Genomic DNA, 72,089 nt, shown 5'->3' on the forward strand with positions numbered 1-72,089 from the left:
TTGGTTGTGACTCCTGCATGGTAGATAATACCTATTGTTGTGAAGGTTTTCTTACCAAGTGATACTTGACCATGTGTGAATCCAGTCAGTTTGCAGTTGTTTTGGGTACCATCTGCATTGTAACATAGAAGCATTAGTATTATGTATTTAGTATGTGTTTGTATTAGTATGGTGGAGCGATTATCTGAATTGCATGTAGTACATAATCTACCATGGTTTGCATTTTGTACAAGTTGCTGAAATGGAACGGATTCACAATTAGGTATGGATAAATACATGAAGCGTTCATTAGGAATTTGTTCCTGTGTCACCTTGTTGCAGGGAGTGCATGTTTGTTTCTACCTGTATGAAATCTGGAAGATTTCATTTATTGGTATGTTTTTGTTTTCCAGTACTTGCAATAAGTACATTAGACATTCTTGTGGATCTTCTTGTGATTTTATAGTGAATTTCACCATTCCAGCACAGTAGTCAAATTCTTGTCTTATTCCATGAACACTATGGGCCTCATTACACGGATGGCGGTAAGAATTTACCGGTACCGGTAAAATACCGGTACCGGTAAATCCTTACCGCCTTACTACGAGGTCCCTTTGCGGGTTGAGGGATTTAACGCCTGCTTTTTGCAGGCGTTAAAAACCAACCCGCAAAGGGACCCAGGGAGCTAATTACAGTACCGCAATTTGCAGTACCGTAATTAGCGCCTTCCCCATTCCCATTGAGCCTGATGGGCCAAAAATGGGAATGGGGAAGGGCAATGGTGGAAGGGGGAATTACCGCCCCGCCAACCTTGGAATGGGACGGTAATTCCCTTTTCCGACAAGGTGGTGCCGGTATTTTACCGGCATGAACCATGGCGCCAATAGCGCCATGGTTCTCCGCCATCCGTGTAATGAGGCCCTATACGTGTTGTCAGGATTGTTTGTTGCGTTTCTATGAAGTACTAAAATGTGCAACCACAATTGGTCTGTACTGCGTAAGTAAATGTTCTCAACAATTGGTGGTAATTGAAATAGAATATTCATTGCTACATTTGCGTAGCAATTTACACCAGTTATTATTGAAAATTTGAATGGACCGGATAGGTCTGTGTCCAAGTCATTTTTTCGGAGTGTTTGTTGCTTCTTTGAAGAAGAAACTGAGTTACTTTGAGTAATAGGTTCTTCTTTGGTTGTGGTAATTGATGAAGTATTCATTTTTTTTGTCTCTTTGGAGGATTTGCAGTGAGATCTTGTTGCATTTCTGTTTGAATTATTTTTCTTTTACAACGTTTTCTTTTTTGTGGAACAGGATATGTTTTTAGTTGGTGGGTGTATAGAGAACGTAGTCTATTGTATTCTAAAATGCAAGGAATATCAGCGTTTACTTTATTTGCATCAAAGTTGATTAGAAATAGACCGTCAAGTGTACGTAAGCGTGATAGTGCTACGTAGCTCATGCCTTCTTTAAAGTCTGTCTTACCAATATCTATCAATGCTTTGTCTAGTGTAAGACCTTGTGATTTATGAATGGTGACTGCGTATGCTAGAGTTAGAGAAAATTGTTCTCTGCGTACATACATGTCTTTGAAGAGAAGGAATCGAGCTGTTGAGCGGCCTATCCTTTTTATTTCTGAAAGTTTGTCAAAGAGAATATTGACAAACTGAATGTTATTGTCACATGGGTATGTTTGAAAGCCAAGAACTGTACCCAGTGCTCCATTAACTAGTCCTTGCTCCACGTCAAGGTTACGTTTAAGCTTTACTCTACAGTTGAAGGATAAGTTTAATATTTTTTCTAAACCAGCTGTGTTGAATTTTCTAAGGTAGTTAGTCTTGTTGTGCCTTGTTCACACATGGGTAGTGTCATACCATGTACGTCCAGTTTATCTGTTGCAGAAATTTCAATTATTGGTTGCATTTCTTTTTTCAACATTGTTTCATTAAATTTGGAACAGCTTACAAGAGTTGGCATTAAGGCCATACAATTGATATTATTGCGTGCTAATTGTTCCATAACATCAGTAGCTCATGAGTTATGCCCATAAAGTGCATGGATGTGCCGGGTTTTTAATATTGCGTGTGCTTCTTGAGATGGTACACCAACTCTAATACATTTTAAAATGTTGGCGTAGGTGAGGTCTGTAGACTGTCGCATGTTTTCTGTTAATTCTCTGTATTGGAAATGTTGCCAAAGGTTGACATTTCCTATGCTACAAATAGTTTTCCGGCAGAGTTTGTCTCCTAAGGTTTTAAAAATTGGTTCGCCTTTCAGTGGTGTCAATTGAAGAAGATCTCTGAAAACAATAATGTGTTTTCCTCCAAAGAGCTCTTCATAGTTTGTTTAAAGTACTTCTTGTAATCTGAGGTGAATCAAAGCCAACATTAGGTTGGAGACCATGCTCACTTCATCTATTAGTAGCATTTTCATTTGTTTTAATACTCTGCGTAGCTCCATTGCAGCTTCTTTAGAAAGTTTGTAATATTCTAATTTGCTTTGGGGTTCTACTGGTAGGAGTAGTAATCGATGTAAAGTTGCATCCCCTATGTTGTAGGGAGCTGAACCTGTGAGGGCAGTTACAACAGCTGACAGTTTGTTGTTTGTCAATTGTTGAAGGAACTTGCTGATGATTTTGATTAAGAATGTTTTGCCTGAACCAGCTTCACCACTGACGTATAATAGTATAGGTTTGTCATTTTGGCAGGTACATTCTTTATTTTCATGTTGTACACCATGTGCCATTTCTTTTGTTACTTCTTGAAAAATGCTACGCTGCTCATTGTTTAGTTTTGATTGTAGCGTACTTAAGTCTTCGGTATCTTCATACTGACACATGGTGTTTTCTACTTCTGTCATATCTAATTCTGCCTCATTTGCTATTAGTGGCTGTCCCAGTGGTTTTGGCTTCCTGTTACAGAAGGTTGACTACTGTCAGGAGTGTCCTTATCTAGTTGAGCCTGAAGTTCTTCTTCATGTTGCTGTTCATTGTGCAACATTGTTTTGTACTGACTAAGGTTTACATCAGTGATAGTACTTTAATTTGCTTTGAAAGAGTCTTCATAGGAGTCATAGTTATCTACTAACTTTTCTTCTTTTCTCCATGGTTTAAAGAGTTGTAGCAGGGACATGTAATATAGTTCTTTATGTTGAGGAGTTTTCAATGACAATTTGATATGATTAATTAAACTTGGTTTGGTAAGTTTTACTAAGCTGCCTTCGCAATTTGTCACTCTGTATATACCTTTTTTTCATCTGGTTTTATATTATTTGTGTATCTGAAGTTTTGGGCTATGTGGTATAGACACATGGTTTCCAAAGTGGTACTTCTGTTTGGGTAGTATGTGTCTATTAAATTGTTTTTTAAAATGTCTTGGCTGTTCATATCATTTTTGGCTATTGTTTCTATGTCGTCGTATGATTTGAGAAATCTTTTTCGAGATTTAGCAGGACCAAGACTTGGCCATGCCATATTTTCAGATTTTCCATACAAGGCAGTACTGGTTTAACGATATGCAGCTTCATAGCATCCACATTCTCTATGGGAGGGCATTTTTATGCCCAAGCTGTACAATTTCTGAGACAATGTTTTGTCTGATGACAGGTCATTCCAGAGGTCTTGAAGCTCTGTTTTTTCTGCTTTTGTTAAGTGGGCTGTAACATATCATGCAACTGCAGTGGAATTGTCTGCAATGTACTGCACATCTATGTTTGCATTCCGCAATAGGGCAATGATTGCATTGTAATCATTGATATATTTTGCTTCTTCTATTCTTTTTATTTAATATGTATTTTTAGGTGATTTACCTTTAACACTATGGGCCTCATTACGAGGTAGGAGGTAGCCATGGTGCTGTTAGCACCATGGCTACCCCCTTACCACAATCCGGGCCGGGTTCCTGAAATAGGGAATTACCGGGTCATTCCAACCTTGGAGTACACAGTAAGTCCCCATTCCGGGAACCATTCCCATTTCCATTCTAACCCCCATAGGGCTCAATGGGAATGGGGATGGAGCTAATAACGGTACCGCAATTTGCGGTACCGTTATTAGCTCTGAAGTCTCTTAACGGGTCCCTTCCATAACGCCTGGTAAAACCAGGCGTTAAGGAAGGGACCTCCTAAGGGAGCTCGGAATAGGGTGGTAAGGGATTACCGGCACCTGTGTCCTTACCGGTGCCGGTAATCCCTTACCACCTACCTCGTAATGAGGCCCTATGTCTACCTGAACACATGATGTTGTTCACATCACCTGTTTCTGTAACCGGTCTAGGGAAGCCAAAACAGCATTTGGTATAGTAATTCCATTTGTTTTTGTATTTGCGACTACAATATTTGCCACATTTGTGTCTTTGAAATTGTACAATTTGTGCATGAAGATCACTATTTGTTGCTTCTGATGGAATTTCACAAGTGACGTATTTTTCGATAAACTGTAACACAGTGGCATCACTGTCTTGACCAAATTTAGGAGCATCTTTAATCCATAAAAGCATGTGGATATGTGGTGCTCCTCTGGCTTGGTATTCTTTTCTCCAAAAGAAGTGTTGCACTTCTCCGAGGGGAGGAACAGTTTTATTACAAATAAAGTGTAGTATAGCAACGAAGCAGTGATGGAAATATCTTGAAACATTAACAGGATCTAGAGAGCAAAGTTCTCCAGGTGTTAGTATATCTATGTTTGTTTTGTTTTTGTTTGATATGCATAGGAAATCATGTAGCTCTTCCCATGCATATTCTGCACAACTTAATATAACAAATAAAGTGGGTGGGCCAAGGTTTCTTATTATGCAACGTACATCTCCGTGACGTCGGAACCAGTACTCTTTCGTACCATGCATGTTTGCTAACAGATTTGTAATGCTTGATTGTAAAACTTCATCTTTTTCTTGCACTTTTTGTAGTAATTGCATAGCTGACATATTTTGAAAGTGGGTTCCTGATTTTAATCTGTGTGCAACTCCGTAACATAGAGTTGCTAGTTCACTTTCAAAGAGTAGGTGGAATATGTATTCCACATTTTGTCTAAATCTGGGATCTTCAGAATACATTCGTAATGAGCGGTATTCTGATGCTGTTATCCAAGTGGGTCTAACATCGTACCTTCCTCCTTTGCCAGTAGGAAAGAGTAAAGGAAAAGCACATGCTTCTATACTTTTTTCCCATATGATGATTGGTGATCCTTTGGTTTGTCACATTTGGTACGTTTCTAGTGCATCATCTATGGTGTCTTTAGAGTGTAATGGATGAATTGTATAATGGTCTAAAATAATGGATATTGTAGCAGGATCTAGAAGTTCAAATTGACCAGTTTCTGGTGACTCTTGTATTATTTCAGTTGTTTCTCTTAAGTTTTTTTCAATATTTATTTCTTTGTAGTATTCATTATTGTCTTTTAGATATTGCAAGGCTTGTCTAACTTTATGTAAATCTACCAGTTGTTGCCAAATGTTTTTGTCTTTTGTAGGTACACCATTTACTATGACAAACAAAGATTGTTCTATTGGATATTGCACTCCCAGAGTGTGCACATTTTCTTTTAGATCTAATGGTAAATATACTACTTTGCCGCAAATGCCTTTCACCAATTCAGAGGGAGGTAATTTTGCTGTTTTTGGTTGAAGGCGTATTATTGCTTGTAATGGGTGTACTGTTTGAATTATGATGCTCGCATATAAATTGAGTTGTTGCAGGGGTTTTGGTAGAGGGAATAATTCCAAATTATTTGTGATAGCACGTGAAGGAGTTTGATTGTTGTCAAGTTTTATAGTGCAGCAACTGCAAACTGTTAAGGGGTCAGTTATTTCGTATTTGTTTTCTGCTATAAGATAGAGAGCTAATTCAAACCAATTGTTATCTTCATTGTCTTCTATTCTATGTTATGTCTATAGTTTTTGTGTTATTTTTATAAAGAATTCTGCGGCAACACACACACACATGGTTTGGTATTTCAGAGGATGTACTTTTGAATGTTAGTATTTCTTTTTTTATGTGTGTAGTAGAAGGGTGCCATGTGCAGAATTGGTGCTAGTCTGTTGTAAAGCTATTGCATTTTGTAAGTGGTTTTCACTTCCAAAATATTTACTCTGGATATGGTTGATTTATTCGAGTAGGTCTTTGGCTCTTCCATGTAGAAGATTGTTATTTAAATTGGCTAGTGCTAAAGCAGGACTTTTAGCATAGTACAGTTTATAGACTAGATTTCTTATAGTTGAATTATGTGTTGATATCATTTTGATATGATGGAAGCTGCTTTTGCAAATAGGTCCTGAAATGCAGGCCAATAAATGTCCTTGCTGTCTTGTGTATTTTGCGCACTGGACAAGTATTCATATTTTGTAGCAGTTTTATTTTGATTTTGTCTTTGCCTTTCACATATTGATTGAGGAACTGGCGTAAAGATTTGAAAGATTTTTTGGCAATGTTACACATTGACGTGTATGGCCATTTTTATACTGGATGTTCTGGTTCAGTCAAATGGAGAATTGATTCTGAGTTCTTTGGAGATATTTTTTTAAGCAGTTTTTCTTGTTCCATAATGGTATTATTAAGTTTTTCATAACCTCGTCCACTGCTATGGATGGCAATTGTGTTTGTTTGATTTTGTTTATATGCATCTTTATTGAAATATGGTTCTGTGCTTGTGGTGTGACTCCATTCACCTCCACAGATATTTAAGAAGTTATTTTTGTTGACATTCCGTTTATTGTTAAGTTTTTTTGTAATGTAGTAGTTAGTTTTGTTAGTGGTTTCATTCTGTCTAACACTAAAATAAATACCTTTCTTTTGAGAAGGATTGCACTGTCTATCAAAGCTTCTAAGATTAATTTTCTATGGTAGTTTTTAAGGGTTGTGCATGATTTGTCTCCTGATTTTATGAGATTCTGAAGGACTCTGTGGCGGAACATTTTTGTTAATATACTTTTTTTGGTATGGGTACTTCCTGCTATATCAAGATTTATAGGAGCAGGTTTAGCAGTAGTGCTACCTGTATTTCTGTTAATCGTTTTCTGTTTTCTTTTACATTTTGATAGAGGGGGCAAAGTTTATGTACTAGAAGATTGTTTCATTTTGCTAAGTGACTGTATTAGCTGTTTTGTTTGAACTTTTCGTACAAACTCTGCTAGAGATGGATGCTTATTTTGGAAATTTTTATTTTCATTTGCTCTATTTCTGTATTGCTTTCTATGGACTTGCTTTCTGGTAGGCATTCCGTGGGGTCTATTGAAACAAAAAAATAGATAGCATGGGTTGGGCTGCTGTGCAATGTATGCGTGCTGTATGCATGAGTGTTTGAGTATGACTGTAAAGATGTATCTGATGGTGTGTGATTGTACATTGGACAGCTACAATTAGTTGGGAAGGCTACACTTGTATCTGTGTGTTACTTTACTGCGGTTCAGATGATAGTAAAAAGTGAGCTAGTGGTGAGGATAAGCACTAATAGTAAATCAAATGGTATAAAATTAAAACTATTCTTTGTTTTGTTTAATCTAATATTCTAGGGGCTGAGTTATGTTATTTGTGCTCTGAAAAACAGAGATTAGTGTGCCATTCTGCATGCTAATCCCTGTTTAATAAATGGTGATGCGTGGGTAGAATGGTACACAAATGTTCGTTTTTTTGGTGCACAAATTACATGAATCACTCGCACAGTGTGTTTGAGTGATATATTTTAATAACAAGATGATAAATATAACAAGTTAAATTATAACAGTAACAGTGGAAACAATTTAAAATTGAGAATCAGACCAAGAACACAGTAAGTAGACCAATTAAAGTGAAGGGAAGAAGGTGAGTAGTGCAGCAAAAGTTAGAGGGAAGGGTGGAGAAGAGGAGGTGGAGGGAAACGGATGGGGTTAAAGGTGAGAATGGGGGAGAGGGAAGGGGAGGGAGATTATTATGGAGATAAGGGAAGGGGGAGGGTGAAGAAGGTGGGAGGGGTTTCATGTTGGGGAATGGAGAAGGAGAGATTTGAGTAAATTTTAGAATGAGGAAAAGGTAGAAATAGAGCGGAGTGAGAGAGGTAAGGAGTTCCAGTGCAGGGGGGCTAGGAGATGAAAGGAGCGGAAATGGGGTGTGGTATAAGGGGAAGGAGGAACAGTGAGAAGAAAGTGCCCAGCAGAGTGAAGTGAGTGGGAGGGAGTGTAGAAAGAGAGGAGGGAGGAGAGATAAGGGAGAGCAAGATTGTGGAGAAATTTAAAGGCTAGGCAGAGAAAGTATGGTAGTATTGTACTTACTCTTTTTTTGCGGAATGAGCAGGTTTCTTTGTAGTTGGTGTTTTTAGTTCAGATGTTGTTGTTCTCCAGGAAAGTAATATTCACTGCAATTGTAAAAGAAAGACGTTAGTAATTTTGTGTGTTTATAGCAGTGATGTTAATTGAGCGATTCATATTTATGGTTTTGTAGTAGTATTCTTGTTTGATAGCTGAACATAGTGTATGCATGCAGTTTCATTTTACTATGTTCAGACTTCATATTTCATTTACAATATGTTAGTTCAATATGCTTTGCAAATGAGTAGAATATTAAGTGTATGAAACTCACTTTGTTTTAAAACTGTGTTATAGGATGTCAGGAGAAAGAAGAAATAATGATATATTTATTTTGCAACTTTTATAAGGTAAATGGCAGAAACTGTATAGAAAAGCATGGAATGTATGCATTTGTGAAGGTGTGGGTAATAAAGCAGAAGAATGTGATTTACAGGTATTGGAGTTATTGCAGCTGGGAGCTTTTCAATTATAGTGTGTATGTGTGTGAGTATATGAAGATGCATGGCCTTTTACTGGCTGTGTATAATTTTATAATACACTACCAAGTGTTTTTCCACTATTATATTGTTATTACTCCCATCTCCTAATATTATAATTTTTTAGATAGGTGTATGTGTAAAAAGAAAATTAGATAGCAGACAGGTTTGGAAGTGCCAGTTGATTATATTAGATGGGAAAAATGACAGTAAGTTAATTTTATAGGTTATACAGTTTAAGTGGTGGTTACTCTGTTTATATGCATTTATAAGAGTTGTACATGTACTATGCAGAATATATGCATACCTGTAGTTTGTATTCATGCATGTGGATATGCATGCAGCTGCAAGTAGAAATCTTGGAGACTTGTAGAGCAGTTTTTGTAGTAGGTGTTTTCCATTGATAAGAGACTTGTACTCAGAGTGATCAACAGTACATTTGAAGTGCTGAACTCTGATGATGGAGTTAGATGTACTCAGAGTGATCAACAGTACATTTGAAGTGCTGAACTCTGATGATGGAGTTAGATGTAGAGTTCATGGATGTGATTGGTAGATGGTTGTGTGACTGGTTAGCTGTATCCAATGAGGGAATGCACAGAGAGTGAAGTGGAAATGGTAGAAGGACTGTCCAAGTTACGATATGCCCGCGGACACAGTGGTAGTCCACAGACATCGCGTATTACATACAGGGATTTTGGGGTGGAGAGGCATGTAGATGAGAGTGAGCACAGTAATTGATTGGTTAGTAAAGTTTAGTGGGTGTGTTCTTTAAGGAGAGAGTTTGTCAGAAAGTCTTTTTCCTGAGAGAAGAACAGTAAGCTATGGCTGTGTGTTTCAGAAAACCGATTGCGTGGATTTTGGGAGACTCATGGATACATTGGTTAGCTGCATGCACAACACTGTGGAGTAGCTGCAGATCTTGGATTCCCTCATGTGGAAGTGCACTAGCATGGAGTGCACGGAATGAAGTGGCTACACTTGCTGCCTCTTCGTGCTAGTTTGCAGACAGAGCATCATCCAGGCATAACTATAATTCATTGTGGAGGGAACAGTTTAGGACATGTGTCAGGAATTTCTTTGCAATTTGTGATGAAAGAAGGACTTGGGAAGGTCATGGACATGTTTCCAAATTCCCAAGTAATATTTTCTCATATTGCACAGAGACAAACGTGGCTGTGTTCTTCTTCATTTGGTCCACAAATGGAGAAAGCGAAGGGCAATATCAATAAGGCTGTTTGTGCCTTTCTAAGAGATGTTGGCATGTCCTCTTTTCACAATGAAAATATTATGTTTCGTAGCACATACAGTTTTTGTAGAGATGGAGTCATCTTACTTATGCTGGCAATCAGATTTTTCTGAGAAATGTACAAAATGCATTGCGTCCTTTTGTGGAATTACAGCCATCTTTTTTGCAGTAGGTGTTGACTATTTCAAGTTTTTCAAATACAAAAAAACACCACCAAAAGGCTCTTTTCAGAGCCACCACTTCCTCCCAGAGAAAAGTGCAATAATTTTGATAGGGCATCACCCCAAAATTGTTGATGTTCGCGAACTGTCCGTGGACTTCTAAAAAAAATACACAGGAGCCTGTTCAATTTATTTGCCACTTCTATTTTTTGACTTTGAAAGGCGGCTCAGAAAAGAGCCTTTTATTTTTTATTTTGGTTGTTTTATATTTTTATTGTTTTTTTATACATGACACACTAGGAGAGGAGGGGAAAGGAGGGAAAGGGAGGACACCAACCACGGGATAAGAAAGGGCGGGTGGAGAGAGGAAGATGTAGGGTGGAACTTACTTAGGTAGTGGGCAGGTCTTCTCGTGCTCCGAGACTGTAGTCTCAAAAGCACTTCAAAGTCTCTCCCCCTGCAGAGTACTGTGTTGCAGTACATACACAAAACAGTGACCCTCGAAAGGTAAGGGTCATCAGCATTGTGAATGGCCTGTGAGGCAGCTGGAGGGATGCGCTCTCCCACAGGAGTGTCTCTTGTGGTTAGAGAAGTGGAAATGGATGATGAAGTAGAGGAACTCAACCTGCTACACTCCTCGCAAGGTACAACCTTGCGAATGGCCCCACCGTGGAACGACCTTAGGTGTTGCTTCATAATAGTCGTGCCAAAGCTGTACGGACCAAGCCTCCCGCGACTCAGCACCATTTTGCACTGGTTGCAGGTGACTTTGTTCGCACGCGCCTTGGGTACGTTACCATGAATGGTCAATAACTGCCACTCCCAAGACTCACGGCGAGTGCTGGTAGTAGGGACTTCCACTACCTCATCCTCGTCATCCTCTTCATCCTCCTCTGCATCCTCACGCCTGTTCCCCTCTTCAGGCCCTTGGGGAGGTGATGGTGGTGGAGGGGGTGGCGGTAGTGCTGAGGCAGATGTAGCACCAGGTGGCAGTAGAGGAGCCATGGATGCCATCAGGTTTCAGAAAAATCTGAAGATTGGCAGCAAAATACCAGCCAAAGTAGACAATGCTTTGTCAAATAGCCAAAAGCACAATTAGGATGAGTTCTTGGGTGTGGTCTTTTATAGGGGTGCCTTAAAATGCACTTTAAATATGTTTGGGGACCCGGACATTGTCCGCAATTCAGAACACATGATCAGCGTGGGTGCGGTCACATGATGGCGTCGCGAACATGTTCGCGAAGGGAATTTGTGTCCGCAGGACATCAAATGCACGGGAACGGTTGTGCGCATGTGCGCGGGTGTTCTACGGACAGTGTTTGGGTCCTGAAATTAATAAAAAGTGTGCCACAAGTGACGCAAACAGTTACGGACAGCGGAGTGTTCGGAAAAGTTACGGGTGTGGTGCGCATGTGCGTAGATGTTCTTTAGGCAGTACGGACAGGTAAAGTGTCCTTAGAACACCACCATTTTACATATATGCGGACAACCCGGACACCGATTGTGTTCTTAGTACAGTTCCCATTTGCCTACGAACAATACGGACAGGTATAGTGTCCTTAGGACATCTCCATTTTGGTTAATTGCGAACATCCCTGACACCGAGTGTGTTCTAAGAACGGTTCCATTTTGCCTGCGAACAGTACGGACAGGTATAGTGTCCTTAGGACACTTCCATTTTGGGTTTTACGGACATCCCGGTCACCGAGTGTGTTCTTAGAACAGTTTCAACTTGCCTGCGAACAGTACGGAAAGGTATAGTTTCCTTAGGACACCCCCATTTTGGGTTTTACGGACATCCCGGACACCAAGTGTGTTATTAGAACAGTTTCAAATTGCCTGCGAACAGTACGGACGGGTAAAGTGCCCTTAGGACACCTCCGTTTTGGTTAATTGCGGACATTCTGGACACCCGCACTGTCCGTGGACATCCTAACTGCCTTTTTTTTTTAAACGCAAAAAAGAACTGAGTTAAGACACATATATGTTACTTGCGAACAGTATGGACAGGTATAGTGTCCTTCGGACACCTCCATTTTTTGTTAATTACGGACATCCCGGACACCGCCTGTTTTCTAAGAACGGTTCCATTTTGCCTGCGAACAGTACGGACAGGTATAGTGTCCTTAGGACACCTCCATTTTGGGTTTTACGGACATCCCGGACACCAAGTGTGTTCTTAGAACAGTTTCAACTTGCCTGCGAACAGTACGGACAGGTATAGTGTCCTTAGGACACCTCCATTTTGGTTAATTGCAGACATTCTGGACACCCGCACTGTCCGCGGACATCCTAACTGCCTTTTTTTTAATGCAAAAAAGAACTGAATTAAGACACATATATTTTTGTTTTATTATATATAGATTTACAATTTATGAAAGAGAAAGGGAAGCAGAAACTGATACAAACACAGGGGAATTGGGAGTTTCAAGAGGATGGATAGGAGGAGATGAAGGGATGGAAGTCTCATCAAAACGTTTTAGTTCGTGGAGAGGGTTTGGGGATAATTGACTGGGATATGGAGAGGGGGACAGTACATGTGGGACAATGATATTTCATTTTTTTACTGAATTTCATAGGTTTTTACTAGCGCAACTTAACCATGACGTCCCTTTAACAACATTTTTTTACTGAATACATATATAGGTGTTGTAATGTACTTTACTAAACAACCCACATAGAATGTTTTATGCAATGTTAGTTCTGATTCCAGGCACAGTAGTTGGACCTGATCGTGGTGTGAACAAGCTGTGCTGGTGGTCCGTTATATATGCCTTAATAAATTTACTACCAAAGCTTCTTGGTGTGTCGGAACAGAATTCATAACAATAATATTAACGTTATTTATGTATTGTATACTGTAAACTGTATTATCTCTTTGCTTAAGTCTAATTGATGGTTCTTTCCCAAAAACAGGAAAATCTACCATATAGCAATGTTTCATTGGACATGTATTTTACAACTTTAAAAGTGGCAAATAGACATATTTATATATTCTAAGGTGTGGCATTGGAGCCAACATTATATTGACAGGCAATACCAGGTTGTTTCCCTTTTTATTACTCTTCTCAGTAACATCTCTGGCACAACGAAACCTGTGCTCTTAAATGAACCATTCTGATCCTTGATTTAAAAATAAAGATAGGGAGAACCCCCTCAAACTCTAAGGGGAACTTGTTGGCATGGGTTGGGAGGGCATACTCTGCAGAACGTTGCTAATAGATTACAAATACATGTAAGTTATGCAGTTGTAGGATAAGTATTCTTTTAGCAGCACAGCACTGAATCTGCACCAATGACACCAGCAGCATGATACCTATGAGTGATTCACTTTATTTTGCTTTCGGAAAGTACATGATCTAGCTGTTTATTAAAACTCAGAAATCAGCTGGAAAGGGTGACCATGAGTGCAATGGCGCCTCCATCCACTCTGAGCCACACACCGTCGTACCTCAGTTGTTAAATGGAGACCACTATGTGAGCCATCCCATGACACATGCATTGTTGAGGTAGTTTAAAGTTTTCTGAGGATGGGCTCTGCATGCCAGGCCCTCACGGTAGACTTTGGGCACTAAGAGTGAGGTGACCCAAAGCATGGTGTGAACTTGAACCTGCGCTCTGTTTTGTATCTTTCAAAAGGTTGATCCAAATAGGGACACCACCCATTGGGTGTGCACACGCAGTTTGAAGGGTTGATTAGCAGCACCTCTACTGGCCCTAATACGCCCCAAAAATAAGTAATCTTAGAAACACAATCTTCATCCAATCGTGTAACTCACTATTCATGTGCTCTTGCCTGAAATCACTGGCTTTTACTTCTGCAGTATATGTATTTGACAGGCATAGTGCACTCATACAAATTTGTTTTGAAAAGTTAACCTTAGTATGTTTTTAACTTGCACACTTAACGAAGCCTGGAATTTCGAAGACATAGACTATCCATTGTTGTGTGTAGAGCTAGACTGTGTGGTGCGCTTTGCTTGAGTGTCTAAGAAATATAGTTTGCCTATCTTAAATTACAGCTTGTTAGGCAGGATTATATGCAGTGCCATTTGGGAACACCATACACAATTAGGACTACAAGTGACAGCACAAATTCACCTTTGGTACAAGCCTGTACTACACAGTAAAGTGGTAGCGATACCTGAGAAGCCAGACTTTTCTCAAGAGCAAGTGAGCAGTATCAATAGTTACACAAAGCACACTAATTACTATGATTCAAACAAACACGGACTCAAGGTTTCTGAGTAAAAGAATATACATTTATTTACAATTCAGTTGTAAAACATTTCACTAAAGTAAAGCAGTTGAAAAATCACACTCTTATTACACCACACCACTCCCAATAGATTTTGGAGAAATTAAACTCAAAACGAAGTGTGAGCAAAATGGCACTCCAGCAATTTAAAAAGAGAGGGAGGGAAAAATAAAGTGAGACTAAAATTGAGCAGCACCAACAGGTAAGTAAGCAGAGCTATCTAGAAAGAGGAACTACAGTGATGGAATCAAATAAAAAAAGGCTTAGGGCCAAAGTCAATAGGACAAAAGTCTTTTGATCAAGATCACACAGTTCAGGGTAGTTCGCGGTTAAGTCTTTGCCAAGAGTTCCGGACGAACTTGCTTGGCAGAAAAGTTAGTTTAAAGAGTAGAGATAGACAAGCACTTGGATTGGCAAAAGGTTTCACACACCTTCACAGCGGCTGGACGAAATGAACAACTGGATTTGCACAGTACCTTTAAATGATGAATAAGCTGTAGTTGAGGCGGACGTTCCTGGCAGTTCCTGCAGGCTCACGGTTCCTGAAGCGACTGTTGGACTGACATGAATTAGGAAGACTGGAGGATCCTGCACTGCCCAGGGAAGAAACCAGCAGCAGAGCACAGCAACAAATAAACAGTGCACTCCTTAAAACCCAAGCAGGGTCCGACCGTCCTGGCCATCCGGTTCACTGTAGCTCTGTACAGCAAATTCGACCCGAAGAGGGAGTCCTGGCTTGCAGTTTGGGCAAACGGGTTGGTCCCACCAGCTCACGGGAAGAAGATTCCTGGGAGATCTCCTCTGCTGTTGGAGTCTGAAGATTCGAACCTGCAGCAGGGCTTCACCGGGCGGTTCAGTCATTGTAGGGGTACTCTTCCAACAGCTCCTGATTGGTTCTTTCATTCCAGTGGCGACTCTGCCTTTCCAATTCCAGAGACCTCCTTTTTATGCAGTTTTCCCCCATTCACACCAGGCTGGCTGTCAATCACACAGCATGGTGTCTGTCCTGGCGGGACAGTCACCTAGCCAATCAAATAGGAGTGCGACTTGGCTTACCAAGGGAACCCATGGCAGGGGTCCTAAAACCCCTCATTCACATCCTGCCAACCAAGACTTTCAGGTGCCTAAGGAGGGCTTCTGTGTAGAAGCCCGTGAAAAGACGGGGAACAAAGGAACCAAACCTGGTTTGGTGCGCAGAGTAAAACACGAGAAAGACATTTTTAAAAAGAAATGGCAAATAAACCTAGCCAGAACCATATAAAAACGTATATTGTCTAGCGGGTTTAAGTTCGAGGCTACCAAGATAGCCTAAAACACTATTAGGGTTATTTAAGATCATCGCGGTAGGAAAAATAGGGTAGTTACCACTGCCACCAGCCTAGTCTTGATGAAAAGGGAGCGAAACAATGGTCCAAGAGAAACAGACAAAAAGAGATAAGTATTAACCCTTTCCAGTACTCTGTAAGATAGTTTGTACTGGTTCTGTGGATTTAAAAGACTAATACAGTTAATGGCAACTTTACATGTTCTGGGAGACAGTAGTAAGTCCCAGAAAATGAAGTCTGAGTTGGGAAGTCTAAAAGACAACCCTGTGTCACTGCACTGAAAGTGCTGTGTAACACACAGTAAAAAGATGATGCCTATGGAGTAGGTGAGGCTCCACAGTCTAAGAACACAAGAAAATGTAAAATACACAGCGAAACAGATGTAAGAGTGGGAAAAAAAGCTCACCCTCTTACCAGGTGAAATCCAGCAAAGCTGCTGAGCGACTCAGTAGGTAAGGGAAATTAGCCATTCTGGAGAATTCTACCTAACACAGCTTTCAGCATTTTAGCTTTTAGCATTTTCAAGCATTTAGTCATTTTAAACTGTCCGTTGTTAATCTCACACATGTAGGTACTTATGGCTTGTTGTTTTTATATGTATTTTAATTTATTTTCGTTTGGGACCACACTTCCCATGTTTCCTGGTTTTGAGCTCCTATTTAACTAGCTTCGGGTGTGCAAGCCAAGCATTGCTTGTGTAGAGCTGGACGGCGTGGTGCATTTTGCTTGAGTGTCTAGGAAATATAGATTGCCTGTATAAATTGCAGCTTTTAGCATTTCAGCTTTCAGCATTTTCAAGCACTTAGCATGTTTAAACTGTCTGTGGTTATTCTCACACATGTAGGGTCTTTAGGGAGTTGTTTTTAAGTTTGTTTTAATTGATTTAGCTTTGTTACTAATCTTCCCATGTTTCCAGGCTCCTGAGCATCTATTTAACTAACTTCGCTGTTGCGTCAGGGAAGGAGCATTAACAACTTTTGTGTGTGCTGGTTCGTGTTGGTAAGCGTTTAATTGGTATTCAAATGTGTCAATAAGTTCTGTTGCTTAATATTTAGCACGTAAATACGGACTGGTATACCTGGCATCCCAATGTTATAGTTTGTTTATTTTTCATTAACCTGCTTTTGCTAACTGTTCACTTTTTTAGCTTAAGCCGTTTTGGGTTATCTATCTGCTTGCTGTTCTCTGTATGCCACCAACGACAACAATAATGAATATCTGGATATTTCTGCTAGAATAACTCACTCTCAAAGCGCTCATATGTTAGCACGATATCTGGCTATGGCCTTAAACCCCATAGTCCCTATTAGCGCTGCACAGTCTCAAGGGCTTGGTGCCCCTGTGACTAATTTAGAGAGCAGTTTGCTGGAGATCGGCTCTCCTATAACCCTTTCCACTTCAGCGACTGGCCTTTAATGTAGCTCGTTATCCTTTCTACCTGTAAGTGTGGATGAAATTGTAATTATCCAGACTGAAACTGCACCAGTACCACTTGATTTGACAAGGTCCACAAAAAAAACGGACCTGACACATGTGGTGTTGATAATAATGGCTTAGTAATACATAACCTTTTATAAGCTTTTTCCTCCCCTAGTATTTTGAAGGTGTCCTCTTATAAAGGGTCGTACTCATGCTCCCATAGACAAAGTTAGAATCGCTTTGATAAATACACATTCCCTAGTGCAACATGTACTTGAACTAGCGGATTACCTGGTCGAGTATTCTATTGATTTGTTGGCCATTACCGATACTTGGCATCCTGATGTAACTAATCACTCTCTTATCCTGGCAACTCCCACTGGATATAATTCTCTGAAGGCCCGGCCATGTCTCAGCAAGAGGTGATGGGTTTTCTGTAATCTACAAGGATTCTCTCAAACTACACCTTTCTAACACATTTGGTCCTGATATGTGTGAATCCCTACTGATAAAACTCATGTTAAATCAAACAACCTCCATTAGTTTTCTAGTGTTATATTGCACTCCATCCAAAATACCCTTTTTTGAGGAGTGTTTCATAAAATGTTTAAACCTACCTCACAGGATGTGATTCTTGGTGATTTTATTCTTTGGGCCGACAATCCTCATGACAAGGATGCATCTTCCTTGCTTAAATCTCTTGATAGGTTGGGTTTTATAAAAGAAGTTTATGTTGCCACCCATCATGAGGGTAACACTTTCAATTGGGTGCTGACCCACAACATTGAGCCTTCCCATCTAGAAGTAACCCTATGTCCCTGATCCGACCATCATATTTTGTCCTTTTTTTGCTCAATCTGCTAGGGCGCAACATCTCAGTGTCCTCCCCCATGGAAATGTTGAAGATGACTGGGAACTGTAGCAAGGTTACCCCTCAAGACTTAGCATCTACAATCAGGTACCCATCTGATAAATCTGACACCCCCTTATACGTGGAGAGCCTTGTGCTACAATATCAGCAGATAATAACTAAAGCTATCAATACTCTTGCTCCACTTAAGCCTAAATGAATTAAAAAAGATTAATAAAAGAACACCTGGTTTGACAGTATATTATTTTCCCTTAGGCAACTAAAATGGGCTAAAGAACGCAAATGGCACACACATCCATGCTCTTAATTTCTCTTTGGATATAAAATGGCTGCAGCTGACTACAATCAGGGCATTTGGTCTGGCAAACAAGAAAACTCCAATAACAAAATAATGGAAGCTAAATCCAGTTTGCGGGAGCTGTTCATTTTCCTTCAAGAGTTAGAAGGAAAGAACAAGTGTCCTTTGATTGAAAAAAGTGATGCTTGCTGACAAGCTATCCAAGACAAGTTAATAAAAAAAACTCTACTTACCAATTGAACATCATAGCTTGTCAAGCGTTACTAAACACTTCTCCTTTATCTTTATCACTGGATGACAGAGTAGCAGCCATAGAATCTACACCTGTTTCAGATTCACCCCTCTTCTTCTTTCACCGGGTATACAAGAGTGAAGTTATACATACTCTAAAAGGCATGAAACCTACTTCGTGTCTTGGGGACATATGCCACTCAAGTGTAATCAAGGGCTCAGAGGCGTTGATTCCATGGATTACCAGGATTATAAACACTTCCTTCTCTGAGCCTTTAGTCCCTTCCTCTATCAAAGAGGCCTGGATTACTAAAAAAGGACAATTTGGATCCAGCAATACCGGGGCACTATCGGCGAATTATTAATGCTCCATTTTTGGTGAATGTTTTAGACAAAATAGCATATAGCGAACTTCAGGGCATCATTAAAATTAATAACCTGTTAGGAGATTGACAATCAAGCTTTCATATGGGCTTTGGCACAGAAACAGCTCTAATTGATTTAAAATCAAATATAACTTCCATTATCGATTGTGGGCACATAGCACTTCTCATGCTACTGGACCTCTCTGCAGTTTTTGAATTAGTTAATCGTCAGGTACTTGTGAAGAGATTGATTGAGCTGGGACATTGTTCTCAATCTGCAGCAGACTGGATCCACTCCTATTTAGGACCTTGTAGGGCCAAGGTGGAAGTTGGAGATTTTAAGGATTCACCATTCCAGCTGACCTCTGGGGTCCCTGAGGGCTCCTGTCTGTCCCTCATGATTTTCAACATTTATACAAGACCTCTATTTGACTTGCTTGATAGCATGGGGGTATGGTATACCAACTATGCTGATGACACCCATGTCTTGCTGGAACTGTCTGGAGGTTACCATCTTGACTCCATAAAAACCAATGACATCTATTCCGCTGTCCAATCATGGATGGTTTCAAATTATCTGGCACTTAACAATGCTAAAACAGAGTTACTGATATTGGGTTCTTCTTCCAGACTAAAAAACAGGACCCACAATACTGTCTTTTTACCATATCTGGATGTCCTATTCAGGTCTCTCCCTATATGAAGAGCTTGGGAGTCATTTTTGACTCCAATCTCTCTTTTGATAAGCGCGTAGATCATTTACAATCATCTTGTGCCTATCTGAATTGCCTTCTTTGGCAAATACTTCCTAACCTTGCAGTTGAACACAGAGCCTCCATAGTAGCTGCTTTTATAAATTCAAAGATTGACTACTGAAACATTCCTATGGATGGCATGTCTACTGCTAATGTTAATAAACTACAGGTTGTTCAAAATGGTGCAGTTAGAGATGTGGCTGGTTTTAGGAAGCAACATCATGTATCCATTGTGGCTGGTCTTAGGAAACAACAGCATGTATCCATTGCCAAGCATGAATTGCACTGGTTGCCATTGTGACATAGAATTCCCCATAACATTGCTACTATGACTTAGAAATGTCTGCATGGCTTAATGCTGAACTACCTTAATGAGTGCTTTGAGGCGGCCCCCATTAAAAAGACTCTTCAGTCCAAAGTCCTTCACCATCTATTCACTCAGAGGTATAATTTTAAGAGATTTGGTGGAACCAGTTTTGAGTGCCAGGCCGCTCAGATTTCGAGTGAGCTCCCTTTGTCAATTAGAGCAATTTCCAGCCTGGCTTGGCAAGGAAGACATTCCTTTTCAATAGAGGTATAGATTAGAGGCAGGTTTTCATTAGCCTCCTGTTTTGTGGTTGTGTGTCTTGTGTCTTTCTTGTGTGCCTTGAGACCTTTAGGTGATGTGATCAGCAGTGTTATAAGAATTAAAGTAAAGTAAAGGAAAGTTCAACCTAGTCAAAACCTTAGATGGATTTCCTGAGGTTCGAGAGGTAAGAGGTTTGACCTTGCACCTAAATAAAGGCAAACAAGTAGAAATCTGGGTCCTTTGATGGTTGGAATTTGAAGATACTGTTAGTTAATGTATTTGTATGAATTGTGGGTGGAAGGCAGAGCAACACATGTGCAAATCGATAGGAGAAAGAAAATTAATGAGAACCCAACATGAAGGTGCTAGGCATAGCAAAAGGACGAGGCACTGATAACACCTTGTGTATTTACTAGGTGTAGGACAAAGTCAAAACACTGAGAACCCCACTTGCATTTACTTGGCGTAGCAGGTCAAAACACTGAGTCCATTTGCATTCACTATGTGTAGAAGGTGAAACCACATGCATTTAATAGGCATTTAGTGCTGAGAACCCCATATGCATTTACTAGGCACAGGAAAACATTGAGAACCCTGTGTGCATTTACTAATCATAGGAGCAGGCCATAACACTGAGAACCCCACGTGCAATCACTGGGCATAGGTGAAGGACAAATCAATGAGAACTCCATGTGAATTTTCTAGGCATAGCAGAAGTCCAAAGCAGTGAAAACCCGGAATGCATTTAGTAGGCGGAGAAGAAAGCCATAGCTCTGAGAACCCAAAATGCATTTAGTAGGTATTGAAGGCCAAAGCACTTAGAACTGTATGTGCATTCATCAAGTTCAGGAGTATGCCAAATCACTGAGTACTACATCTGCAATTAGTAGGTGGAGGAGAAGGCCATACCCATAAAACCAACATGTGTATTCATTAGTCATAGGACAAGGCCAAAGCATGGAGATCCCCATATGCATTTACTTGGCAAAGAAGAAGGTGTTATCACTGAGAAGCCCACATGCATTTACTAGATATAAGAGAAGGCCACAGCACTGAGACCCCCATGTTTATGTATTAGGCAGAGAAGGGGGCCAAATTACTGAGACCCACATGAATTTACCAGGCATAGAAGGCCAATTCACTTAATACGTAGAAATGAAGGCTATATCACTGATACCACCACTTGTATACACTAAGCATATGAAATAGTCTGAGTACTGAGCTGCCCACATGCATTTACTTGGGGAGGAGAAGGCCTTATAACGGAGAAACCCACTTACAGTTACTAAGCGTAACAGAAGGCCAAAGCACTGAGAACCCCATGTGCGTTTAGTAGGCATGTTTTGAAGAATACAAGAACCTGCTCTCTTTAACTAAGTGAGTATATTCGCCGTCACTTGCTCAGAACAGGGTCATCAACAAAAATGCCCCCAGTTGCTACAGCCCACACCACTTGTTCTCCAACTGTCACTCCCCTGAACCTCCCGTCCATCTAGATTCCACCCAATAGTTCTGTCCTTACAAACTGTCTGGAGTGAAACTCCTCCATGCATTATATTCTTGTAGTTATGTTCCCCATATATACTACTCCCTCGTGGCTACTCTTCCCCTGTTCCACATCCTACCATCTTCCATAACTGCAGCATCTGTGAACTCCTGCACATTTTTCTTGGGCCCCCAGGATCTTCTGGTATCCTTAACCGGCAGCCCCTGCTTCCACACCCACACAACATCTGTACTCGCAAATCGTTCTTCATGGCACCTTTGAGATGGTCCAATCACCCTGTGAACTTTCCCGCTCTCACTGCCTCATGTTCCCTAAACCTAGCATCATCCCACTCTACAAACTTTGCACACCTAATCCAAGGTAGACAACTGGCCGAGAAGGGCTTCCTCCTCTGAGCATCTGAAATGGTGCAATTCCCATGAAAGCACAAGGGGCCAGATATGATATGATATTGCATTTATAAGCCAGCACTCTCTTTTCAACTGCCTCTTCCTAATCTACTCCTGCACTGACATCCATTTTAACAGCATGCATAAGGTTGCATTTGAAACACTTTACTGACCCATCGGTCCCAGAGTGATACAACATTTTGTGATGTGCGGCTCCTATTTTTTGCAGGAAATACTCCATGATGCAGGATGTAAGCTGTACCCTTATAATTGCGAAGGATTGTTCCCAAGTAACGCTAGCTCATGTCAGACCGGGAGTGTGCTTTATGAACAAGATAGTTCTAGCCATTTAGAATATAAGGGCATCACCACCAATATGTACAGCTTATTGTCCCATGCTCCGACCAGCTTCCCCAAAACATTCATGACTTTGAAATCCTCGGGCAGTCTGGGTAATTTCAAGGGCCTTAGTGGTTGCGTTTGTGTATTCAGCAGATTATCACTCTCACATTCACAATCTTCTGCACCTCACTATTTATATCTGGCCATCAGTAATCAGCACATACCCTTCCTTTAGTCTTCATCATTCACATGTCTCCCTAATGCCTTGCTTCCCAAATCTTCTTCCTGACTATGGTTGGGGGAATTCATTTGCCCTCCTTGCAGCGAAACCCTGTTGAAAGACGCAACTCTTCCCTTACCTTATATAATGGCCTCAATCACTCATTGGGAAACACCCCACCCACCATTGTGGCTCCTCTTCCTCTCAACCTGGGACTTTAATTCCTGCATCAGTTCAACCTCGCCCAATGCTCTTTTTACCAACCATACCTCTTTACCACATCTCTCCAAACCATCAACACACTCATTTCTGGTTCTCCCTCTTTGAGGTCAATGTACTCTGGATTGCCAATGGGTTGTTGGGATAACCACATTCTTTCTCGCCGGGACATACTCTACACTTGGTCAAGAAAACAACTATTGATTGCTTGTGGCCCTTAAATATTGTGAATTTCTGCCCCTATAAGAAATTACATAACTTGTTAACAACACCCAGTACTTCTTCCTCAATTAGTGCATATTTTAGGTGCATGAGGCAAATGCTATACTCCTCTTCATCCCATTTGCTTCTGCAATATGACAGACCCTAGGCATGTGTCGCTGGCAACAGTCATCACTTTCAATATCACACCTGCTTAGTACTGGCAGCCCCACAATGGCCTTTTTAATATCCTCAAAATCCTGCCTACACACATCCAGCCAAAGAAACTCCACCCCCTTTTTTTACAAAGTTAACGCAGTTTCTGTGAGGTTATTATGTTGAAGGCTATCTTTTTTTTTTATTTTGGTATATTCCATTTAGTACATATGGTATTTAAATGGATGGTTGATGTGTTAGTTATATAGGTTCTATTTCTTATTTATTACTACATATAATGTGTTTGTGTGCTGGTTTTTCAACTTGTGCACTGTTCATATGGCACAATATAACAATTCAAGATACCCCTTAAGTTTTTGGGTAGTGTTGGTGTTGTCTGTGTCCGTCTGTGGACATACGCACAGTCCACGGACATTAAAATCACTATCTGGGGGTTCAATATGTTCATGTTACATGTATATAAAGTCAGGGATATTATGGTTAAGTTGTGCTACAAAAAACCTATGAAATTCAGCAATAAAACTTTGTTAAATGGGCGTTATGGTTAAGTTGCACTACTAAAAACCTGTGAAATTCAGTAAAAAAACTTTGTCAAAGGGAGCCAGACATGTGATGTCATCAGTGATGTCATCAATGACATTTGTGATGTCATCTTTGATGTCCTGGGTGTTAGTCTTAACAGTGCACGGTGGTGGCGTAAATTATGGTTGGTTAGCTTACCATAACTTACGATTTTCAGGGGTTTTTCGGTTTTACTTGGAACCATAACGTCCCTTTAACAAAGTTTTTTTTACTGAATTTCATAGGTTTTTAGTAGCGCAACTTAACCATAACGTCCCTTTAACAAAGTTTTTTTTTACTGAATATATATATAGGTGTTGTAATATACTTTACTAAACAACCCACATAGAATGTTATATGCAATGTTAGTTCTGATTCCAGGCACAGTAGTTGGAACTGATCGTGGTGTGAACAAGCTGTGCTGGTGGTCCGTTATATATGCCTTAATAAATTTATTACCAAAGCTTCTTGGTGTGTCGGAGCAGAATTCATAACAATAACATTAACGTTATTTATGTATTGTATACTATAAACTGTATTATCTCTTTGCTTAAGTCTAATTGATGGTTCTTTTCCAAAAACAGGAAAATATACCATATAGCACAATGTTTCATTGGACATGTATTTTACAACTTTAAAAGTGGCAAATAGACACATTTATATATTCTAAGGTGTGGCATTGGAGCCAACATTATATTGACAGGCAATACCAGGTTGTTTCCCTTTTTATTACTCTTCTCAGTAACATCTCTGGCACAACGAAACCTGTGCTCTTAAATGAACCATTCTGATCCTTGATTTAAAAATAAAGATAGGGAGAACCCCCTCAAACTCTAAGGGGAACTTGTTGGCATGGGTTGGGAGGGCATACTCTGCAGAATGTTGCTAATAGATAACAAATACATGTAAGTTATGCAGTTGTAGGATAAGTATTATTTTAGCAGCACAGCACTGAATCTGCACCAATGACACCAGCAGCATGATACCTATGAGTGATTCACTTTATTTTGCTTTCGGAAAGTACATGATCTAGCTGTTTATTAAAACTCAGAAATCAGCTGGAAAGGGTGACCATGAGTGCAATGGCGCCTCCATCCACTCTGAGCCACACACCGTCGTACCGCAGGTGTTAAATGGAGACCACTATGTGAGCCATCCCATGACACATGCACTATTGAGGTAGTTTAAAGTTTTCTGAGGATGGGCTCTGCATGCCAGGCCCACACGGTAGACTTTGGGCACTGAGAGTGAGGTGACCCAAAGCATGGTGTGAACTTGAACCTGCCCTCTATTTTGTATCTGTCAAAAGGTTGATCCAAATACGGAAACCATCCCTTGGGTGTACACACGCAGCTTGAAGGGTTGATTAGATGCACCTCTACTGGCCCTAATATGCCCCAAAAATGAGTAATCTTAGAAACACAATCTTCATCCAATCGTGTAAGTCAATTTTCATGTGCTCTTGCCTGAAATCAGTGGCTTTTACTTCTGCAGTATATGTATTTGACAGGCATTGTGCACTCATACACATTTGTTTTGAAAAGTTAACCTTACTATGTTTTTAACTTGCACACTTAACCAAGCCTGGAATTTCGAAGACATAGAATATCCATTTTTGTGTGTAGAGCTAGACTGTGTGGTGCACTTTGCTTGAGTGTCTAAGAAATATAGTTTGCCTATCTTAAAGTACAGCTTGTTAGGCAGGATTATATGCAGTGCCATTTGGGAACACCACACACAATTAGAACTACAAGTGACAGTACAAATTCACCTTTGGTACAAGCCTGTACTACACAGTAAAATGTTAGTGATACCTGAGCAGCCAGACTTATCTCAAGAGCAAGTGAGCAGTATCAATAGTTACACAAAGGACAGCAATTACTATGATTCAAACAAACACTGACTCAAGGTTTCTGAGTAAAATAATATACATTTATTTACACATCAGTTGTAAAACATTTCACTAAAGTAAAGCAGTTGAAAAATCACACTCTTAATACACCACACCACTCCCAATAGATTGTGGACAAATTAAACTCAAAACGAAGTGTGAGCAAAATGGCACTCCAGCAATTTAAAAAGGGAGGGAGGGAAAAACAAAGTTAGACTAAAATTGAGAAGCACCAACAGGTAAGTAAGCAGGGCAATCTAGAAAGAGGAACTACAGTCATGGAATCAAATAAACAAAGGCTTAGGGCCAAAGTCAATAGAACAAAAGTATTTTGCTCAAGATCACACAGTTCAGGGTAGTTTGCGGTTAAGTCTTTGCCAAGAGTTCCGGACGAACTTGGTTGGCAGAAAAGTTAGTTTAAAGAGTAGAGATAGACAAGCCCTCGGATTGGCAAAAGGTTTCACACACCTTCACTGCGGTTGAACGAAATGAACAACCAGATTTGCACAGTACGTTTAAATGAGGAATAAGCTGTAGCTGAGGCGGACGTTCCTGGCAGTTCCTGCAGGCTCAGGGTTCCTGAAGCAACTGTTGGACTGACATGAATTAGGAAGACTGGAGGGTTCTGCACTGCCCAGGGAAGAAACCAGCAGCAGAGCACAGCAACAAATAAGCGGTGCACTCCTTAAAACCCAAGCAGGGTCCGACCGTCCTGGCTATCCAGTTCACTGCAGCTCTGTACAGCACATTCGACCAGAGGAGGGAGTCCTGGCTTGCAGTTTGGGGGAACTGGTTGGTCCCACCAGCTCAGGGGAAGACGATTCCTGGTAAATCTCCCCTGCCTTTGGAGTCTGAAGATTCGAACCTGCAGCAGGGCTTCACCGGGCGGTTCAGTCATTGTAGGGGACCTCTTCCAACAGCTCCTGATTGGTTCTTTCATTCCAGTGGCGACTCTGCCTTTCCAATTCCAGAGACCTGCTTTTATGCAGTTTTCCCCCCATTCACACCAGTCTGGCTGTCAATCACACAGCATGGTGGCTGTCCTGCCGGGACAGCCACCTAGCCATTCAAACAGGAGTGCGACTTGGCTTACCAGGGGAACCCATGGCAGGGGTCTTAAAACCCCTCATTCACATCCTGCCTACCGAGACTTTCAGGTGCCCAAGGAGGGCTTCTGTGTAGAAGCCCGTGAAAAGACGGTGAACAAAGGAACCAAACCTGGTTTGGTGCGTGGAGTAAAACACGAGAAAGACATTTTCAAAAAGAAATGGCAAATAAACCTAGCCGGAACAGTATGAAAACGTATATTGTCTTGCGGGTTTAAGCTTGAGGCTACCAAGATAGCCTAAAACACTACTAGGGTTATTTAAGATAACCACAGTGGAAAAAATAGGGTCGTTACCACTGCCACCAGCCTAGTCTTGATGAAAAGGGAACAAAACAATGGTCCAAGAGAAACAGACATAAAGAGATAAGTATTAACCCTTTCCATTACTCTGTAATATAGTTTGTACTGGGTCTGTGGATTTAAAAGACTAATACAGTTAATGGCAAATTTACATGTTCTGGAAGACAGTAGTCAGTCCCAGAAAATGGAGTCTGAGATGGGAAGTCTAAAAGACAACCCTGTGTCACTGCACTGAAGGTGCGGTGTAACACACAGTAAAAAGATGATGCCTATGGAGTGGGTGAGGCTCCACAGTCTATGAACACAAGACAATGTAAAACACACACAGCAAAACAGATGTAAGAGTGGGAAAAAAGGCTCACCCTCTTACCAGGTCAAAAGAATAAACCCTAGAAATCCAGCAAAGCTGCTGAGGGACTCAGTAGGTAAGGCAAATTAGCCATTCTGGAGAATTCTACCTAACACAGCTTTTAGCATTTTAGCTTTTAGCATTTTCAAGCAGTTAGTAATGTTAAACTGTCCGTTGTTAATCTCACACTTGTAGGTACTTATGGGTTGTTGTTTTTATATGTATTTTAATTTATTTTCGTTTGGCACCACACTTCCCATGTTTCCTGGTTCCTGATCTCCTATTTAACTAGCTTCGGGTGTGCAAGTCAAGCATTGCTTGTGTAGAGCTGGACGGCGTGGTGCATTTTGCTTGAGTGTCTAAGAAATATAGATTGCCTGTTTGAATTGCAGCTTTTACCATTTCAGCTTTCAGCATTTTCAAGCACTTAGCATGTTTAAGCTGTCTGTGGTTATTCTCACACATGTAGGGTCTTTAGAGAGTTGTTTTTAACTGTATTTTAATTGATTTTGCTTTCTTACTAATCTTCCCATGTTTCCAGGTTCCTGAGCATCTATTTAACTAACTTCAGGCGCTTCAGCGCTGTTGCGTCAGGGAAGGAGCATTAACAAATTTTGTTTGTGCTGGTTCGTGTTGGTGAGCGTTTAATTGGTATTACAATTTGTTTGTCAATTAGTTCTGTTGCTTAATATTTAGCACGTAAATACGGACTGGTATACCTGGCATCCCAATGTTATAGTTTGTTTATTTTTCATTAACCTGCTTTTGCTAACTGTTCACTTTTTTAGCTTAAGCCGTTTTGGGTTATCTATCTGCTTGCTGTTCTCTGTATGCCACCAACGACAACAATAATGAATATCTGGATATTTCTGCTAGAATAACTCACTCTCAAAGCGCTCATATGTTAGCACGATATCTGGCTATGGCCTTAAACCCCATAGTCCCTATTAGCGCTGCACAGTCTCAAGGGCTTGGTGCCCCTGTGACTAATTTAGAGAGCAGTTTGCTGGAGATCGGCTCTCCTATAACCCTTTCCACTTCAGCGACTGGCCTTTAATGTAGCTCGTTATCCTTTCTACCTGTAAGTGTGGATGAAATTGTAATTATCCAGACTGAAACTGCACCAGTACCACTTGATTTGACAAGGTCCACAAAAAAAACGGACCTGACACATGTGGTGTTGATAATAATGGCTTAGTAATACATAACCTTTTATAAGCTTTTTCCTCCCCTAGTATTTTGAAGGTGTCCTCTTATAAAGGGTCGTACTCATGCTCCCATAGACAAAGTTAGAATCGCTTTGATAAATACACATTCCCTAGTGCAACATGTACTTGAACTAGCGGATTACCTGGTCGAGTATTCTATTGATTTGTTGGCCATTACCGATACTTGGCATCCTGATGTAACTAATCACTCTCTTATCCTGGCAACTCCCACTGGATATAATTCTCTGAAGGCCCGGCCATGTCTCAGCAAGAGGTGATGGGTTTTCTGTAATCTACAAGGATTCTCTCAAACTACACCTTTCTAACACATTTGGTCCTGATATGTGTGAATCCCTACTGATAAAACTCACGTTAAATCAAACAACCTCCATTAGTTTTCTAGTGTTATATTGCACTCCATTCAAAATACCCTTTTTTGAGGAGTGTCTCATAAAATGTTTAAACCTACCTCACAGGGTGTGATTCTTGGTGATTTTATTCTTTGGGCCGACAATCCTCATGACAAGGATGCATCTTCCTTACTTAAATCTCTTGATAAGTTGGGTTTTAAAAAAGAAGTTCATGTTGCCACCCTCATGAGGGTAACACTTTCAATTGGGTGCTGACCCACAGCATTGAGCCTTCCCATCTAGAAGTAACCCCATGTCCCTTATCCGACCATCATATTTTGTCCTTTTTTTGCTCAATCTGCTAGGGCGCAAAATCTCAGTGTCCTCCCCCACGGAAATGTTGAAGATGACGGGGAACTGTAGCAAGGTTACCCCTCAAGACTTAGCATCTACAATCACGTACCCATCTGATCCATCTGACACCCCCTTATATGTGGAGAGCCTTGTGCTACAATATCAGCAGATAATAACTAAAGCTAACGATACTCTAACTCCACTTAAGCCTAAATGAATTTAAAAAAAATAACAAAAGAACACCTGGTTTGACAGTTTATTATTTTCCCTTAGGCAACTCAAATGGGCTAAAGAACGCAAATGGTACACACATCCATGCTCTTAATTTCTCTTTGAATATAAAATGGCTGCAGCTGACTACAATCAGGGCATTTTGTCTGGCAAACAAACTACAATAACAAAATAATGGAAGCTAAATCCAGTTTGCGGGAGCTGTTCATTATCCTTCAAGAGTTAGAAGGAAAGAACAAGTGTCCTTTGTTTGAAAAAAATGATGCTTTCTGACAAGCTATCCAAGACGAGATAATAAAAAAAACATCATAGCTTGTCAAGTGTTACTAAACACTTCTCCTTTATCTTTATCACTGGATAACAGAGTGGCAGCCATAGAACCTGCACCTGTTTCAGATTCACCCCTCTTCTTCTTTCACCAGGTATCCAAGAGTGAAGTTATACATACTCTAAAAGGCATGAAACCTACTTCGTGTCTTGGGGACATATGCCACTCGAGTGTAATCAAGGGCTCAGAGGCGTTGATTCCATCGACTACCAGGATTATAAACACTTCCTTCTCTGAGCATTTAGTCCCTTCCTCTATCAAAGAGGCCTGGATTACAAAAAAAGGACAATTTGGATCCAGCAATACCGGGGCACTATCGACCAATTATTAATGCTCCATTTTTGGTGAATGTTTTAGACAAAATAGCATATAGCGAACTTCAGGGATTCTGTGAAATTAATAACCTGTTAGGGGATCGACAATCAGGCTTTCATATGGGCTTTGGCACCGAGACAACTCTACTTGATTTAAAATCAAATATAACTTCCATCATCGATTGTGGGCACAGAGCACTTCTTATGCTACTGGACCTCTCTGCAGTTTTTGAATTAGTTAATCGTCAGGTACTTGTGAAGAGATTGATTGAGCTGGAAGTTGTTCTCAATCTGCAGCAGACTGGATCCACTCTCATTTAGGACCTTGTAGGGCCAAGGTGGCAGTTGGAGATTTTAAGGATTCACCATTCCAGCTGACCTGTGGGGTCCCTGAGGGCTCCTGCCTGTCCCTCATGATTTTCAACATTCATACAAGACCTCTTTTTGACTTGCTTGATAGCATGGGGGAATGGTATACCAACTATGCTGATGACACCCATGTCTTGCTGGAACTGTCTGGAGGTTACCATCTTGACTCCATAAAAACCAATGACATCTATTCTGCTGTCCAATCATGGATGGTTTCAAATTATCTGGCACTTAAAAATGCTAAAACAGAGTTACTGATATTGGGTTCTTCTTCCAAACTAAAAAACAGGACCCACAATACTGTCTTTCTACCATACCTGGATGTCCTATTCAGGTCTCTCCCTATATGAAGAGCTTGGGAGTCATTTTTGACTCCAATCTCTCTTTTGATAAGCGCGTAGATCATTTACAATCATCTTGTGCCTATCTGAATTGCCTTCTTTGGCAAATACTCCTAACCTTGCAGTTGAACACAGAGCCTCCATCGTAGCTGCTCTTATAAATTCAAAGATTGACTACTGAAATATTCCTATGGATGGCATGTCTACTGCTAATGTTAATAAACTACAGGTTGTTCAAAATGGTGCAGTTAGAGATGTGGCTGGTTTTAGGAAGCAACAGCATGTATCCATTGTGGCTGGTCTTAGGAAACAACAGCATGTATCCATTGCCAAGCATGAATTGCACTGGTTGCCGTTGTGACATAGAATTCCGGATAACATTGCTACTATGACTTAGAAATGTCTGCATGGCTTAATGCTGAACTACCTTATGAGTGCTTTGAGGCGGCCCCCATTAAAAAGACTCTTCAGTCCAAAGTCCTTCACCATCTATTCACTCAGAGGTATAATTTTAAGAGATTTGGTGGAACCAGTTTTGACTGCCAGGCCCCTCAGATTTCGAGTGAGCTCCCTTTGTCAATTAGAGCAATTTCCAGCCTGGCTTGGCAAGGAAGACATTCCTTTTCAATAGAGGTATAGATTAGAGGCAGGTTTTCATTAGCCTCCTGTTTTGTGGTTGTGTGTCTTGTGTCTTTCTTGTGTGCCTTGAGACCTTTAGGTGGTGTGATCAGCAGTGTTATAAGAATTAAAGTAAAGTAAAGGAAAGTTCAACCCAGTCGAAACCTTAGATGGATTTCCTGAGGTTCGAGAGGTAAGAGGTTTGACCTTGCACCTAAATAAAGGCAAACAAGTAGAAATCTGTGTCCTTTGATGGTTGGAATTTGAAGATACTGGAATAGCCTGCGCTTGTTAGTTAAAGGATAGTTCCGGGACTTTTTTTATTGTCCCTACGGTTCGGCCATGTGTTTTTAAGCATAAATCGGTAGATCGTAGAAAACTTTCCTATGGACCTTACCCGACTTTTCGTCCATTAACGCACTCGAAATCAGCCGCCATTTTCTGATAATCCTATCATTTACCCCCATCGACCTGGCTCACCTGCTTTTGCGGCACTAAATCAAATCCCCCGCCCCTGAAACAGACATCAGCAGACGCGTACCGCCCATTTCCCAACGCCAAAGCACGTTTCGTGTCAACAATCGCTGCGCCTCAGCTAATGACGTGTCGCCATGGAAATGGCAGGACGCCTCTTTCCTCAATAAGTATAAACACACCGTTTCACAACACACAGCAGCAGATTTTCGATTCCATTACTCTCTCTGTGTTACTTTGAGTATTCTGTGACTCGTTTCTGTGCTCTGGTCAGCTACCTTCGCCGCTTCTAGGCCTTGTGAACACCTGTACCATCTCTGTAAATTATTTTACTTTCTTTACTACACAATGGCTACAATAATGCCATATATGTACGAGCCCGAGTACACCGAGCAAGAACTACTGGAAAGGCAAGCACGCGAAAACGATGGGGATTCGGACGGCAGTTGGGAGGACCAGTCAACGGATGAAGAGCCTGGACCATGTCGCATGGACGGCGTCTCCACCTGGTGCACGTGCAATCGGTGCGAGCTAATGCCAACTGAGGAGGAGAACTGCTGCTGCCGTGAAAATTCCGGGTGCTTGGCCTACATTTCGGAAGGCGAGCCAAGTCCGCAATGCATCACCGAGCTGCCAGAGTTCAGGGAAGCCTGCCTCTCACGGACCGTGTTGAGGATGATGATGGTGCTTATGCACGAACTTCGCGGCACTGTTCGTCCGCGTAATCCGAGTAACGAGTAAGTATACTCTGGTTGTGATGTCAGTGATGCCACTTGGTTCCATATTGTGCATTTTCTAGATAGAATTTTTTTCAAAGCAGAATGACATTTTTTACCTGAATCGACATTGATAAGAAAGTTTTGTCATTTTAATACAGTTTGCATCTTTCTTTTTCACAGGTGGTACAGGCTGGTGGCCTATCGTTGCTTCACTTGGTGGCTTCACGGGAGGCTCGGACACCGCGTTCGGAGAGTAATACCTGCCTGTGCGGTACTTGCCATTAGACAACATTTCCCCAGCGACAGTGGACAATACCGCGGATTTTCCCTGGATGTGCTGCAACCGGAACTTTACAATGTGTAATGTTTATTATTTATGTTCAATTGAAATTAAGATCTAAAATAAAACCCAACATATATTTTAACAATGGTTGTTTTGATTTTTTAAATGAATCTAGTGTGTCTCCATTGAATAGAATAGTCTTCCTGTGCCTTGTCTTGTCACACCACATGTCTCCGGCCAGCATCTTCCCTCACGCTGGCCGCCCACCTTCAATCCACATAACCGTTGAACCCATATGCAGCAGACATAGATATGTTATTTTGCGGGTTGGCATCAAGCCTCCCGGCCTTGCCTCCTCCTCCAAAAATACTTACCACACCACTTTGTTCAAGCGTTGGCAATAAAAGGCCGTTGGATTTTATTGATACAAAACATGGTTATAGGTAAATAATCAATATGGTTGATCATAATAAATCATCCTTTTGGGCACCGGGTACAGAGATGACCCCCTCTGGCCCGTGCCGCCTTGCCACCACAGGCCAGCCTGCTGCTGACTAACTGCCTAGGCATCCAGGGTCTCCAGGGTGAACTGCACCCATATATTCTCCTGGGAGGCTGAGGTATTTATAAACTCACCCCCCTGCCTTCCATGTACTAGATCCTGCAGCCTGCCTCTTACATGCAGTTAGATGGCCTCTCCTTGGTGAGGCCCTGCGGCAAACGAGTCTTGTCTGCACGACCACCGCCCCAATCCACCCCCCCGCCCTATCAAAGGCAGTTCGCACCGGGGTACTTGCGCTGGCAAGTGGAGCTGTCAGGGAGCGATAAAGGCCAAGAGGTGCCAAATAGCATGTACACTTCAAAGTGGTCTATAGAGCATGGGTTGTTGTTCCCATGTCTACCTCCAGACCCCGTGTCTCCTGCCAAGCATCCCCCCTCACGCTGAACGCCCCCCTGCAATCCACATAAGAGTGTCTCCATTCACGAGTCTTCCTGTGTCTTGTCTGCACGACCACCGCCCCAATCCACCCCCCGCCCTATCAAAGGCACTTCGCACCGGGGTACTTGTGCTGGCAAGTGGAGCTGTCAGGGAGCGATAAAGACCAAGAGGTGCCAAATAGCATGTACACTTCAAAGTGGTCTATAGAGCATGGGTTGTTGTTCCCATGTCTACCTCCAGACCCCGTGTCTCCTGCCAAGCATCCCCCCTCACGCTGGACACCCCCCTGCAAACCGCATAATGCCACGACATATACACGTCATTCATTCACAAACACACCCCTGTTTCGAATTCTTTATAACCCACTTCATATTTCTAATGAGAACTTCTTTGCGCTTTGCTAGTCAACCCGTGAAGGTGCTGGTTATCTGCTCTTCGTCTCTGTGAACTTCCGTGACCACTTCGAGGAAACTCGTCAGTTTGCAACCTGTGAACTGCTCCCTGTTCTACGACAAGAAACTACTCTGATCCCTGCATCTAACTGTTTGTTCGTCAAGGTAAGGCCATGTACCATAATCATTTTGCGTCCAATTTCTTTTTCGTTCAAGACAGTACATGCAAGGAACTAGTCACATGATCTGAGTTTAGTCAAATTATTTTTCTATTTTTTTAAAGTTATTCAAATACTTATCCGCATGTGAATAACGTGTATAGTTCCAAGAACCAAAACGAACCTTGCATTGGACCTTTTATGTGTCATTTAATTTTTTAACACATTGGTATTCATAGAGAATTGTTGATCTTTACTTTTCAGAACTTTCCACAATGCCTGCCTGTTCCATTGGCGGTTGCCCTTCGAAGACTCATAGTAAATCTGAAGGTACTATAATGCATGTTTTCCCTAAGACAATAGATCAGATAAGAGAATGTGTCCGATATTGCGGATATCCACCGTCTGAGCTTGAAAGTAGAGTCCTAGAAGTCTTTGCGGACAAGAGGGGTGATCGATACCGCATCTGCAGCAGGCACTTTACCTCTGACATGTACTCCACATCATTGCTAATAAAGAAGAACACACCGCGAGCGAAGCGAAAATTGCTCTCCACCGCTATTCCCACTCTATTCGTCCACATCCCTCCACTGGTGAGTCAAGTTTACATATTTATCTCTCGGCCTTGCGGTAGTGTGTAGCATTAGCTAACAATAATTTCCCCATTTATGTATCCACTCAATATGAAGGCGGAAGATTCTCCATCCGTGTCGTTATTGCAGTCATCAGCCACTTCAAGCGCCTATCGGGTAATCTTACTTAGCTATTCTGCCACTGACTTGTTTTAGGCATGTAAATCAATAGTTTTAAGTTATCGTGTGAATATTTTACCTAATGGTACACCCTTGTACTCGTCCTCTAGTCTTTGTTTTCAGTTATAATTATTGTTATCCAAAATAATGCAAGTACTGTCTTTCAGGGAGATGCTGAGGAGTCCAACGCATTGACGACAACCGTTGATGTCACTCAGATGCTCGAGGTACGTTTCCAGACAGTTCCATCGATGGCGATCATCAGATCTTGCATTCTTGTAGCGTGATTGTTACACACAATGTTTCTTTCGTTTTTAGCCATTGATATGTCCTTCTGTCGTCGCCCTCCTATGTGTCTTCTTTTTTCAATATTGTGTTCATTACTAATGAAAGTCCTATGTTTCAGGGAGTCGATGGAGCATTAGTCCAAGAAGAAGGGGGAGCATGCAGTTACGGGTCGCGCAACAGCTTGCAGAAGTGTGCACCGCAGTTACATCGTCCCTTGATGTTCTTATGCATTTCGAGGTATGGATACTGACAGTTCGATCAAGCGAAATCATATGACGTGATTACATCCGCTATACTTCCTTCTTTATTAACGCAAGTACTATGTTTCAGGGAGATGACGGAGCTTCTTCTACAAGAACATCACCCCTAGTAGTTGATGCAGATCTCTGGGTGGTGAGACTTCCAACGATCGAGCAAATCGAATCATATTTAGATATCCATTATTTATTTTAGACAACTGATCATTTGTGCAGGTCTATTTAGATGAGCCGTTGACGCCTGCACAAAGTGTATGTTCTTTTTAACAAAATAGAAAACCATACTAATGCAATTACTGTGTTTCAGGGAGTTACTGAAGCATCATCTTCAATAATATCATCAATGGAAGTCTATGAGGAGCCCGAGGTATGGATCTTCACAGTTCCATCTAACTAGATCAACAATGCGTGAATAATTGTCGTTTGAATGTTCTACACAAAGCGTTCATTCGTGTTTTGCTATTGAGATGTACGTGGGTATTGGTCCCCAAGTACATTTTGTGTTTTCAATATTATTATACATACTAATGAAAGTTCTATGTTTCAGGGAGTCGATGGAGCGTCAGTGCGTGATGGATGTGCTTATCATGAAAATATAGTCGTTGCAGCGCAAGAGGAAGTGGAGACATGCACACACGAGTCCGAGCAACAGCGTCCCGATGTTGAAGTTCGAGGCAAGAAAGTTTCAAAGAAAAGAAAGCAAAAGAAGGTTAGTGTCCTGGTCACTATATTATGTTGTTTTTCACTGTTAATAGTTCAATACTGTAAGTTGTGTTTAAACTGAACATCCCTTTTGCAATCTGTCCTCTAGTTGCGAGTGGGTGTACGAACTAGATCTACACAGACAGTGAAGCGAACGAGAGATGTTGCTTGTCAAACCTTTTGGCAGGGACTTGAGACTGGAGATGCATCGTGCCAATGGGAAGAATATGAAGTGATTGACAACGGAGCTATACCACCTCCAGCCATTGATAGTGAATGTCCTCCTGGTAGTTCGGATGCAGTCGGAGATCAATTCACAGAATCCACACCCGCAAAAACTAAGACCGCGAGAAAGTTGAAGAAATTGTTTTATTCACCCATCGCCGGAGAAGGAACAGATGTTGCAATGGAAGAGAATGAAGTGGACGACAATGAAACACCATCAATATCACTGAACATAGCGGAAGACGATATCAGAGATTCTACCTTTCATGTGAGTGACATGTCCTCAACGTTACAGGCCGAACCAGCTGGGATGCAGAGTGACAGTATAAGGAAAGAAGCCACATTCATTGTATTCGATAGTTGTTTGATTGATATTATTATTCGGATGAAATGTGGGCATTCGGTTGGTGGGCAAGTATGTGGGGAGCCATTGATTAATGTGACTCGTGCAATTCGAGGCACTAACCTTAAAATACATGCCACCTGTACAAAATATCATCCTTTCTCATGGTCTGCACAACCCATGCTGGGGCAACTGCCAGCAGGCAATCTACTTTGTGCAGCGGCTGCACTTTTTAGTGGTTCAAGTTTTAAAAAGTTAGAGTCTTTCTTTCAGTTTGTGGGAATCCATTTCATTGCGAAAACTCAGTTCTACAAATACCAAACCGATTATCTATTTCCAGCCATTAGCGAAGCTTGGAGAATGGAAAAAATGTCTATTGATAGTACATTCGCGGGCAAACGGTTCAGGCTAGCCGGTGATGGACAGTGCGACAGCCCAGGATTTTCAGCCAAGTACTGCACCTACCACTTTCAGGACATGGAAAGTAAGAAAATTGTGAGTTCGGTGGTCGTGCAGGTGTCACAAAGTACATCCTCAGTGGCCATGGAGAAAGTTGGCTTTGTAGCATCATTGCAAGAACTACAATCGCGGGGAATGGTGATCGACCTGATAGCCACGGACAGACACGTTTCAATTGCCAAGACAATGAGAGAAGAGTACAAAAATATAAATCACCAATTTGACGTTTGGCATCTTGCAAAAACAATAAATAAAAAAATGTCGGCTGCAGGTAAAAAAAAAGATATGCAAGGTATTTCACAGTGGTCCAAGTCAATCAGCAACCATCTTTGGTGGAGCTCAAAAACAAGTGGAGGGTCGTTGGAAATTCTACTGGAAAAATGGCGGTCAGTAATGTTAGACTGTAGCAACGTTAACCGCTGGACCACAAACCAACATTTCCACAATTGTGAACATGGCCATTTGTCCACAGAGGAGGCACGGAAGAAGAAGTGGTTGATTCCTTCATCACCCACTCACAAAGCCATTGAAAAGATTGTATTTGATAAAACTATAACAAGAGATTTGAGGGGACTCACGGAATTCTGCCATCCCGAAAGACTTCTTTTTGCGGGTGTGGTGCAATAACGTAAGAAACGATAATGAATAAAATTTCAGAAACGATAGCCATTTAATGTTCGTTCATTAGAAGAAATAACGTCGGCATAGAAGGAGTGGTATTTCGGGGCTGCCCTACGCACAGACACAATGGAAAATGCAAATATAATGTAAGTAACTCTTTAGATGAGTTTATACCGCAATTTAATTACTATACAGTAGCTTTAAAGACGGGTTAAGTTGTACTTGTTCGTTCTATGTGGCATATTGTTTTGTACCGCGCACTATCTTGAGGAGAACCATCTCCTTTTACGGAAGCACCTCAAAACCTTCCTCTTTGCTTCTGCTTTCTCTCTCCCTCTCCCCTGCTACAACTGGTCCACTGTCTGCGACCTCGGTCCTGGGCCCTTCCACTCTCCACCTGCACTGCCTCCCTGTCAACCCCTGCACTGGGGGACTGTCTCAGTATCCTACAGCCCCCCCTTGACGTATAGTACCCAGTTGCACTGTCCTAGCTATGAAATAATTTCCCGACCTAATATATAAAATGAATAATTTTAATAAAGATCTGATGGTGAGACTAATTTAATTTTTTATGTTTTTAAAACAGGTACATCCTTCATTATTGTCCGTGTCACGAGTACCAGACACCGGCGGATGGGTTTTATAACCGCCAGTTGCTTCTCCGCGTGAACAACGTTAGCACCCTGACCATTTTATGGGACGATCGCCAAGTACAAGTATGCCCTTACGCGGTACCAACGGCTAGATACAACATACAGACCGTTGTGGTGGCCTAGTGCCTCTTTGTTGGAACAGCCATGTGATTATCAGTGCGACCGAAGAGCTTATTTTATCGTAAACCAACACCCTGTGTACTGCACACGAACATCGCTTGCCTCAAGACGAACTATTTTGGATCGAGAGCAAAGAAAAATGCAAATCGCAGAATATTCTCTAAACATTTGATGTCCAATAAATGTACTTTGCCAAATGGACAATCTTGCCGTTTGCTTTTAAACCACAGTTTCATTTTCCGAATTGTGGCGCTGTATTGTGAGATGATCTAAGACCCTGTGTACAGCAAAGGAACATCGCGTGCCTCAAAACAAACTTTTTGGAACGTGAGCAAATAAAAATGCAAATCGCTGAATATTCTCTAAACATTTGATGTCAAATAAATGTACTTTACCAAATTTACAATCTTGCGGTTTGATTTAAAAGTACACTTTCATATTCCGAATTGTGGCGCGCTGTGTTGTGAGCTGATCTGTGTTGGTTTCCGGGTTCTGTGTGGAGTCGCGTAGAAGACGCCTGGGCGCGTTTGCCTACGCAGCACAGTCACGTCACGGATAGAGGCGGGGAATATGAATGTTTTGATAAAGTCTGTTTCAGGGGCGGGGGATTTGATTTAGTGCCGCAAAAGCAGGTGAGCCAGGTCGATGGGGGGAAATGATAGGATTATCAGAACATGGCGGCTGATTTCGAGTGCGTTAATGGACGAAAAGTCGGGTAAGGTCCATAGGAAGGTTTTCTACGATCTACCGATTTATGCTTAAAAACACATGGCCGAACCGTAGGGACAATAAAAAAAAAGTCCCGGAACTATCCTTTAATGTATTTGTATGAATTGTGGGTGGAGGGGCAGAGCAACACATGTGCAAATCGATAGGAGAAAGAAAATTAATGAGAACCCAACATGAAGGTGCTAGGCATAGCAAAAGGACGAGGCACTGATAACACCTTGTGTATTTTCTAGGTGTAGGACAAAGTCAAAACACTGAGAGCCCCACTTGCATTTACTTGGCGTAGCAGGTCAAAACACTGAGTCCATTTGCATTCACTATGTGTAGAAGGTGAAACCACATGCATTTAGTAGGCATTTAGTGCTGAGAACCCCATATGCATTTACTAGGCTCAGGAAAAAATTGAGAACCCTGTGTGCATTTACTAATCATAGGAGCAGGCCATAACACTGAGAACCCCACGTGCAATCACTGGGCATAGGTGAAGGACAAAGCAATGAGATCTCCATGTGAATTTTCTAGGCATAGCAGAAGTCCAAAGCAGTGAAAACCCGGAATGTATTTAGTAGGCGGAGAAGAAAGCCATAGATCTGAGAACCCAAAATGCATTTAGTAGGTATTGAAGGCCATAGCACTTAGAACTGTATGTGCATTCATCAAGTTCAGGAGTATGCCAAATCACTGAGTACTACATCTGCAATTAGTAGGTGGAGGAGAAGGCCATACCCATAAAACCAACATGTGCATTCATTAGTCATAGGAGAAGGCCAAAGCATGGAGAGCCCCATATGCATTTACTTGGCAAAGAAGAAGGTGTTATCACTGAGAAGCCCACATGCATTTACTAGGTATAAGAGAAGGCCACAGCACTGAGACACCCATGTTTATTTAGTAGGCAGAGAAGGGGGCCAAATTACTGAGACCCACATGAATTTACCAGGCATAGAAGGCCAATTGACTTAATATGTAGAAATGAAGGCTATATCACTGATACCACCACTTGCATACAGTACTGAGCTGCCCACATGCATTTACTTGGGGAGGAGAAGGCCTTATAACGGAGAAACCTACTTGCAGTTACTAAGCGTAACAGAAGGCCAAAGCACTGAGAACCCCATGTGCATTTAGTAGGCATGTTTTGAAGAATACAAGAACCTGCTCTCTTTAACTTAGTGAGTTTATTCGCCGTCACTTGCTCAGAACAGGGTCATCAACAAAAAGGCCCCCAGTTGCTACAGCCCACACCACTTGTTCTCCAACTGTCACTCCCCTGAACCTCCCGTCCTTCTAGATTCCACCCAATAGTTCTGTCCTTACAAGCTGTCTGGAGTGAAACTCCTCCATGCATTATATTCTTGTAGTTATGTTCCCCATATATACAACTCCCTCGTGGCTACTCTTCCACTGTTCCACATCCTACCATCTTCCATAACTGCAGCACCTGTGAACTCCTGCACATTTTTCTTGGGCCCCCAGGATCTTCTGGTATCCTTAACCGGCAGCCCCTGCTTCCACACCCACACAACATCTGTACTCGCAAATCCTTCTTCGTGGCACCTTTGAGATGGTCCAATCACTCTGTGAACTTTCCCGCTCTCACTGCCTCATGTTCCCTAAACCTAGCATCATCCCACTCTACAAACTTTGCACACCTAATCCAAGGTAGACAACTGGCCGAGAAGGGCTTCCTCCTCTGAGCATCTGAAATGGTGCAAATTCCCATGAAAGCACAAGGGCCAGATATGATATGATATTGCATTTATAAGACAGCACTCTCTTTTCACCTGCCTCGTCCTAATCTACTCCTGCACTGACATCCATTTTAACAGCATGCATTAGGTTGCATTTGAAACACTTTACTGACCCATCAGTCCAAGAGTGATACAACAATATTTTCTGATGTGCGGCTCCTATTTTTTGCATGAAATACTCCATGATGCAGTATGTAAACTGTCCCCCTATGATCGCGAAGGATTGTTCCCAAGTAACGCTAGCTCATGTCAGCCCGGGAGTGTGCTTTATGAACAAGATAGTTCTACCCATTTGGAATATAAATGCATCACCACCAATATGTACATCTTATTGTCGCATGCTCCGACCAGCTTCCCCAAAACATTCATGCCTTTGAAATCCTAGGGCAGTCTGGGTAATTCCAAGGGCCTTAGTGGTTGTGTATGTGTATTCAGCAGATTATCACTCTCACATTCACAATCTTCTGCACCTCACTATTTATATCTGGCCATCAGTAATCAACACATACCCTTCCTTTAGTCTTCATCATTCCCATGTCTTCCTAATTCCTTGCTTCCAAAATCATCTTCCTGACTATGGTTGGGGGAATTCATTTGCCCCCCTTGCAGTGAAACCCTGTTGAAAGACACAACTCTTCCCTTACCTTATATAATGGCCTCAATCACTCATTGGGAAACACCCCACCCACCATTGTGGCTCCTCTTCCTCTTAACCTGGGACATTAATTCCTGCATCAGTTCAACCACGCCCAACAATCTTTTTACCAACCATACCTCTTAACCACATCTCTCCAAACCATCAACACACACATTTCTGGTTCTCCCTTTTTGAGGTCAATGTACTCTGGCTTGCCAATGGGTTGTTGGGATAAACACATTCTTTCTCACCGGGACATACTCTACACTTGGTCAAGAAAACACCTATTGATTGCTTGTGGCCCTTAAATATTGTGAATTGCTGCCCCTATAAGAAATTACATAACTTGTTAACAACACCCAGTGCTTGTTCCTCAATTAGTGAATATTTTAACAACAGTCATCACTATGGTCTCACATTCAATATCAAACCTGCTTAGTACTGGAACCCCCACAATGGCCTCTTTAATATCCTCAAAATCCTGCCTACACACATCCAGCCAAAGAAACTCCACCCCCTTTTTTTACAAAGTTAACGCATGCTCTTGCACATATCAGCAAAATGCTTGATTAATTTGAAATAACTCCACCAGACCCATAAATAACAAAATTTCCTCTTGGTTTCCATGTTAGGGTGTAGAGAAGGATTCAAGTACCCACACCAAAAGCTCTGCCCCGATGTTGCCTATATGTCGGGAACCCGGAAAATGCGACACCAGTGAGAATGCCTGTACCAAAAAGAACTCTTGAAACAATGTATCCATTGAGAAAACCCTATATGCATTCACAAAGATATGATGGCCTTTTGGACAAAATCCCGGAAGAAGTGTGAGAGTGAGTGAGAAAGAAGACTGCTGATGTCACATGAAGCAGCACCCAAAAAGATGCACGAGGTAAAAGAACATAAACATTCTATAAGATTTAAGAAGGAGGTGTTAAAGATGAGCAACATTTCAGGCTCAAAATGAAGATGCTCATGCTAAAAAAAATATAAGAAAATGCAAAATCAGTTTACACTTGTGCAGATGCAGTAACTCAAGTAGACAAAGTGATCTTAAGGCTGGCTATGCAGTGAATACTTAGAGGTGATGCGTCAATGTATATAAATCGGAATGTATAGAATCTGGATGTTCCACGATGCACATTAGCAAGGCTTGAAACCCTGTGATTGGAAAGGGTTTTCAGTCTGGCGCAGTTGGAAAATAACTGATGGCGGAGGAGAAATACAATAAAGGCTTGGCTGGTCCAGCACCAAGACGTCGAGGCCACCGTGAGCCTGGTTGTCCATCCAGTAGTTACATGAACGTGGGAAAGATACAAACTTCTGTTTGAGGTGAAATCGAAAAAACACTGAAGGTGTCCAGAGTTCATCATTTACTAGAATTAAATGCAGCAAAGAGCTCGAAAACGCAGTCTCCAGTCACATGGTCAGATCAAAATAGACATTGGGTCGTGCTACACTGAAACCACATATTCCCATTTATTCTCAGGCACAGAGAGCTTCTGCAAGGCCAAGTTCAAAGCCTTAATTGACTGGCAGACTGCAAGAGTGATGATAGATGTTGGGCTAATTGGGAGGGGAGGCATGATCACCCCAAACCCTCCCTGCACCTGGAGTGGTAGCCTTCGTGCTGCTAGTGTGTCGAATATTCCAGAAGTGTACAAGGGTGCCAAACCAATTGTAGAGGGCCACGTATTAAAGAGCCCAATAGTTTGTTTAACCAATAAAGAGTTGAGTATTAGTATGACACGGAAGATGACTTGCACTTCGGATGGGCTTAGTTGCCTGTCTAGCAGTAGAGCCAAATCACTTCACCAGTTAGTATATCACGTATACTTAGATGTTCCTTGTAAGCCTATCACATCCGCAAGTAGGTTTTTATAGTTTACCACATTATGGGACAACACTGATGATGAGTTTTTACTATAGAAGTCGTATTTTTTATAACATGCGTTGAGAGAAATCGAGCGAATATCCGTCGATGTCCGTTGTAACTCCCTGTTTTAGACCATTGCAAATAAAACAGCACCAAGTTTTGGCAACTTCCTGAGTCGGTTTGATTATTGATGTTTGAGTAAATTCTGGATCCACATCCATCTCTAAGTATTGCTGCCTCGTCTTAAAGGGCCCTAGGGCTATGGGTTTACAGGCATGTCTACAAAATCTGCAACTAAGCTCCTTTTTGGTTCCACTACTTAGTCTATGCCACAGACACTCTATGGCTGTAACCCTGAACTTGTATTTCTCCCTTTGCAGGGTCAATCCTGCCTAACGAAATGTGCAGATAAAAATATGTAGTCTTTTATTATGCTCCTTCCCTGTCCTCTCAGACAATATTATTCAATCCTGGAAACAAACAATGCGCTCAACACCCTGGAACAAGCATGCATAATTAACTGGAAAACATCAGCCGCTGAGACCAGCCCCAATGGCATTCCTTCCAGAGTCAAGAAGGTGGTATACTTATGGGAGCTCAGGTTAGATCGATCTGATGATATGCAGATGACAGATCTAGAATGCTGAACACTCTGGCACCTCCAACTAGTCTTACTATGTTTGGAAGTGGAAATCTGTCCACCACTACACTGATTCACCTTCCCAAGATCTACAAACAAGCAAACATGCCCATTGGGTTTGCAAGTTACCACAATGGGTGAGACTCATTCTCACACCTACATGGGCCCGATTACTCCCTGGGCCTCACGTTTCCTCAATTGTTAGACAGTTCCCCATGAAGTCTTTTGGAAACACACCTCAGTGATGGATAGATGCACAGGACATATTTTGAAGCAATACCAACCAGCCCATTATTAATACCTTTCTGTGTTGAATTTGCATAGTTGTTTTGAATTTGTATAGTTCTTTTGTAATATTTGTTTACTTCAGTGCACTCCAATAGCTTTATACCGAGGTACAAAGCAATTCTACATATATATATATATATATATATATATATATATATATATATATATATATATATATATATATATTCTGTATTCTGTGTTCTGCATAGGAGCGCACAGGTATTTTTCTTCAAAAAGGTGTGTTAGCTGCAGTTCGTAAGGTCTAGGAGAAACCTCATATCGGGAACATATAAATAGGAAAATAGATGCTCGCTACAAGTTGCACTCATCAGAGGACATACCCTTGACTGCATGTCTGCTCCCTTCATCAACGGTAGTGGCAGCAGCTACGCTCCAGGTTAAGCCTTCCTCAACATCCTCCACGGCTGCCTCTCAGATCCTGTCCAAGGAGGACAACATTCTTGATGGCATCAGAAAAAAGTTTTTTTCAAATGCAGGTCTTCTGCTGCGTCTAGCGAATACTGAGGTCATTCTTGCAGCAGCGAACCTCAAGCTGTGGAGAGAGCTTCCTCACGATTATCCAACTCCTTCACATGCTGCACCATATGATACCATCAAGGATGGGATCACCCTTACGCCACATCTCCTCTCTGGTCTTGTGTTCCCTCCCTGTGAGCATGAATTCATCACAGACATGCTCATTGCAAGAGTCTCAAAAACAACACTTGTTTACCAGTTCAGGCAATCCCGGAACACATTTTCCGCACTTTCAGAGCACTCATCGCCACCGTGTTATGAAGAGAATAAGGACTTGTTCTCTTTAAGCATATGAGTTTTTTCATCCACACACTTGCCCAGAAGTTGGTTATTGGCATAAAGGCCTCCAGGTGCTCCACTATGCACGACCAGTGCTCCAGGAACCTCTCAGCCTCCCCCCTTCTAAATATCACCTGATTATTCTGCTCTTATTATCAATCTGGAGTGAAATGGGTGAGTGCAAACAGGATACATAGGCATAACAAGACCAAGAGAAGGCCAAAGTATTTGGAACCGCACATTTATTTACAATGCATGGAAGACCAAAGCACAGAGAACCCCTTGTATATTTAGTAAGCAGAGTATGGGGCCATTCCAATGAGAACCTCATATGCATTTACTAGAAATAAGAGAAGGCATTTAATTGGCATAAGAGAAGGCCAAACTACTGAAAACACTAGATGCAGACAGAAAAGAAAGACATAGCTCTGAGAGCTACAGATGCATTAACTAAACATAGGAGAAGACCAAAGCACTGAGATACCATTTTGCATTTAATAGGTGTAGGAGTAGGTCAAAACACTGAGCACCACACATGTATATAGTAGGTAGAGTAAACAGTGATAGCACTGGTAACACCATGTGCATTTAGTGGGTGGGAGGAAGAGAAGGCCGAATCATTGACAGCCCTATGCACATTTACTCATTGTAGAAGAAGGCCAAAGCACTGATTATGAAATAGACCAGCTTAGAATCAGTGACAAGATAAATGGTTACCTACATGTTATTTTATTGGAAAAGAAACATGCAATTCTTTAAGATTAATTACTTAAATTAATCTTAAAGAATTTCAGGATTCAAATTATATTATGAAAAGAGTGTACTGAGGACACTGTGTTCTTAATTAAGATTTTGTCAAATCAAAAAAGTTCCTTTGTGTAGATGATGCCACAAGGATGATGTCATCACGCCATATAATTTGATGTAGCTCTATTCTCGATGTTGTTGAATAACAGATATATGTTTGCGTTACGTTGGTGATGTCATATGTATGATTTCATCATGTTACGCAAAGTAACATGGCTCCATGTTGGATCTAATTTAATAACGGTCAAAGAATGCTGCCTATCATGACCAGCTGAGTGCCATTTACTTTTGGAGATAGTATTTCCAAAACAGACATCTAACAATTAAGGTAAGAGATCAGGATTTAAGTTTAAGAACATGCTAAAAGGTACTACAAGGACCACAAGCTTTACAACCTTACATGTCTTTTGGTAGAATAGGTACAAAGACAGGTGGATTTACCACTTGAGGTGAAAGAACACAGAAATATCGAGACTGAGTACCACAAAGGAAATACACCAATCGCAGGCTAAAAGATTCACAGATCTCTTATAACTGTACAGTTTACAAAGAAACAGATAGCTATCTGGCTCCCAACACCTTGCAGTGTGTACCAGCCGACAAGGAGAGGTGAGAGAGTGCTGGACATCGAAACATTTGTGCTTTTATACAATTCCGTGTAATATTGTCCAGCCTCTCTTCATGTTAATAATTTGTGGACTAGAGTTCGTGCATAGTTCACATACAGATTATACAATATTATGCAAAGGATTACTTAGGTTTGCTTTTCCACTAAGACACAATGGTGATGTATGTTCTCGGATCCCGAGGTAAGCCTTGTTCCACATTCCTTTACAATACAGTTCAGCCAAGACATACGTTCGAGGTTTGTTCTTCATTGTCCCAATGTTTATACAAGGATGAGGCTTGTGAGTGCAGACAACACTTAGATGACAGTTCATATGAAGCGCAAGGTCTCTTTGCCTAGTTTAAACAGTCGTCTCTCGGACATCCTAAACATTAACAGAACTCAAAGGTTGGAAGGCTTGGTTGTAAGTCGAAAACATAGTCCACCATTTTAGAACGAAGAACACACGAGTGAAAATCAAAATGGCGGTTGAATCCTAAAATGGCAGCGAAGTTAACCCAAAAATCGGAATTTTGAAACGCGGTTTTCCATGTAAAGCGATTGGGCTTAGGTCAATATAAATACTAAGGAGGCACTATATAATTACCGTTTAACAAACCCTCCTTTTGGCCTAAGCCAATAGCTTACTAAATATATTTGCTTTACTTACAACTCCATGCTTCAATGACCGTACATCCTGAATCATATTCATCAGATATATTGATTGCCATTAGATCCTTGACAGTAATATCTTCATTGCCATAAACGAAAAAAAACAGAATCATCTACACACAGAGGTCTGTCCTCACTAATCAAATTCTCAACATTGGTACAACCCTTAAAAGTGCCCATTGACTGAGAACCATCCCTTTGTGTGCAGAAGGAAACAGAGTGGGGGCTGTGATTAATAGTGTAAGAAGGAGACGTGGCATCCCGGTTGCCTACGGGAGCCATTTTGAAAAGAGACTAACAACTGGGAACATTTAGAAAGACTATCAGAAGGCCTAATATAAGCAACATTAAGCTAAGCTTGCTCCTATTTACAAAAAGAGAACATCCCAGTGGCATCAGAACTCGCCTTTCAAACTCATTCAAGTTAGTCCCATTGAAATTCCCTGAGATGCTGTCATTCCAACGACCAAAGAATAGTGCCCTTAAAGAGCTGTAGCATACAGTAGTTTAAAGGCAAAGAATCAATATATCAGCCCAACCTTTTTTCCCCCGTGTTGTGGCAAATGCGAACATATCCATTAATTAGTTCTATTCAAAATTACATGGGTCGCATTCATAATTAACAAAAGTGTATTGTTGTAATAACCCTTTCTGTGTTGGGAATCCCTAGAAGATAGAGTGTGCAGATGCACGAAAGGAGAAGACATAATAGAAACACTTATCAGTGGGTATCAAAGTTTCAAGTGGACACACCTCCTCAATATACCAAAACCCTAAAGTGATGATTATTGTTAGACCAATTAACAACCTCAGGAAAAAAACAATAAATCCTCAAGCACCATGATTTTCTTATGTCCAATGTCTTTGTTAGCCACACAACCGATCGGTTGCTTTGTACGAGTAGGAATAGCGACAGACATTGTTCCTCAAAAGTTTGTTCCGGAAGGTTTCTGCAATTAACTCCTTAAGTTCGTTCGTTGATGATCTCCTGACCACGTGATGTATCTTGATTGAAGATAGCTTTGCCGGTCCCAGCCACTTACTTATGTTTCAGTGCAAGAGTGGCAAAGGACGAGCTCAACAGTCATTTCCTGTGGGCACAGCCGTGCTGTAAGTCTAGTGTCATGGATGCAGATCGTACCTTAAGACTCCAGGCACTGCATGATCTGTGAACAGAGTGTCATTACTTCCTGATGGAAGTGGTGAAACAGAGGAAAGATTGCTCAAGGGTGCAGAAAGGTGCGAAGAAGATTTCAAAGACAAAGCAGCTGTCTACCCAGGCCCACGTGCTCAGGAAGTATCTCCGAAACAAGGCGTCCCCCCTCCGACTGATGTCTTTGTGTTTTTTCCATCTGACCTTTCCAGAACTCCGCATATATGCCCTCCTCAAAAAGGCGTGGCAATTTCTCGAACCTTCTGGCATTAGCGCTTGCGCATTGATGAGTGACCGTTGGTTGCCTGCCGGGCCAACCGACAGTAACCCCAAGGAGCAAAGCTTCCTTCTTCTAAAGCACCACGGAAAACAATTCCATTACCTTCTTATCGGGTACCAGCCGGCATCTGTGAATCCCAGCTTTCCCAGCACAGTGTCCTTGATTGAGGCCTGCATACCAGGCTCAGCAACAAATAACATTGAAAACATGTTTTTCAGCCAAGCAAGTGCAGCTTTTCACTGATGCATGGAATAAATATCCATTATGGCTCTGAGTGCCCCCAGAATGAACTGCACATCAGCGCCATGTTTTAGCTCAAGCATCACAATCCACCCTTGGATATTTACCTTCCATAGCCCAGTGGTAGAGGAGCCGGTCTCTGAAACTGACGAAACATCAGAACTGAGTTGGGAATACATTGAATACAACAACAACAACCAGTTATTATGATAGCCAAAATAATGCAAATGCAAGCAAAGGCGTAACGCAGTGTACCACCAATATCAGGAATCCATGAAAATAACCAATCCCACCAATTCCCAGTATGATCTTGAGACACTTGGGAAATGAGGTCCCTCAAACCTCTAATATGAATTTCAGTGGATTGTGAATGGTCACTTAGATTGAAACAACACATTCCTTCAACTGCGTTACAGCCCAAATTATGTTTCAGCAAGAGATAATCAACGGCAGCCCTGTTTTGCAAAGTTGCTTTTCTAATAACTTTGCTATCAAGGAGCAACTCTACTAATGCTTGAGAAGTATGATTAAGTCCTTTTACCACTGAACATGCTAGTTTAATTAAAGATTTCTAACCCCCAGCAGCTAAACCCAAAACTCCCACTAATGAAAGGGCTAATGCTAGAACCTCAGACTCTGATAAAAAATGCACATGTGAATCACAATCCAGGGATAAACCCGGATATGTTAGCTGGAATGTAAGTCTATGTGATGTTGCCACATGAGAAGAGTCATCCTCTGGGAAGTTTCACATGATTTAGATGACTGGCAGCTATCAATGTATGATTGCAAGACATAGCTTGGAACTCGTGAACACAATCGTTTCTGAAACGCAGTTTAATTTTTCTGTTTGGTTAAATTCAGCTGTTGGCATTTGCCAATTTCTATTACATTGCAGGTCATAAAGTAACACACATCGCCTTCAGTTATATTGTATGTTATAATACATGTCAAGTTTCTCCACTTGTGATCTGTTTCCTGGCAAAACCTGCAGTACTCATAGACTGCAAAAGATTGTCTCATATCGGAATCTTGAACTGCAGAATCATTGTGCATGACGCCGAAAATATGCCTAAAGATTGGAGCCGGCTTCGGCACCGCTACTAAACAGGTAGTCAGCAAAGCTTCCGCATGTTGCACGTCAGTAAGGCAAAAGTGCGTAATGTTGAGTACTTGCTGTGCCAAATATGTCCACATATTCTCCGTTTGGGCAATCATCGGGGAATATCTTTGCGATCCTAAAGATATCTCCTGCATAGCTGGCATCAACGTTGTTTGCGCTTGCACCTGACGTGTTTTTCACATTACACAAACCAATTTCTTCGGTCTGGCTGGCTTTTGGCATCGGCATAGGGCTACTTTTGGACATCATTGCTCATCATCATTGGTTTCCCATGGATCGGTGGCACAGATGTGACATTCTTCATGTGAAGAGGGTTGCACATAATGGAGCAGCTGCTCATTTATGTGCATTAAATCATGCTTAATTGAGCACGTTAATTTCTGGTTGTGTGCGCAATTTCTGGGAGCAAAGCAACCCTCTTCACATTTATCTTACGTGCACACTGTAGGCAGGGTGTCCACACATTCCTTCCAATTGCTGCCCGTCAACTATCTCAATTCTTGTTCAGTGCGCCTAACCTCAAATTGTCCCTCTCTGCCAAACCTTTTAGTGGACATTTTTCATGGCTTACAGCATGGTGTTTGACTCTCCCAAACGGAGTCCATTTAGTCCCACAATTACACCAGCCAGACACAGGATCTACAAGGCAAACCCAGAAAAGAGATATCAGTGTTGAAAATCACTCTCTTAGGTAACATTTGTCTGCAAGCACATACTGCCATTTTTCTTTACCGGGTTCCATTACTAAAACTACCTGGTCTTTGCCTGATGCAATAACATCTGCGGGCACTGGTGGGCCACTTGGTCTTTCAACCCACACCTTCGCACACGGTACCGTACTGTCTGAAGAGCCAAAACCACGATCCCCACGGGTAGTTAACACTGTGGGAGGCTCCCCATTTTTAATCATGGACAATTTAACAGGAACAATAATCAACTGGGCCACCCGATCGACCTTATGGATCAGTAACACTTGGTCCCCACTATTCATCAAGATGACTTTGATCTCGCCTTGGTAATCGGCGTCAATGACCCCTCCTAGCACTTGGACTCCCTTCAATGCTAATCTAGGGGCAATCCATCCCATATGCTCTGGAGGAATTTGTATTCGAATCCCTGTTTCAATCACAACAATCCCTCTCTGGTCTAATCTGATTTCTTCATGAGAATACAAGTCTACCCCTGCTGACTCTGGAGTCGCCCGATAGGGAGCTAAAGAACCCAGGTTAATTTCCCAGTACAATAGGGTCTCTCTAACTGAGTTGGGTTGAATCTGTAAAGCAGGAGTCATTAGTAGCAATAATGGAGTTTCATGATTATTCACAGGTCTAATGTTTAGCACTTGCACCACATCAAACACACGATCACGCCATCCTGCTCAACTGCCATCTCCAGATTTGCGCAGCTGTTCTTTCAACAAACCATTGATCCTTTCAATTAATCCTGAAGCTGTGGGGTGATAGGGCACGTGGTAGAGCCACTCAATACACTTTTCCTGACAATATTCCTGAATTAATTTGCCTTTGAAGTGTGACCCATTGTCACTTTGAATCTGCAAAGGCACCCCGTAATGCAACGTGATCTGATCCAAAAACCTAATGGTGTTCAGTTGTGTGGCACGTTTGCACGGTAAAACTATCATATATCCAGAGTATGTATCCATAACGGTGCATGCATGCTGATAGCCTTTATTGATTGGCAGAGGACCGATGTAATCAATTTGCCAAATTTAACCTGGTAATTTTCCTCTTCGCAATGTACCCTGGACAATCTGAGGGAACAATCTGAGGGATAGGCCTATGCTGTTGGTGTTGGCACACAGGACATTGCAAAATGATTGTTTTCACTACATCTAAAGGAATACTGATTCCTCGAGCTTGTGCCCACCTGGTAGAAGCCTTTTCTCCAAGGTGCCCACATTTCTGGTGAGCCCACTTGGCCAAACCATCCAAATCGTCTTCCTGAGCCTCCGCATCCACAGTTGAAATTTTGATGTGTTCATCTGCAACAGAATTAAACCAATGTTCTAATGAATCTGTAGCACAATGCACATCCACATGATGCACAGTGACTTCACTTTGTGATAACATTTCCACAATCTCTTGCCACAGTTCTTTTCCCCACAACTCTTTTGAATGAATCATTTACCCATTCTTTTGCCAGGTTGGCAGCCACACCGCCAATCCATTCGCCACTGACCATGAATCTGTGTACAAATGACATCGACCAGGGGTCTCTTGTTTCAATGCTTGGTAAACTGCGTAAAGTTCTGGAAACTGACTACTCTTCCCTTCCCCTGACGTTGTTAAAATCTTTTTAGTCTTGGGATTGTATGACACCGCTTTGCAGTATCGCTCGGTTCCCACATATTGGGCCGAGCCATCTGTAAACCAAGCATGCTCTGTCTGCTCTACGGTCAGATCGCCATAAGGTACTCTCCATTTCACGGGAGACTCGCGTTTCTCAAACACTTCTGGTTGTATGTAATCTGAGGGTGGTATTTTGGCTACTTGCTCATGTCATTTTGCAACCCCACCCTTCCCTGATTTAGCTCTGTCTTGAATGTACCATTTGCATTTGATTATGCTGGCTTCTTGAGCGTGTCCTATTCTGTGGGTTTTAGGAGAGCCCAGCACCCATTGCATAATCGGGATTTCAGGCCTCATCAACACATCATGCCCCACTGTCCTTTGCTCAGTATTGACCAGGGCCCAATAACATGCCAGCAACTGCTTCTCGAACGGAGTGTATGAGTTACCAGCATCGGGCAACTTACGACTCCAGAACCCAATTGGCACACGTTTCCTGTCCTGTTTCTGCCACACACTCCAGTTAGCGTAATTGTCTTGCACAGACACATTCAACTCCACATCGCCTTCCTTCAATGGCCATATATCAAGCACCTGCTGCACGGTGTCTTTCGCCAAATCAAATGCTTTTTGCTGCTCTTCCCCCCACTGAAACTCATATTTCTTTTGTGTCACTTTGTAGAGGGGAGCCAGTATCTGCCCTAAATGGGGAATGTGCTGTCTCCAAAACCCAAACAGCCCTATGAATTGCTGAGCTTGCTTTGTTCATTGGAGTGGTGAACTCAAGAATTTTCTGTCAGGCCTTTGGCACCATCTCTCAATGCCCATTATGCCACTGAATCCCTAGGAATATCACTGTTTCAGCTGGCCCTTGAATTTTGTTCAGGTTAATCTCCCACCCTTCCTTCTTCAATCCTTCCATAATTACTTCTAACTGGTTTTGCACACTGTGCTCATCCTTGCCCTGAATCAAAATATCATCAATGTAGTGAGAAATGTGTATGTCAGGTTTACACAGTATCTTGTTCAAGTGATCTGCCACCAGCCGGTGACAGATAGTCGGGCTATGTATGTACCCAATAGGTAACCTCGTGAAGGTGTACTGGCGCCCGCTCCAAGAAAATGCAAACTGCTCTTGGCACTCTTCAGCAATTGCCACAGAGAAAAATGCATTGGCTAAATCTACCACTGCATACCAGGTCCCCTCAAACTTTTGGACATTCTCAATCAGGGTAATGGCATCAGGGACTGCAGGCACCAGAGGAGGAGTGTGTTTATTTAACTCGCGGTAATCCATTGTCATCCTCCAAGATCCGTCCCCTTTTTTGACAGGCCAGAGTGAGTTGTTCCACGTGGTAGTAATAGGGCATAACAAACCCACCTCTATGTACTCTTTGATGGTGTCTGAAATTTCCTTGTGCCCCCGGGAATGCGGTATTGCTTCATCGCTACCCGCTTGGTCGCTACAGGCACCTGCACTGGGGGCATCTTCAATTTACCAATGATAATGATGTGCAGTTCAATGCACTCACCCCAAACTGATACGTTTTACCTCCAAGTCCCAAAGTCAATCTTTCTAGAATGCAAAGCCATTTATGTACTCAGGTATTGGGACAATCAACACTTGGTATTTCTGCCTAGTCAAATTGCCAATTTTCATATCCACTTCTGTTTGTACTGCGGGGGTCTCCTTCCCCCCTAGCCCGGTAATGGTAAAGTGTCTGCCTTTGAATCATGTTGGATTTCCATAAATCAGAGAGGCCTCCGCCCCGGTGTCTATCAATGCTCGCACACCTTGCGTATTTCCTGGTCCCCAAAACATCTTAACATTAACATGAGGCCGCCTATCAACTTTTATGCGAGTGGACGCTGCCGGAGATTGGCCGTAACCCTAGTCAAATTTTGAATGAGTGTAACCTGACTCTGCCTCTAACATTGCACTGACCACCTTCCTCAAATCAGCATATGTTGGCTGGTAAGGGGAAGGAGTCCCTATAGACCCTTCTTCCTGTTCTTCCTCAGGAGGGGCTAAAGGTGAGATGTCCCCCTGTGGCTTAGTCACCACCTGTTTCTTAACCTGTTTATAGAGCTCTTTGGCTGCAAGCCCCCTCCTTTTGTACAGTTCATACATTACCCTGGTTTCAATGCCATCAATTTCTTCTTGTGGCACACCATCTTTTAACAAAGCCAAAAACATGTCCTTTCTGGACACTAAGGAGTCTCTACTATCTTGCCTCCTGCCTTCAGTTCTTCTCTCACTACGCCCCTCTCTCTCCCGTAGCTTGTCATCACTCTTGTCCCACTGCCCTAAGTCTGCCAATTGCTGGATGGCATCCACTACTTCATCAGTGGGTTTGCCCGTCATACCTACGAGCAAAGTCATAATGACACTTTTGTATGCGGGCGGAGCAGTTCTGTTCACCATATTCCTGTTTGAAACTGAGACCGGCACGGCCCCCATGTGTCCTGGTACATCTACATGAATTGCCTCCTTCATAGCATGTTCTCTGACCTTTTGAATCAGCTCTTTCAAAGTGTACCACTTCTTTTCCTCGCTAGGCCAATCTGTGGTAATAGGATACTTACGGTTACATGCCTGGGCTGCTAGCTGCAACAAAGACACCTGTGAATCTTGCCCATTTTCATCAGGAGGCGGTCCTGCCCTTAAGACTTCCTGTACATTGGTGTCAGTTGACAAAGGCAAAAAGTGCAGTGTGTCTGTGGAATCTACCAACTAACCTGCGGCACCCCCATCTAGCAATCTCACCATCCATGTCAGTAAAGGTTCCCCTGACTTTTGCCTCAAACGAGTAATGATTTCCCCAACCTCCTGCTGGGTGTAATCTTCCAGCGTGGTTAAATCCACAACCCCGCCTACAGGATTCTGCGGGTGGGGTCCGGCACACCGTCTCCTAACCGGCTTCACTGCCACTGTCTTTTGCTTCAGTTCTGCTTTGGAATCTGACTCATTTGCCGAGCTACTCTCTGGGCTTGTTGAGTCAAAAATGTCTCCATCCCACTTATCAGGGTCCCAATCCACACCTGCAGTAGCGATTACAGTTGCCACTTTCCTTTGGTTGACCCCCCCCTCGCCTCTTTTTATACTTGTACCGAGCTACCCTAACTGCGGCCCTTCTCTGCCACAGCCTGATATTTATCAGCCTTGTCTTTAAAAAGTTTCATCTGAATTTCCTGCATCAATGCTATCTGCTGCTTGGCAGCCAACTATTATTATAATTGCAAAATATGATTTTATTTCGACATTTTTTTGATGTATCTTCCTATAGGCATGCAAGAGGACCCACCCCTGCCTGCCCAACGTGGCGCATTCCTTTCCCCTCTATATGAAATCTGTTGTAAACAAAGCATTACTTCTGATGGAGCAGCTTCTCCCAAACTACTGCCCCATGTTTCGCTCAGCCCAGCTCCACACGCCCACACCTGGGCTAACTTATCACATGGGCTTTTAGCCCACCCTGCAATCATAACCTTGGGACATTCACCACCAGTGGGAACACCCTTTTGTCCTGAACAAACTATTCATCATTACAGTAATTTGCAAAACCTTTTTTTTCTTCTTTCCACGCTGCAGTCACTCGCGCAAGCATGCACACACAAAAAAAAACAGATTAACACAGTCCAACACTCACTGCCAAATGAAAACAAACTTTTGCTTGCAATGTAAGCAAAGCCTATCTGCGTTCAAACAGATTCTTTAATATTTGGAGCAATTCATCACAAATATCCCATCCTCGTCGCCAAAAATGTATTGCTCGCCAAGAGTGCACGGACAGTTATTTATCACCAGTACATTTGCAGAGCAAATACTTTGAACTCAGGTAGACGGAACAGTAACTCACAACCAGACACGCAGTTAGTGGATAATGAAAACTTATACGGCTATTTATTCATAGTTAAGCATACATAAGCAACAAGTGATAACACAGAAATAAATCACAGAAAAGATAGTGAATTAAAGAGAATACATCACCATGGGCACAGGAAGGTCGGAACAAGGCGTCCCCCCGCCGACTGAGGTCTTTGTGTTTTTTCCACCTGACCTTTCCAGAGCTCCGCATATATGCCCTCCTCAAAAAAGGGTGGCAATTTCTCGAAACTTCTGGCATCAGCGCTTGTGCATCGATGAGTGACCGTTGGTTGCCGGCCGGGCCAACTGACAGTAACCCCAAGGAGCAAAGCTTCCCTCTTTTAAAGCACCACGGAAAACAACTCCATAACTCATCTTCAACCTTGGCACGGGAATTACCTTCTTATCGGGTACCAGGTGCCACCTGTGAATCCCAGCTTTCCCAGCACAGTGTCCTTGACTGAGGCCTGCATACCAGGCTCAGCAACAAATAACATTGAAAACATGTTTTTCAGCAAAGCACGTGCAGCTTTTCACTGAGGCATGGAATAAATATCCATTATGGCTCTGAGTGTCCCCAGAATGCACTGCACATCAGCAACATGTTTTAGCTCAAGTGTCACATCATGGCAGTGACATATGTATCGGGTAGCATCCATGTTCCCTTTGAACTGTCTACCCAACACCCTTCCTCATCCAAACTCGCTAAACCCTCAGCCCAATGTCTAAGTTCTTTTGGAGTGACATCAGCTTGAATATTCTTTATCGAATCAATCCCTTCATCTACTGTACAGATATTTGTAGTGTCTTTCCTGACATACATTTCTGAGTATAAATCAACAGAGGTCCGTTTAGGTATCCTATCAGCAAAAGCATTTCCTCTCCCTACATCATCTACTACCTTTTGATGTGCGACGCACTTCATGATTGCTAGTTGAGTAGGAAACGCAAGTGCTGAGAGTAGCTGAACTATAAAGGTGCCATGTTGGATTTTTATTCTGTGTGAGGTCAAAAAACCTTTTTCTGCCCATAATCTACCCAAGATGTGAACCACCCCAAAGGCATACCGGTTATCTGTAAATATATTTACTCTAAGTCCTTCGGAAAGTTCACAAGCTCAAGTCTAGTGCAATAATCTCTGCAGCCTGCGTGGAGTTATGCGAAATTCTCCTGGTTTCCACAATCATGCTTAGTGTAGTGACGTCATAAGCAGCAGTGGATGTACCATCCGGAAGTTTGAAGCAGGAGCCATCGAAAAATAGCTCCCCTTGTGGATCATTCAAAGGTGTATCATTTAAATAATTTAAATCAATCCTGCCTTTAGTTTCTTACTCTGTGGTATAAAGGCAGTCATGTGACATTTCATCCCTGCAAGCAATATTATGCAGGAGAGGTAATAATTCAGCCAAATTCAATACGCAACACCTTTTAATTTGAATATGCAGTGCAAATAGGATCAGTTAATATCTTGTTGATCGTGCGGAAGTAAGGCGTTACATTTTGTATTCTATTTAATAGAACATCTACAGAGTGAGGTACCATGACGGTTAAAGTATGGGTGTCCAGTCATTTGATTGAATACAAAGGATTGAATGACAAAAAGTTTGAGTCAAAAGGATCGAAAAAACATTTTTTCGAATGCTTTTTTTATGTTTAGTTTAAAAAAAAATGTAATATAGTTTAAAAATGTTTTTTAAAGAAAACAATGGGTAGGGGGAGCCCCATCCCCATAAAAAAAAATTGAAAAAATGCATTCGACCATTTTTTTTCCGTCCTTTTGACTCGAAAAAATGGCATTCAATCCTTTGTATTTCGACCCTTTAACCCATAACCAAAGAATGGCCATGGACCATACCCTCACTCTGCTTTACAGATGCAGCAGCAGCAGCGACAGCTCTCAAACATCTCGGCAAAGCGCATGCAACAGCATCAAGTGTGGAGGAAAAAATAACTGCGCGGTCTATTCTTCCCCCCATGTTCCTGCGTTAACACAGCCAAAGCACATTGATCACATTAATGCACATATAATACAAAGGCCTTATCATAATTTGGTGTGCCCAAAACTGGTGCTGAACACAGTGCAGTCTTGAGCAGATCAAAGAAATGCCCTTCTTTGTCAATGCCAACATTGGTTTTGGGATCCACTATCTACAGTAAGAAGCCATTCCTATCAAGGCTCTAACTTCTTTCTGTGTATTTGGGACAGACATGCTAGAAATGCTTTTTATTCGTTCAGGTGTCATTCTTCTTGCCTCCTTTGACAGGAGATAGCCTAAATAGGCGACCTCCTGTCAACAATACTGAAACTTTTTAAATGAAGCTTTATGTCCAGTTTCTGCTAGATGAATACGCATTAAAACAGTACCTCTTTGCAAGCACTTTCTGAGTCTGCAGCTAAGAGAAGGTCGTCAATGTACTGCAACAATGTACAAGTGGACGGCAACTCAAGTGTATCGAGCTGCCCTTTCAAAACCCTACTATAAATGTTTGGAGCCTTCGTGTACCCTTGTGGTGCACGGGTGAATGTAAACGAGCGCCCCCTAGGGTGAACGCAAACAAATATCTACTATCCACGTGTATGGGAATGCTAAAGAAGGCATTCTTAAGATCCACCACACTAAAATGAGTAGCAAAAGCTGGAATCATTGTCAATATCATAGTTTCATCAGGCACAATTGGAAATTGTGGAGCTACAATCTTATTAAGAGCGCGCAAATCGTTAATGAAAACGGAATGGAATCGCATTATCCCCTTTCTTATACACTGGTAAAATCGGGCTATTGCACAAACTTCCTGCAATTTCTTTGATTACTCCACGATGTACAAAATTGGAAACTATACACTTCAAAGCTTGCTCACCATCAACTGAAATCTTATATTGTGGAATTTGTGGCAACTTAACTCCTGGTTTCAAAACACTTTTAACAAACTCAATTTATAAAATACCAACATCATTGTTGTCAACCTCCCCAAAACACACCGGAACTTCACTAAATTCGGGCGGCAAAGGTCTAGTCAGAACCTGTGAGGCAGAAAATTGCTGAGGTGAAATCGTCAAACGCACTCCATCCGAAGAACAGTGAATTACCGCATTTAATTCCTTCAACAGATTCAACCCCAACAAATTCTCTTCACAGTTCGTTGTCAAAAAGAAACGGACAGTAATCCGTGAATGGACCCAGTGAAATCAGTACTGGCAGAGAAATCGGACTAACCACTGGCATACTAGAAAACCCTACAAAAAAGTTAGTCTGCCCTGACAGTGGAATGTCTGGAACCCGCGAATGATCAATGGATCACTTCTCTGCTCCTGTTTCTATCAAAAATAGATGCTTCCTATTCCCCACCTTAATCTCAACGTAGGGACCTCTCTGATTAATGGGAATAGGCATCAGTTCCGGACCCTGCTTTGGGCTGTCCTAACGAAACAATATATCGTTGAAGACAAGCTCTTCAGAAAGATAGGCAATTGAAGGATTATCGAAAATATTTCTGCTATCTATACTAGGTTGCTGATCATCTTGCGAGAATGAATGTGGATTTTGAGCAAACTGGCTCCTACCAGGACCCCCACCCCAGGGTGGCCTCTGCATCATCTACCCTTGACACCATATGTGCTATCCGACCTCTGCTGAAGGATCGGGAATTGTGCTCTCCAGTGACCCTCTTGTCTGCAATATGTACTTTGGTTCACGTGTACAGGATCCAACTGCGCATTTTTCTGTGCAACAGACTGACCTCAAAATTGTGTATTCCCACCTCTAGTCCCTCTAACTATCTGAATCTCAACTTTAAGAACAAATGTTGGAGGACCCTCCGCCATAGGCAACTGAGAAGTAGACAACTCCGAACGTTTGTTGAACAATAAAGCCAGATCGAGCACTAAAAGTGGTAGAAATAGTATTGGGTGCAAAAAGACTCTCTATTAAACAATTATCAATTCTGCGGGACAACAAATCTCTTTTTTTATACACTCATCCTTCAGGTATTCTACCATTACCTGTAACACTTTCCTCTGTATTGCTGGAGTATACTGACTATACGTATCATACACTTCTGTGGGAGATACCGACACATCCAAAATCCATCTAAGCACATCCCTTGTGCAAATTTGTGCTTCTTTACTTGTTGACTTACAAGAAGAAAGGAACCGTTTCTGTACATAAAAAGCATCCAAACTATCACCATCTATTTTATTGTTCTGTAACCGTTCTAACTCCCTTCTTAACTCAAAAATCCTCTCGACATGCTCATGTACTTTCTCTGTGGAATCCCTTGAATAGGCTAAAACATTCAAATCCCTCAATCCTTGTGGGACATCTGTGTCCATCAATCTATTCCACATTACAGCCAAATTTATCCCCATCCCCTCAATAAAGAAATTCTGATCGGGAATACTTTCTAGATTAAGGAGTGTAGCTAAGACAGTAGATTTTTCACTTTTCGCTGTACATTGCTTAGCCCATGCATTCAAATCTTTCCTCTTCTCTTTGGAAACCGTGTTCTGCGTTATAACTTTTGATTCAGTACTCGCCCCTTTATCAGCTACAAGTGGAGCAAAACCGCTTGGGAAAGAGAGAGTAGGCAAATCCTGTACAACAGGTAGAGGAAACACTACTACTGGTAAAAAGGACGGACTTACTGGAACAGTAACAGTCGGTAAAGGTGGAGGTACAAGCACAGGAACAACAATAGGAAGTGTAGCAATAACTGGTGGCGGAGAAACAACAGGAAGAACAGGAATTGCTATGGGAGAAGGAGTGACAGCAGGAAGAGGTACAACAGCAGAAATAGGTACATAAGGAGGTGGTGCAGTGGCACCAGGCCCATGTTCATTTAAGAGTTTATCAGTTAGTTCATCTGAGACATGAAAATCTTTAGCCGGATATATTTTATGTATAGCAAGTTGAAAAGCCCTATCAATGTTTCTAACAGACTCTGACTGTTTTTGTTGATCATAAAATTATGTATTTTTTCATAATTGTAACATATGACGACGTGCATGCTTCTATTTACTCTTAAATTGCTACATAGCTTCGCTTTTCCAATTCTGTATTACATCAAACACTGCAGGTCTAGAATTTTTTCCCTTTAAAAATATAGTTTCTAAATACTCTATTCGGGCAATCTCAAAACTACTATTGACTGGCCACTGAAATTCAGAAACATGTCTAGTTTGTCTGTGCCAAATATCATTGAATACTATACTACCAAATGCCGTTTTTACAGTACATAGACATGCAGGCAACCCCTCCTGTGGCGCTGGTTGGCCAAATATCAAAGATTGTCTGTTTCTGCGGAATAATGCCCTGGAACAGGCAGACAATTTCCCAGGCATGTCAGATTACTGGTGTTACCTGGCATTGTTTGTGCTCATGAGGACACATTTGTAACCAAATATCAGGATACTTAGGAATCGGGGCACGACTCACCTGATTGCAAAGGACAAAGGAGGTCCGATCGGATTACAAAGGACTATCTGGCTCCCAACACCTCCCAGTGTGTACCAGCCAACAAGGAGAGGTGAGAGAGTGCTGGACATCGAAACATTCGTGCTTTTATACAATTCCATGTAGTATTGTCCAGCCTCTCTGCATGTTAATAATTCATGGTCTAGAGTTTGTGCCTAATTCACAAACAGATTATACAATATTATGGAAAGGATTACACAGGTTTGCATTTCCATGGAGACACAATGGTGATGTATGATCTTGGATCCCGCGGTAAGCCTTGTTCCACATTCCTTTACAATACAGTTCAGCCAAGACATACGTTCGAGGTTTGTTCTTCATTGTCCCAATGTTTATAAAAGGATGAGGCTTGTGAGTGCAGACAACACTTAGATGACAGTTCATATGAAGCGCAAGATCTCTTTGCCTAGTTTAAACAGTCAGCTCTCAGACAGCCTAAACATTAACAGAACTCAAAGGTCGGAAGGCTTGGTTGCAAGTCGAAAACATAGTCCACCATTTTAGAATGAAGAATACACGAGTGGAAATCAAAATGGCGGATGAATCCTAAAATGGTGGTGAAGTTAACCCAAAAATTGGAACTTTGAAACGCAGTTTTCCGTGTAAAGCGATTGGGCTTAGGCCAATATAAATACTAAGGAGGCACTATATAATTACTGTTTAACAGAGGAATGCCACAAATGAAAAATACCCTTTGGTTTATACTCATGGCAAAACAGGTAAGATGATATTGATATTGATATTTTATTTCTATCACGTTCGTACGCAAGTGTTTCAGAGCGCGACAAGCAAGGGAGGGGAACAGGGGAGAACAAAACAACGATCTTACTAGGCCCAGCGACATTGAGAACGTGCAAGTGTATGGGGAAGGGGAAAAGTGCATGGAAGGGGGAGAAATGGAAAGTGCGGAGCAAAGGAGAAACAGATACATAATAATAAATAAATAAATAATAAAGGCAACCAACAGTGGCAGTGCAGCCAGCAATTGGCAAGTGCTGGGTTTAAGGTAGCAGACAGGGTAGGTCTGATAAGTGCAGGAAGAAAAAAGGGGGGAGCTTTATGGGTACAGATACAGACCTCAGTGCAAGGGGTGGCCCTGAGTCAGTGCGGGAGGGTGGCAGGGTGAGCAGGTACCTGAGCCGGAGGACAGAGGGTGGCCTGGTGCATGGTGCCAAGAGAGAACAGATCAGCAGGGGAGAGGGGGAGGGAAGGCAGAAGCAAAGAGGAAGGTCTTGAGGTGTTACCGGAACCAGAGATGGTTCTCCTCAAGTTTTAGAGTGGCAGGGAGGTTGTTCCAGAGGGAGGACCCAGCTGAAGACAGAGATCTACCCCCAGCTTGTTTCTTTGAAAAATGACTGACCCTGAGGGAGTTAGAGTCGGATGAGCGAAGAGCTCGAGAGGGGAGGTATTTGCGGAGGGATAGCTGAAGGTAAGATAATCATGTTTACATAACTAATGCTATTGGATAAATAATACAATTGGATTATCTTCTATTGATTACAGTCCTGGTCTCAATCATTGAAGAACAAGATAATCTGACAATCAATGGACAAAAGGTTAGTGAAGAAAGATTGGGTAAGTCTTAACAATAGGTCATTGCAAAGTATTTTAACTAAAATATATTCATGTAAATTGACAAACAGATCTGAATCTCCTGAAGAAGGGTGAAGAGACCTGAAATGTGTATTGCATTAGTGATGGAAAGGAAACTATCACTACTAAACATTTAAAGAGCTGTCGAAAATAAAGGACTACTTATAAGTCTAAAAATTGATTTTTTGTTTACTTTTCTTGAATTTGAATATGTAATCAATGAGATATGGTGAATAGGAAATATGTGGATGTATAATAATGATGATAGAATGGCACACATTATTAATTCAATAATTTGAAGAATAGTTATTACACATTCATATGTTTTACATATATATTAGAGATGTATTAATTTGAATAAAACTATAATTTAAATTCATTAGCTATATGAGTTAAGATTAAATTCAAGAAATTGCACATACCCGATAGGAGTGTGTTTGGGATTGCCTATATGGCTTATGGAGAGATTGTAATTTCAAAGCTCTGAGTAGCCAAGGTGCATATAGTTTGGAGAGGAAATTACTGTAACACGTACAACTCTGTGTATGTTTAGTTGACATAGAAGGCCATCACAATAAGGCATAGGGTAAGGTCAACGCACTGAGAGCTCTACATGCACTTATAAGGCAAGGAGGGTACCATAGGCCTAATAATGCACAGGCATTCACTAAACATAGGTGAAGGACAAAGCATTTAGAACCTATGTGTATTTAGTAACTGGAGAAGAGGGCCATAGCACTGAAAACACCATGTGTATTTACCAGGCATAGGAAAAGACCAAAGCACTGAGATCTCACTATGCATTTACTATGCATAAAAGAAGATTAAAGCACTGAGAACACATGTGCATTTAGTATCCACAGGATGAGGCCAACACACTGACAGCCCCACATGGATTTACTAGGTGTAGAAGGCCAACGTGTGGATAATCACATGTGGATTTACTAGGCAGATGAAAAGGCCATAGCTATAAGAACTGCAAATGCATTTTCTAGGAATAGGAAAAGAACATGAATTACATAGGGAGAGGAGAATGCCAAATCATTGAGAACTCAACATGTATTTAGTATGTGGAGGGGAAAGCCAAAGGACTGAGATCCCTACATGAATTCAGTTGACAGCAGGGACAAACAAAACACCGAGAACCTCACATACATTTACTAGGCATGGAAGGTCAAAGCACAGAGAACTCATGTGCATTTATTAGGGGAAGGGAAAATCCTGACACTGAGCACCACATATTCGGTTATTATCCATAGGAGATGATCAAAGAACTGGGAACACCATATGCACTCAGTAGGAAGAGAAAAAGGCTATAGTATTGAGAACCTAATGCATAGTCACTAGGCATACGAGTAGGATAATGCACTGAGAACCCTGTGTGCATTTAGTAGGTGGGGAAGAAGAATGTAGCACTGAGAACAGTATATGCATTCATTAGGTGTAGGAGAATGCCAAAGCACTGAGAGCTGAGTGTGCATTTACTTGGCATAGTGGAAGGCCTAAGCACTGAGAACCCCGCATAGATTCACTAGTTGCAGAAGAATGCCAAAGCACCGAGAGCGGCATGTGCAGTGTGCATTTACTAGGCATAATGGAAGGTCAAAGCACAGAGAACAAATGTGAAATTATTATGGGTAGGAGGAAGCAAAGCACTGAGCAGCACTTTTGCATATAATAGGTAGCAGAAAAGGCAATAACACAAAGAATAATATGTGAATTCATTACGCATAGGAGAAAGCCAAAGCATTGAAACACCACATTCATCTGCTAGGCATAGGAGTAGGCCAAACCACTGAGAAATGCACATGCACTTTGTAAGCAAAAGAGAAGGTCATAGCCCTGAGAACCCCATCAGCATTCACAAGGCATAGGAGAAGGTCAAAAATTGATAACTCCATGTGCATTTAATATGCAGATGAGAAGGCCATTTCACTGAGAACTGCACATGTATTCATAAGAAGTAGGAGAAGGCAACAAAACTGAGAACCCCATGTACATTTAGTAGGCAGAGAAAACGTCTATAGCACTGAGAACACCAGTGCATTTACTAGACATAGGGGACGGCCAAAGCACTGAGAACACACTAAATGCATTTGGCTCTACCTACAAGTATAGTGAAAATTACTTTTCCCAGCACCATGCCATTGTTGTGCCGTTTAATAATCTGTTTCTCGGTCATGAGAAGGGTGGAGAGGGATGTAGGAGTATTTGCTTCGACATGGGATGCACCAATACCTAGTCATCGAGCTCACAGCAACTACCATGAGCAACAGTAGGTTCTGCTAATGGTGGTAAAGGGGCCCTGCCCGCTGGTGATACAACTGGGTCAGGGTATGCTAGGCCAGACATCAGCAGTCAGGGACATGAATGGGCTATGCTCAGAGTCCGGGAGCATGGGGGTTGCTTGCTAAAGCATGGCTGTTTGCCAGCTGTAGTGTCATTTGAGACTTCCTATTATCCTCCGTCACTGCAGTTTGAGGGTGATGCACTTGCTTCATCTGTGGCACATTAGGAGCACTCCATCATGCCGAAGCATACAGTGCTTGTAATCAAAGAGGTACCCAAGATTGGGGGTGGGCAAAAATCACAGCTGCTAAACAGACTGGCAAAATTCGCCAATAATTTGGTTACCCCGCCTGGGTGATTTTCCACCTTCGATGCTGCACTTTATTTTTGCAGAAGCTGCCTTTTTTGTTTTATCCGAAACACACAAAAATGAAATTATGGGGAAGCATGAAATTTAAAGGGGTGAGACACCCTATTCTGGAGAAAAATTCATTTTTTTAAAAACGAAATTTTAAAAAGCAAATTATGGTAAGGAAAATGCACAAAACGGGCAATTTGAAATAGCCAGATTGGGTGAAATTCATCGGGAATCAGACAATTTTTCAGCAGAACGGAATTAGTCATTTTCAACCACCCTTAACCAAGACCCCCTTACTTGGGTTAACCCAATGTACTCCTAACAGAGGTTGCATATTACACTGCCTGCATCCTACCTGAAAGTCACACTCTCTAGAAAGCTTAATTAGTTAAGCCCCATTAACAAATAAGTGGTGATATCATGAGTTGGATGTGTTCTGACATGACTTCACTCCCTCAAGGAAGTGTGAAACTGAGTTACCACCTCCACATAGACTCACTGAGGTTTTGTGGTTATTAATTCATTACAATTTTGATAAATTATAATTGTTCTTAGATAACGGGCTTAATACCAGTGAGTGGTTTCTAAGCGCAGGATTGGGATTCAAACCTGTGTTGCGCTGCGTTGTCTTGCTTCCAAGACAAATGCGTTGCCCCTGCGTTATCCTTCCTCCTCTTCCTTCTAGTCGTCTCCTCCTTAGCCATCTGCTGAGGGACGAACTATGGCTGATCGATTTGTGTGGGGACCATCTCTGGCTCATTCACCTAGTGCTCTTGGTCTCCTGCAGCAATACCACCTCCTCCCCCCTTCTGCTCCTCATCTCCCTGAACCTGTGTGACTACCTATTCCTGCAGTTCCTGGAGAACCTCCTCCTCCCACCCAAGTCAAAATTGAAGTTGCTTGTCCACCTTCTGCACGTGTTTCTCAAGTGATTCTGCTTCTACTAGAACCTCCTCAAGATTGGTAGCCACATCCTCATCCTCCTCATTCTCCATGTCCCTCTCCTCATGTATCATTCTCATTCTCCATCTCCCCCTTCTCAACTACTCTCTCCCCCTCTTCAAGCATGATCTCCCCTTCCTCAGTAACAATCTCCCCCGCCTATTTTTTTTCATCTCAACCCCCATCTGTCACATCCTCTCAGGCTCTGTCTCCCCCCGGCTGGCTGACTCCGTCTGGCACAGAGGAAAAGTAAACCAGCTACTTATCTTCTCCCTGCCTCGCCTTCCAAATAAAATGACATGTTACCTAGGGTTAACATATGCACAATACAACTGTGTCTAATGTGGCAAAGGTTTCAATGAACAAAACACAAAACAAATGACAAAGACAAACAAAACCATTTGTGCAAGACCCACACATTGGGACACAATTTGCAAAATACACAAACAGTAGTGATGGGGACTCAGCACAGCATTCGACAATTTATCAGGTAAATACACTAAGGTTTTTCTACAAACATAGGAAGAGGAACATAGGCAGATGTGAGGAAACTGTTTTCATTTTTTACATGTTTTGGGTGGCACAATGGGAAAAAGGGAAAAGTACAAAATGGAGCAATTAAAAAAACATTTTAAAAGAGAGCATGGGTAGAAGGGGATATTACAGACTGAGCCTCTCCAACAGACAAAAGGGATCAATAAAAAACACAAATAACTAACACACTCTACCCTCACACTCCAAAATTCTTCTACACTCCTTAGTAGCAACAAAAGGAAGAAGGACGCAAGCTGGGCTTTTCAAAAGGCACAATAACTCATTTTAGAATGGCTTGGGTTTTTGATTCTATGTTAATACTCGGAGGCTCAGATTATGCTCTAACTTCTCTTTACTTACTCGATCAGTTTCATCAACAAACATGAAAAACATGTAATCAAAAAAATACAAATCCCAACAAAAACCATCATATTTGTAGTCCGTTTTTCATAGGTTGTTCTGGTCACGTGACTTCATCCTCCAATTACGCCTCTCATGTCCTCTATAATACGATCTGTCCCCATAGTCCTTCCTCTTTCTTTGCTGATTGCTGACCAAGCAGCCGAGATAAGTGTTTTCATTTTACCTTTATATTTATTCTGCTTAAGAGTGTGATTAATGTGGATGTTTTAGTTGCGCGCGCGTCCACAGCATACAAGCGTGCAGCGTATTGGGCGGCGGAGCATATCCGTGGAGAGAGGATGCGACAGACTTTTCGTTCCGGAGTCTATGCCCCTCGTTAGGAGGCACTGTGGTAACAGAAGTTCGCAATGGCGCGAGGGGACTCTGGGGGTGCCGAGGCCATTGCAAATTTGGAGCGTTGTAGTGTGGGACCTCAGTTTGTGAGAGAGAATCGTATCCTGATAACTCTTTATGTCCAGACTGCAGCGTTGACCAGCCGTATTGCTGCAGGGTATCTGGGAGTGAGAGCGTGAAGCTCTGTCAGATAGACGGCTGGCGCCACCTAGTGGGCGCATATGTGGCACCGCAAGCAGATAAACACTGCTGCATGTATACAGAGTGACGGGCCCAGCCCAGATAAAGTGACTAGACCCCTCATTTTTCTGCCTGCTGGGGAGGTTTTTTTTTAAGAGATCTTAGCATCTCGCTGACGGGTTCAGTCCCAGGAAAAACATGTATTGTGACTCGCCGAGCTACAGTGAATTATATTTGACGGGAGCAGCCCAGGTAAACTGCAGATAAGTTATAAGGCACTGAGAAACATGAGTGATTACTCTGAAGAATTGGAGGGTCCTCACGTAAGCGGATTGCGCATGAGTGCGGCAGTTCATAGAATGGAGAGTGCCGAGAGGCCTGGAAGTCATGGGGGCATACTAAGCAACCTGGCTGCTTTGTCGCAAGGCAAGGCATGCAGGAAGAAAGGGGGAAGTAAGTACAAAACCTGCAGGGACTGTAGCATCCAGACCTCCCCGGGTTCTCCCTACAGATCTAGAGTGGGGAAAAGGAAGGCGATGTCTCGTGAGAGACAAGTCACAAGCTCGATTGAGTCTGATGACGACTACTGCAGAAGCATTTCAAGATCTGAGGAATTCAGTTCATCAGAACCTCAGACCTCCCAGAAGAGAATGAACGGCAGCCCAGAAGCAAAAAAGGCAGGAGGGAGGAGGAGGACCCACTCAAAGATGAGTTTGACCCCGACGACCTGGTGCATCCAAGATCCAATGAGTGGGATCCTCCGGAAAAAATTGCGTAATACATAAGGAGATGGTTGAGGGCACCGAAAAGTAAGCAAGCAAGAAGCAAGTTGAAGGCAGAATGCCCGAGACCAAGAGTTCTGGATGGGGTAGCCAAGATCCCTGAGATCGATGACAGGATCCTCACGTTCCTGGGCAGATATGGCAGGGACGTGAAGAGGGGCATTGACAGGTCCTGGAGGTCCTGTCAAGATAAGTTGCTGGACATATTGGGGCTGATTACAAGAATCTGGCAGTTGGCGGAGGAGGCAAAAGCTAAGAAGGAGCCCATGGATCCAGAAATTGTAGCTGGTTGGGCACAGAGGACCCTCTGCTTGTTGGGTAACGCTAATACAGCGCTCGCCACTGAGGTGAGGAGGTCCATCTTAATGAAATTGGATACCAGACTGGGTGAGATGGTGACATCAGAGCGGAGCGGAGCATCTGCCAGGGGATCTCAATCTGGTAGCAGATTAGAATTCAAGATACTTGAGGGATTCCAGCGATTGGCAGCTGGATAACTCAGTATTTCAGGAGCTAATGCATCGCAGGAGTCCGTGTCGGACAGACCTGTGTTGTATCCTGCATATGTATGAATGATGTCTGAGTCTGTGTAAGAGCTGTGATGGAATGCTAGTGGAGCTTGGAGTGTTGGGGCACCTGGGGATTCCAAAGGAGACGGTTAGGGACTTGGAGCTGGGCAGGGAACCAGGGAAGAAGCTACTAATGATCTCTCTCTCCTAACTTCTATACTGAACCTGTAACTAAGACAATAAAGCGTGTTTCTACTTTCTACATACCTGAGTCAGCCTGGTTCCTGCTCCTTGTTATTACTGGCTCAGGGTAGATCCTGCAGGAGGCAGGATACATCATTTGGCGACGAGGATCTAAAGAATCCAGTGAAGGTGGAGAGAAAAGTAACTGGGAACTGGAGATTTGGAGAGGAGAAGACCTGATGCCCTACTGACGCCAACACCAGCTGGGAGAAACGCTGGTTTGGTGAGCTGAGAAGTGCAGGGCGACGTGAGGTTGGTGCCATACTGAGAAGGCACTGTACCATCAAACAGGCTGTGGAGGAAGCCTGTAGCCCATCTGTGGGGCCAGAAAAATGTCGGGCTCCGATGGAGAAATGATGCTGGAACGGCAAGAAAAAGGAGTTTGGCAGGAGCAGATTTGTATTTGATGTTGCAGCCTATGAACCAGCGCCGTTGCGCTCCTGTTGTGCAGTGATCATGGGACCTGCAGTACCACAAGTCAAGGTACTGAGAAAAAAAAAAAAAAAAACGTTCAAATTTGCCGTGTTATGGGGCAATTTTCGGGGTCCTTGGGGGCCGTGGGTGGCGCGCGCCCAGTCGAGCCCCTGCGTTCCAGCATCACCGTTAGGCTGGAACGCATGAATTATGCCCCTGCGCCATGTTCGGAGCTCCGGAGCTGCTAGTGAAGGAAGTGGCCGATTTGAAGAAAGCCCCCAGCGACGTGCTTGAGCGTGATGACGTGCCAGGAAAGACACTTCACAACAAATATATGCGCTTTGAGAAACGTGCGATCGTGGATGTTTTATGACAATCTGCAAGTTTATTTATGGATCACTTTGTGCGTCGTGCTCACGAAGACACGAGCAAATGCTGCGTCTGCTGAAGATGTATTTCCATGAGATAGCATTAAGCTCGGAGGTACAATTATTTTAATCACATCACTCCGGCATCTATGGGACACATGGCACGTTGTTTAATTGATGACCGCCGCTCCTGGAAATTCAAGTACAGCTGGATTTGTTTACAGAGCGGGGCGCTCTGCGTGTTTTGCCAAGTAAATGCAAAGCACGGAGCTTTACAACCGTTTTGGCACGAGACAAAAAGAAGTGGAAGCATGACATGGCAACGAATTTTGGGCATGGTAACCTGAGCACTGAGTGACTCGATTACACAGGCAACCTTGAGAATTGATGTTGTTATAAAAACATGTGTGAAGGTTTATGGTTTGGGTTAAAGGTGCTGTGTTTAATTGGGCACTGGTAAACTAGACATGAATTTATATGTGAAAAGATGCTCATTTCAAGTTATTGCCCAAATGTTTTTTATTGGCAGGAGTTCATGGGGATTAATGGAGATTTTTGCTGTGAGTTTGATTTGTGGTGCATGTGAAATGGATGATGTCATGAGATTTTGAGGAGTAAAGTGAATAATGTAGAGAAATGGATTTGTCTCTGCACAGCGTTTCTTATGAGATTGCAGGTAGTTTTTTTTTCCAGGAAGAATTTAAATGTTTTTCAAGAAACTCTATTAGGAGATTTTGCATTTGGACAATTGATGAAGTGAAGTAAAGTCCACAGTTTTGAGGTTTTAAAATACAGAAACGCTCGAAATTTTGTAGTAAATGCACATAAATTGTCTGGGGAATCATAGATGTATTTCATGTATA

The sequence above is a fragment of the Ambystoma mexicanum genome, chromosome 2q (assembly GCF_040938575.1).
Source record: "Ambystoma mexicanum isolate Mex_15411 chromosome 2q, UKY_AmexF1_1, whole genome shotgun sequence".
NCBI lineage: Eukaryota > Metazoa > Chordata > Amphibia > Caudata > Ambystomatidae > Ambystoma > Ambystoma mexicanum.